Source organism: Phascolarctos cinereus, unplaced genomic scaffold, assembly GCF_003287225.1.
Source record: "Phascolarctos cinereus isolate Bilbo 61053 unplaced genomic scaffold, phaCin_HiC Scaffold_1;HRSCAF=81, whole genome shotgun sequence".
Lineage (NCBI taxonomy): Eukaryota > Metazoa > Chordata > Mammalia > Diprotodontia > Phascolarctidae > Phascolarctos > Phascolarctos cinereus.
Window position 1 is genome coordinate 134,797,674 of NW_027555514.1, and position 67,886 is coordinate 134,865,559.

Here is a 67,886-nt window from a genome sequence, read left to right on the forward strand (position 1 = left end):
TCATTTTTCAGTTTCAATAATCTATTTAAACTTCGTCTTCTTGAGCGCCATGTAGTGGCTCTCTGCATGTAATGGTAAGGTTTTGTAATAAGAGTCCAAGTCTCGCAAAGGTTTGAGAACAAACAAGTGTTAAGGGCACAGTTTTTAATGAAGTTAATGATTTTGATTATATCACAAAGTTAATGATTTTGATTGTATCACAAAGCACAGCATCTAACTCCGGTGATTTTTTTTTGGCTATGAGTGCCTCCCGATGGATCATGTAATGAATAAAAGTGACATGTTCATTGCCACCAGCTTTAACTTTTGCTATAAATCCAACATTCTTATTCATCATTGCTCTTATGCAATTTTTTCCACCGTAAACATTCATTTGTAAAAAATTCATTGACTTTAAGACATATATATTCCCCTCTTGTGTGCCCTTCCAAAGGACAACAAAACAATAATTCCTCATGCATGCTTCCTTCATAAACATATCTTACATAAAGTAATAACTGTGCCATGTTAGAAATATCAATTGTTTCATCGAACTGAACTGTAAACTTTGGGCTGCCCTTAACCTGGTAATAAGCTTCTGGAAATGCTCATTATTAATATCAGAAATTCTTTTGGAAACAGTATCATTCAATAAAGGAATTTTACAAATTTCATCCCCATACTTTTTCCCATGAACTATTTTTGACATTTTAATAGCATCAGGTAACATGAGATCTTCTCCTACCATTTAGGGCTTTTTCGTTTTTGCAGTTAAATAAGAAGTTACATAAGATGCAAGTAAATACTTTTTGCTGATGGTAACAAATTTCTCAAAACATGGTTTTTCTTTATTTGAAGATTTAAAAAGTTGTTCAAAATATTTCTCTGTTTTATTGCAATACACTGCATGCTTGGTGTTAAGATATCATTTTAGTCTGGGTTTCATGCTCTCCCTAGCCAAAACATCATTACAAATTAAGCAAAGAGGTTTTTCCACACCATCATCATCATTAGAACTAAATCCGTATTGCAAAAATGATTCAACATATTTTCTTTTTCTCATCAACTTAGGTGTACTACAATCTGGTAGCAAAGACTCTGATGCATTGTCATCAGTATTTTTACCTCTTCTGTGTAAATTTAGCCACTTATCCATAACTGAAAATATTTTTGTCCTAAAATATAAATAAATATTGCTAATAATTTCTCAAATAAATACTAGCTTTAGTGTATGAAATTACATTTTTGTATTTAAAAAAAATTTCACACTTACATACACATACAGTGGTAATGATAGAGAAATATTGTTAAAGGGCTTTCGTCTTTACTTGCTGCAATTAAACACATATTTCTGTAAAAGAAAGTGGTAACAGCAATTTTTAAAGTCAAATATTCTAACAATATATTCCAAAGATATACTAATTTAATACTTACATGGTGAGGAATGGCAGTAAGAAAATATTAAAAGGTTTTTTTTTTGTAATTAAACTATTATGTTTCTGTAAGAGCAGAAAGCTTTGTATGTACAATAAAAACACTGCAATTCATAACATGCAACAGTCTCGAATCTGAGCAGAGGTGTTTCTGGCAGCATTCATTGGCATTGCACGGCGTGATGTTCACAAAGTGCACATGTTGTGTGTTCAGAATTAAGGCTGCAGTGAAGTTGCAGGATGCAACACGGGCAAGCTCTGCCAGAAACACCTTGGATTCATTATGCATTTGATTTTGATTTAATTTTTGGTCATTGTTCATTCAGAAACTTTTTACTGTTGCCAAATTTTTTGCAACCCACATGCAGTTACATGACCCAATCAATGTCTCAACCCCCAGTTTAGGAAGCACCAATCTAATCTAATCCTCTCTAATCCACTCTAATCACAGATGAGTAAATGAGTGAAAAAAAACCATATTTATTAAGCTTCTACTATGTGAAAGGAATTGTTATGGGCACTGGAGATACAAAGACAAAAGTCGTTAGCAAGCATTTATCTGCTATGTGCTAGGCACTGTACTAAGTGCTGGAGATACAAAGAAAGGCAAAAAACAACAACAGTCCCTGCCCTCAAGTAGCTCACACAGCATAAGCAAGCATTTTTTGTAATGAGGATAAGCTAGAAGTCTTCCCAGTAATATCAAGTGTGAAACAAGGATGCCCACTGTCATCAATATTCTTCAATATTGTATTGGAAATCTTAGCAATAGCAATAAAAGAAGAAAAAGAAATAGAAGGAGTCAGAATAAGAAATGAAGTAATAATGCTCTTTTTACAGACAATATGGTGACATGCTTGGAAAATCCCAAAGACTCAACTAAAAAGTTAATTGAAACAATTAACAATTTTATTTTTTAAGAATTTTATTTCCCCTCCCCCCCGATTACATGCCAAGACAATTTTAACACTCATTTTTACAAGATTTTGCATTCCAAATTTTTCCCCCTCTCTCCTTTCCCTCCCCTCTTTTAAAAATGGTGGGCAACTTGATATAGGTTATACATGTGCAATCATGTAAACCATATTTCTATATTAGTCACAGTTATGAAAGAAAAAACATCAAAGGGGGAAACATGAAAAAGAATAAAGTGAAAAAAGTATGCTTTTTCTGTATTCAAGGTCCATCAGTTCTTTATCTGGATGTGGATAGCATTTTCTTTCATGAGCCCTTTATATTTGTCTTGGATCATTATATTGCTAAGAAGAGGTGAGTCATTCATGGTTGGTCATCGCACAATGTTGCTGATACTGTGTACAATGTTTTCCTGGTTCTGCTCACTTCACTTTGCATCCATTCCAAGTTTTTCCAGGTTTTCCTGAAATCTGCCTGTTTGTCATTTCTTATTGCACAATGGAATTCTATTACATCCATATACCACAGCTTGTTCAGCCATTCCCCAATGGATGGTCATCCCCTCAGTTTCCAATATTTTGCCACCATGAAAAGGGCTGCTATAAACATTTTTCCATATGTGGTCTCTTTCTCCATTTTTGCGATCTCTTTGTGATGCAGATCTAGTATTGTTGGATCAAAGGGTATGCACGGTTTGGTTGCCCTTTGGGTACAGTTCCAAATTGTTCTTCAGAATGGTTGTATCAGTTCACAACTCCACCCACAGTGCATTAGTGTCCTAATTTTCCCACATCCTCTCCAACGTTTATCATTTTCCTTTTATGTTATATTAACCAATCTTATAAGTGTGAGTTGCTACCTTAGAGTTGTTTTAATGTGCATTTCTCTAATCAAAAGTGATTTAGAGCACTTCTTCATATGCCTATAGATAGCTTTGATTTCTTCATCTGAAAATTGCTTCTTCATATCCTTTGACCATTTATCAGTTGGGGCATGGCTTGTATTCTTATAAATTCAACACAGTTCTCTATATATTTGAGAAATGAGGCCTTTATCAGAGGCACTTCCTATAAAGATTGTTCCCCAGTTTTCTGCTTTCCTTCTAATTTTGGTTACATTGGTTTTGTTTGCACAAAAGCTTTTTATTTTTACATAATCAAAATGATCAATTTTACATTTTGTAATGCTCTCTATCTTTTATTTAGTCATGAATTCTTCCCTTCCTCATAGATATGACAGGTAGACTATTCCTTGCTCTTCTAATTTTCTTATGGTGTCACCCCTATGTCCAAATCATGCACCCAGTTTGACCTTATCCTATTATATGGTGTGTGATGTTGGTCTATACCTAGTTTGTGTCCCTTTTTTTCTAGTTTTCCCAGCAGTTTTTGTCAAATAGTGAGTTCTTATCCCAAAGGCTTGGGTCTTCGGGTTTGGTAAACACTAGGTTACTATGGTCATTGATTACCGTGTCTCATATACCTAATCTATTCCACTGATTAACCACTCTATTTCTTAGCCAGTACCAGATAATTTTGATGATCACTGCTTTATAATATAGTTTGAGATTGCTAGGCCACCTTCCCTTGCATTTCTTTTCATTAATTCCGTTGATATTCTGGACCTTTTGTTCTTCCAGATGAATTTTGTTATTATTTTTTCTAGCTCTATAAAATAATTACATGGTAGTTTGATTGGTATGGCACTCAATAAGTAAATTTAGGCAGAATTGTCATTTTTATTATGTTGGCTCAGCTTACCCATAAGCAACTTGCATTTTTCCAATTGTCTAAATCTTATTTTATTTGTATAAAAAGTGTTTTGTAATTGTGTTCATATAGTTCCTGGGTTTGTCTTGGCAGATAGACTCACAAGTATTTTATATTGTTTACAGTAATTTTAAAAGGTATTTCTCTATCTCTTGCTGCTGAGTTGGTCATATAAAGAAATGCTGATGATTTGTGTGAGTTTATCTTATATCTTTCAACTTTGCTAAAGTTGTTGATTATCTTAAGTAGTTTTTTAGTTGATTCTCTAGAATTGCCTAAATGTACCATCATATCATCTGCAAAAAGTGATAGTTTTGTTTCCTCATTGCCTATTCTAATTCCTTCTATTTCTTTTTCTTCTCTTATGCTATAGCTAACATTTCTAGTACTACATTAACTAATAGTGGTGATAATGGGCATTCTTGCTTCAACCCTGATTTTATTGAGAAGGTTTCTAGCTTTTCCACAGTACAGATAATGCTTGCTGATGGTTTTAGATAGATACTGCTTATGGTTTTAAGGAATGCTCCTATGTTTTCTAGTGTTTTCAGTAGGAATGGGTACTATATTTTGTCCAAAAGTTTTTCAGCATCGATTGAGATAATCATGTGATTTCTGTTGGTTTTGTTATTGATATAGTCAATTATATTGATAGTTTTCCTAATACTGAATTAACCCTGCATCACTGGCATAAATCCGACTTGGTCATAATGTATAATCCTCATGATATATTGCTGTAATCACCTTGTTAGTATTTTATTCAAAATTTTTGCATTGATATTCCTTAGGTAAATTGGTCTATAACTTTCTCTGCTTTTGCCCTTCCTGGTTTAGGTATCAGCATCATATTTATGTCATAAAAGGAGTTTGGTAGGACTCCTTCTTTGCCTATTTTTCCAAATAGTTTATACAGTATTGTAATTAATTGATGTTTAAATGTTTGGTAGAATTCACTTGTGAATCCATCTGGCCCTGGGATTTTTTTTCTTAGGGAGTTCATTAATGGCTTCTTCAATTTCTTTTTTTGAAGATAGAGCTATCTAGGCTTTCTATTTCCTGACCTATTAAGCTGGGTAATTTATGTTTTTGTAGATATTCATTGATTTTGCTCAGATCGCCAGATTTATTGGCATATAATTGGGCAAAATATTTCCCAATGATTGCTCTAATTCCTTCTTCATTGGTGGTGATTTCACACTTTTCATTTTTGATATTGGATATTTGGCTTTCTTCTTTTTTTTTTTAAATCCAATTAACCAGCGCTTATCTATCTTACTTTTTTTTTTCATGAAACCAGCTCCTAGAGCTATTTGTTAGCTTAATAGTTTTCTTACTTTCAGTCTTATTAATCTCACCTTTGATTTTCAGGATTTCCAATTTGGTGCTCAATTGGGGATTTTTAATTTGTCCTTTTTCTAGATTTTTTTAGCTGCATGCCCAATTTATTGATTTGTTCTCTTTCTATTTTGTTGATGTAAGAATTTAGAGAAATAAATTTCCCCTAAGTACTGCATCCATAGATTTTGATATGTTGTCTCATTGTCGTCATTCTCTTGACTGTTTCTATGATTTATTCTTTGACTCACTTGTTCTTTAGGATTAGATTATTTAGTTTCCAATTAATTTTTAATCTATCTTTCCACTGCCCTTTGTTGAATATTGTTTTTATTGTGTTATGATCTGAAATGAATACATCTAATATTTCTGCCTTTCTATATTTGATTTTAAGTTTTTCATCCCTAATACTCGGTCAATTTTTGTGTAGGTGCCATGTGCTACTGAGAAAAAGGTATATTTCTTTCTGTTCCCACTCAGTTTTCTCCAAAGCTCTGTTATATCTAACTTTTCTAATATTTTATTTACCTCCTTAGTTTCTTTCTTATTTGTTTTTGGTTGGATTTATTAAGTTCTAAGAGGGGACAGTTGAGTTCCCCAATAGTATACTTTGACTGTCTTATTTCTTCCTGTAAATAACAATTTCTCCTTTAAGATTTTGGATGCTATACCACTCGACACATATATATTTAATACTGATATTGCTTCATTGTCTATGGTACCTTTTAGCAAGATGTAGTTTCCTTCCTTATCCTTTTTAATTAGAATCTATTTTTGCTTTTTCTTTGTCTGCTACTCCTGCTTTTTTTAACTTCAGCTGAAGCATAATAGATTCTGCTTCAGCCCCTTACCTTTGCTCTGCATGTGTGTCTCTCTGCTTCAAGTATGTTTCTTGTAAACAACATACTGTAGGATTCTGGTTTTTTATCTACTTTGCCATCCACTTCTGTTTTATGGGACAGTTCATCCCACTCACATTCACAGGTATGATTATTAATTGTGTATTTCCCTCTATCCTATTTTTCCTCCTGTTTGTCCTCTCTGTCCTTTCATTCTTTCCCTCCTCAGCAGTGTTTTGCTTCTGTCTACCACCTCCCCCGATATGCCCTCCCTTCTGTCAGTACTCTCCCCCTTTTAATTAATTTCCTCCCTGTCAGGTAAGAGTTTTTATATTCAACTGATTGCGTATATTATTCCCTCTTTGGGCTCATACTGATGACAGTAATGTTCAAGTAATGCCCATCAGCCACCCTCCCATAGTCTTCTCCACTGTAATAGGTTTTTTGTGCCTTTTCATGTGAAATATTTTACTCCATTTTACCTCTCCCTTCCTTCTGCACCCAGTGAGATCCTCTTTCTCATCCCTTAATTTTTTTTATGTCATTTCCTCAAATTCATTTTCTACCCATACCCTCTGTCTATGTATATTTCTTCTAGCTGTACTGTTGGTGCTACAATTTTTTAAAGAATCACAAGTATCATCTTTCTGTGTATGGATGTTAACAATTTAGCTCTATTGAATCCCTTGTGTTTTCTTTTCCCTTTTCACCTGTTTATGCTTTTCTTGGGTCTTGATATTGGAGATCAAATTTTTGGTTTAATTCTGGCCTTCTCCTTATGAAAGCTTGAAATTCTTCTATTTCACTGAATGACCATTTTTTCCCTTGATGTAGTATGCTCAAGTTAGCCAGGTAAGTGACTCGTGGTTGTAGTCCTAGTTCCTTTGCCTTCCAGAATATCATGTTCCATCATCTCTGATCTTTTAATGTTTCAGCTGCTAAAACCTGTGTAATCCTGATTGTGGCTCCCCGATATTTGAATTGTTTCTTTCTGATCACTTACAGTATTTTTTCCTTGACTTGATAGTTCTGTTATTTGGCTATGATGTTCCTTAGAGGTTTTATTTTGGGATCTCTTTTTTGAGACGATCAGTGGATTCTTTTAATGCCTACTTTGCCCTCTGTTTCAGGATATCAGGGTGGTTTTCCTTGATAATTTCTTGAAAGATACTGTTCAGGTCCTCTTTTTGATAATGACTTTCAGGTAGTCCAATGATTCTGACATTGTCTCTCCCGGATCTTTTTCCAGGTCAGTTGTTTATCCCATGAGGTATTTTACACTTTCTTTTATTTTTTCATTCTTTTGAATTTGTCTGATTGGCTCTTGATGTCTCATAGTCATTAACTTCTACTTGCCCAATTCTAACTTTTACTTAGTTTTTTTCCTCAATTAGCTTTTGTGTTTTCTTTTCTATTTGGCCAATTGTATTTTTTAAGGAATTTTCTTCTTCAGTGGATTTTTGTATCTCCTTTTCCATTTGGCCAATTCTACTTTTTAAGTAATTGTGTTCTTTTTCCAAGCTGTTGATTCTTTTTTTCATAATTCTCTTGCATTGTTCTCATTTCTTTTTCCAGTTTTTCTTCTACCTCTCTTATATGATTTTTAAGCTCCTTTTTGAGTTCTTCCATGAGTTCTTTCTGGGCCTGAGACCACTTCCCATTTGTCTTTGGTGTTTTGTCCATTGGTGTTTTGACATTGTTGTCTTTTTCTGAGTTCCTATCTTGATCTTCCCTGTCACCATAATAATTTTCTATTAGATTGTTTTTTTTCCCTCTTTTTTGCTCATCTTTTTTAGCCTTTTTCTTTTCTTTTAAATTTGATCTCTGCTCTCAGGGTGCCAGGGGCACTGTCTTAGGCTTCTTGTGCCAGGGACTATAAGTCCTGAATGTTTACCTGGTGCTGCACTGATGTTGCTTTGAGGGCCATGGGGACTCTCATGTCTGATACTGTGGTGAAGAGGTGGGGTAGAGGTGGCTGGTGCTGCTGGAGGACTTAGGGGTCTGGCAGCTTACCTGTTTAAATCTGGAAATCAGTTTATTAAGAAATCCATGACAAGTGCTCAACAAACCAGGACCAGGCCTTCTCAACTTTGGCACTGGACCCTGAATACGAGAGAGAGATTTTTATATATTAAGAGCAATTAATAAAATAAGATCAAATAATTAAAGGAAAACAATAAGCCAGGGCAACTAGGTGGCGTGGCAGATAGAGCACCAGCCCTGGAGTCAGGAGGACCTGAGTTCAAATCGGACCTCAGACACATAACACTCATTAGCTGTGTGACTCTGGGCAAGTCACTTAATCCCAATTGCCTCACCAAAAACAAACAAAAACAAACAAACAAAAAACACTAGACCAACATACAAAATTAGGTAATTTGATTTCTAATTGGAGGAAAGATTAGGGACTTCCCAAGTTGGAAGGGGAGAGCAAACAGCTATAATTCCCTGAAATCAGAAAAAGAAATGACATACTTCCCCCAAGTGTCTGTATTCAATAAAAAGAACATAGAAACATAATTAATTGACCAGTACAGGGCCAGTTTTCAGATAAGACAGATAGTTGCTTGAGATATATAATTGTGAGAAAACTCCTTGCATCAGTCTTTGTATTTGACCTGCTTTCTATTCCAAATAACTTCCTTAGTTAAGTGTCTCTAAGCAGCAGGTAGGAGCAGTCCAGCTTCTCAGCCATACAAGGCTAGGTTCAAACAATGCAGTAAGGTTTTCTTATATTTCCCACAATTGAGTAAAGTTTTCTCACAAGACAGAAATTGGATTAGACCCATAATTGAATTGAAAAGTAACTGAGCTAGCTCCAGAATTGAGTCACAAGATGGAGTCAGTATGGTTCACTCAATTTCTACTACTACATACTGTTCTAATCCCCTCAATTCCTAAGGCTATTCATTCATATTTTTATGTACAAATATATATTTACAAACAGAATTTTAACCAAAAATGTTTTAAAATTCCTTTTCTTCTTAATAGGAACCCAAGACATTAATTTTCATTTATTATGCAGCCCAGAGAATTTTGAGGGAGTTTTAGATTTGATCTTTGATTTTATTCATGTAGGGAACTCATGGTTTGGGGATACTCTCTACCAATTCAGATCACTATCTGATCTTAGAGAGTTCCCTGAGGGTAGTAATGTGTAAGATGACTTTCCCATCGTATGCTGCAGACTTTGGGGACTTCTGGTGATATCATGCTGTTTTCTGATGGGCATAAAACCTTATTGAAAAAAAAAAAGCAAAGGTATAGCCCTGCCAGGCTCATTTAACCTTTTTGCCCCTAAATTTATTTACATGCTGTTCAGAAAACCCTCACAGGCAAAGACCTTCTATAACTTCTGTGAGGTTTTGTTGGATTTCTTTTGTCTGCATCTCTTCTCTACTAGAGGTCATGTTGTCTCTGCTAGGCATTGTGTTATCTTCCAGGGGTGTCTCCTCTGGTCTCAACATTGTCAAGCTGTTCTCTGCTACCATCTGCTGGGCTTCAGCTAGTTAGTCTCTTCAGGAGTTTTTTCTCTGCCATGTGCAGGGGGTACAAGTGGCCTCTCCCTGGCAAAGGAAGTCTAATGTCCACTTTTAATGCATTGTGTCAGTCTAAGATCCACTGCACCTTGCACAGAAATGAGCAAAGGCCAAGAGAAATCCTCAGGCTAGGATTTTCTTTTTCTGTGCTGCCTTTAAGTCAGTGGTCCCTGACAATTATTTAACTCAGGATTAGAAAATTCCCTGTTAAATGCCTATTGTTAAATTATCCCCCTGCCCTGAAACATGTAGGGGACTCTACCCAACCAAACCTCACAGAAACTGCAGAGGGTCTGGACCTATGAGGCTTCATATTCTGAATAGCATATGAATAAATTTAGGGGCATAACAAAAAAGACTGGGTGAATTTGGCAGGGGTCATGCCTTTGTTTTGTTCTGCATCCCTGCCTTTATGATGACTTGGCTACAACAAAGTTCCTGATTATTTTTACATTCTGGCCTTGTTAGAAATTCTGGTTTTTCTATACTTGAGGAGAAAGAGAAGAGCAATTTCTTTGATAGGCACAAACAACCTAAGGAGGCTGAAGCTGGGTTTTCTCAGGATCTTGGCCTAACATCACCGCATGCCACGCCACCAGAGTCACTTGGCATGCTTACCTGAATTGAGTAGGGTGATTTTCATGATCTGGGAAACACCTCATTAATGTAGGCAGTTACTGTAATTTAAGGCTGCCTAAGGTACAAGATGGCACCTGAGAAGGCTCTCAGAAAAGCCAAGGATGAATATTTGTGTGTTGAAACTTCCATTTTCTTTACCTAAAGCATTTGGAAATAAGCTACTGCCTTACCAGGACTCATCACTGATACGTGAGCTTTAAACGAAATAACTTCTGAATTCTAGCAATATTCTGGTGTAGGCATATTGTGTGTAGAGAGTAAACGGCCTTGGAGCATTCACACAAATAAGTATAATTAGCACAACCTTTGTATAAATGATGTGGTGATTTTTGAGGATAAAGCAGAAAATTGCAAAATATGAAGCCTAAAATTAGATCAAGTGACTAATGAATAATGAATGCTTAGAAGGGGCTTCTGAATGGCCATAGAAAGAGTTCATTTCACTCCCTCCACTACCTCTCTTCCAACTTCTATTTCCCCCTCCCCCCACTAAAAACTGTCTTCAGCTACCGGGTGGTGCTTCAGAAACCAAATGGGAACAAAAAAAAATAATAACTTTCCCCATTAGCATCTTACCACAATACGCTGCCTGCCTCTGTTCAACCCCAAGCCACAGCCAGGGGATCTGAAAAAAAGGGCAAATGTGCTATTCATCTAATTACTTCCACAGAAGAAAAATGTGTTAATTAACTGACCTTAATAATTCATAGATATTTGAACTTGGGGATCATTAGGCTTAGGCATAAGGACTAACTAGTGTTGAAATTCAGGATCCCTGAAATCTAGAACACCTGGGAGACAGGTACAGCTTGGAGACATGATCTATTATTTTTTTCCCCAAGAACAAATTTGCTGCATCCAAGATGATTGAAGAACCACTCTGCCAATGAGAGGTTTGCTGTAGTCCCTTGATTCCTCAAATATCTTACACTCCTTCCACATTCCCCAGGAGACTAGGGGCCTATTTTTAGAACTACAACTGCCCAATGTATTAATTAGAGTTCATCTTGATGACTGCTGATTGAAACAGAATAGGAAAGTACACTGGTAAGCATCCACTACAGATGTCCAAATCAGGAAGAAAAGGAAGACAAAGCCTTTCCCTCCCTTAAATACTTAATAGGATCATCAAAATCAGAGAAGCCTGATAGAGAAAAATGTATTTCATTTAGGTGGCTGCTAAGAAGGCAATATAGCAGGCCACAGGCTGTCTAATAAGGGTTTTTTTGTTTGTTTGACTTTGCTTTGTTTTGTTTTGTTTTAATAATGAACTGATAATGTTACTTAACACAAGATGTGGGGGGCGGGGGGTGGAGGTCTTTTGGCTCATAGGAGTTGCTTTAAAAACTTCGTTAAGTGGATTGTTAACCATTTCCTTCTACATGTCCCAGCAAGACACCAACTACCCATTTCTCTTCAGCTCCACATTTCCCAGCTCCACTTTACAGGCACAAATCAGAAAAACAGTTTACATTTACAATAACACTTTCAATGGGAGGAAAATAAAATCACCCAAATAAAAAATGAACAAAGTGAAATAACAACAGAGAAGAAACAAAAAGAAAAATCAGAGTCATTATGCAGTCATAAGGCAGCAAAACTCAAAATTTAACAGAAATAGAGGATTATCTAACATATATAAATTGCACATGTGTCGTAAGTGTTCTATTTATAACACACAAGTTAACAAAGAATACATAGAAATCTTAATACAATTTTAGAAAAAGAAATTGAAATGAAAGAACTATCAAAATGAGAAAAAAATCTTGGTCTAGATGGGTTTACAGATGAATTCTATCAAATGTTTAAAGAACAATTAATATATTTACTATGTAAATTATTCTCAAAAAAAGTGAAAAAGAAAATACTTCAGTGCTTTTTTTTAGATAAATATAGTTCTAATACCCAAATCAAGGGTGGATGAAGCAAAGAAAAAGAACCATAAACTACATAATCCACATGAATACCAAATTTAAAAATTTAAATCAAATCTTAGCAAAAAGACTAAAGCAATATTTTCAAAAATGATTCATTGTGATTGAATTGGATTTATGAAGGAAGAAAGGAGAGTTTAACATTAGGAAAATGATTGCTATGCTTAATCATATTTAAATACAAAAACAATCAAAACCATACGATTGTATCAATAGATACAGAATAAACTTTGTCACAGTACATTAATTACTCTAAAAATCCTACAAAGCATAAGCACAAAGTGTCATTTTAATATGATAAAAGTATGTGTGTATATCCCTTTTTCATAAATTAGCATTGTACAAATTTGGTCTAACTAAAGAATGCTGAAAGAAATCTGTGTTCCAAAGAAATTATGAAAATTCTTTACACAAAAAATGCCGTATGAAGCAGGCAGCAAAAACGGTGGTGGGAAGCATCTCTAAGTCAGTGCCCACATGTCTGCAGACAGTGAATGATACTGCACTTCTCTCTCTGTTCAATAGTGACCCTCATTATTTTTTACCAGGGCTGGCAGCAAACATGCTCTTGAGGAGAAAAGAGAACCATCTCGTAAATGTAAGCCAATAGACTTGGAAATGAAAATGAAAATAATTTGAAAATATGGAGGAGGACAAAAATTTCCATCTATAGCATGTGAGCTAAGTCTTGCTGTGTTGACTGTGAACACCATAGTGAGGGATGCTGCATGGATAAAGGAGCACACAAAAGGCAGTGCTTGCATGCAGTCAACTTATTAGTTGAAACAAAGGGTACTCTGAAGGAACACAGGTATTTACAGCAAGCAGTGGTTAGGTTGTGCGATTTAAAAATCATGCAGGATTTTATAATGTGCAAGTGTCAGGAGAGGCTGCTATATACAGATATTGAAGCAGCAAAGAAGTTCTCTAAGTCCCTGAAAAAATAATAGATCAAGGTCCCTACTTGCCAGAGCAAATCTTTAATGTAGACAAAATCAGACTATTTTATCAAAGTGTGTCATCATGAATGTACATCTTGGTGGAGGAAAAAATTATTCTGGAGCATAAAGATTTGAAAAATAGAGTTACTTTTCTTCTTGGAGAAATGCATCTGGGACTTGCCAATTAAAACATGTTCTTGTGCACCACTCAGAAAAATCCCAAAGCATTGAAAGGAATCAGCAAGGCAATACTATCTAAGACATGGATAACCCTCATCATCTTTGAGCAATGGTTTATGCACTGCTTCATTTCCTAAGTTGAGAAGTTTTGTAATGATAATGGAATTCCTTTCAAGATTTCACTGATTTTGGATAATGCCCCAGGTCACCCTGCCCATCTGAATGATTTTAATGAAAATGTAAAAGTGGTCTACCTTCTCCCTAACTTTACCTCATTATTACAACCTATGGATCAATAGTGATTGTGAATTTCAAGGTGTATTGCATTTGCCCAAGCAGTTGCAGCTTTGGATGTAGATAGGGATTTCTGGAAATCCTATCATATTTACCATGAAATCTAGAATATTGCTAAGGCATGGGAAGATGTAACAGAAACATGTATGAAGAGAGCTGGGGGGAAAATGTGACCACAGTTCCTTCCTGATTTTCATGGATTTGACAAAGATGAATATTTGAGGAAATAACAAGATTGTAAAATCAGCGCAAGAATTGGAGCTGGAAGTGGACGAGAATGATGTGGAAGTGTTAACTGAGTCTCATGGAGAACAGTCAAATGAGAGTCTGAGTAAGCTTCTAGCTGCAAAGATAGCAGAAGAAGAAAGGGAAGCTTCTGAACCCAAGGTTGAACCAAAAAGGTTCACAACAAAACAGTTGGCAGAAGCATTTCATCATTTAATTGAATTTTTTTTTCTCATATTGAAAAGATGGATCCAAATACTTCAAGATTTTTAAAAGTTCAAAGACTAGTTGAGGATAATATTGTTTGCCATTGTCAGATATAGGAGTGAAAAAAAGAGTCACTGGCCAAACATTGCTGGATAGCTTCATAAAAAAAAAATGTTGCACAGCCAACCACCCATGATAAAAGCTAGTGCAGTGCAATGAGTGAAGAATGGGCAATATTCTGCACACTTATGTTTACTTCACTGTACAGTTCTATGCATACTTTATCATTATCATTAACTTTGCTTTTTATTTCATAGTTGTGTTTATTATCATGGTGCAGTATTTAATATGCTTGCCTTTTAGAACATTTTTATGACTTGCATAAAGGCATTATTTTGTGTACACCTTTGTTATATAGGCTAAGTGAAGTGGGTGGGTGGGGGCAAATTCATATTACTTAGAAACCACTTTAGGCAGAGGTCTGTGGAAAGGTTCACTTATGTAAAGCAAGAACTGTCTGTGTATGTGTGTGTATGCATATGTGTATTGACAGAAAAAATGTTAATATCAAATACATTACCCTATTACTTACCACTCCCTCTTAATAATTCTAGTAATGTCAAAATTCTAATAATATCCTTGCATTCCTACTCTTAAGATATTAACTCTCATTTAGGTTGAGCTGAACCATACCCTAAGTCCCCGTCCTAGGATCGTACCTTGTAAAGGAACCTAGCTTGAGCAGCTCTTAACGTCTTTGTCCTGTTCACTGAGATTCATGGTGAGTTTCATCATGAAGTATAAATTAACCAGAATGAATGGGTATTCTTGCTCAGACTGCAATGAGTGACTGGAGTCTGATGATTAGGTTGCCCCACTTCATAGGACCCTCTTACCCCTTTTCTCCTAAAAGTATAAAAGCTTTTTCTGCAAGTTTCTTTAGTGGACATCCATGTTTTCAGACATGGGTGACCCCAGGGCCGCATGCTTGGGACCCTGTTATCTCAGTTAAAGATATCTTATTCCTCCACTTATAATTTTGATTTGTTTCAGGGCTTGACAGTATATATACACACATGTGTGTATATATATGGATATACATATCCATACATATGTACACATACAGAGAGAGCACCAAAATCTAGCACTATATGCATTGGGAAAATAATGGAAGCCTTCACAATAAATGCAAAAATACAGCAAGAAGTCCCTTTTCCCCAATGTTATTTGACATAACTCTGGAAATGCAAGTGATAGCAATAGATAATAGAAGTGAATTATAGGCATGTGCATAGATAAAGAGGAGACAAAACTATAACTATTTGCTGACATGATAGTTTATTTAGAAAACCCTAGGGAAAATAGAAATTAATTGAGACAATTAATAACTTTAGTAATGAGCAGGACACAAAAGTAATCTGCAGCAAACAACAGCATTTCTACACAGTATTTGCCCTCTCCTCACTCACCCAACTCACACACTGATGAATTGGGTTCCCAGAGGGGTTGCTATTACTATTCCAAGGTTCTTGGGGTAACCCTATGATTGTCTATCCTCCCAAATAATAGCTCCTGAGTCCCTATTCGTGAGTCACCTTAACACTAGACTCAGAGCTTTAGCAGAAGCATTTACTCAAAAGGCATAGCAACAAGAATAATTAGAAGTCATCCTTCCCCCATCAACACCAGGGGCTCACTCTTGAGCAGTAACCCAAAAGCGCAATGGTAGCAAGGCACATTTAGAAGAGGTCCACATGGCCAAGGAAACTCACAATTTTGGAATAACAGGGAATTAATGTCCTTTCTCTCTCCAGAAAGAAACTTCTCTCATGAAGTTCACTATAAATTGCTCCACTATTCAGTTGAGCTAACTGTTCTTAAGGCACAGTATCTCCTCTGGACTGTTGGCTCAGACTCTAATCTGTAGCAGGTCAGGGTCAACAGGGGCACTTGTTCAGTAACCAGGTTCCACTGCTGCTGGACTGGATTGGGCAGCCACAGAGCAGCTGCTGCCAGGTAATGGTGACCACAGCACTGGACAGTGGCCACCACACAGTGACAAGCATGCAACTCCACTAAGGGCAGATATTGCCAGGCTGGACCGAACAGGCCACTCTGCTACTGGTCTCTTCTTAGCATGTGGCATCTCTGCCAGACTGGTTAATCTCCTGGCCTTTTGGGCTTGCTCTTTAATGAGCAGCTGCAACTACTGGCTGGGCTAAGTAGTACTGTGTTTGTGCAGCTGGCATGTTACCTTGCTCTTTCGAGCTGGAGTGCTACAGAAGTTCATTCAGCAAGGCAATGAGCCTTATCTTAGTTTAGAAAAAGCTTCTTACCTTTGATGCCCTCAGAGTCGGGGGATTGAGGTTGTCAGATAGAAGACTTGCCTTCCCGTCCTCAATCAAAAACCCCTTCCTTCCATAAGCAGCTCTGTTTCATGGGGGTAACCAGTCTTTTTTATTTTTTTCAAGCTTTCCAAACTCCTTGGAGAATCCCATATAGATGAGAAGCTAGGGACAGCATTGAAAATGCAGTTTATGCCTGGGAGGAATATTTATTGGTTTGCTGGCCTCTTCAAATGCAATTAAAGTATTCAAACCTCTCACCCTTTTTAGAGTAAGGAATGTCTGTTTTGCCTCTGAAAACATTGCTCTTTACCTTTCTAAGCCTTCAGCTTTTGCTGCACTATCACTGGAGTACCCCCTTTACAACAGCCATAACAAAAGCCTTGGGGAAATTATAGAAAGGGAAGTTCCATTCAAAATAACTACAAATTGCAAAAAAAATCTGTGAGTCCATCTACCCAGGCATACTCCAGACTTATATAGTTATAATTCACTCCTTAAAGAAATGAAGAACTAGATCATGGCTAGATCAATCAATCAATCAACATGTAATATGTAGCTATTATTTTCCAGGCCCTGTGCTAGGCACTGGGAAGAAAATACTCTGAAGTTACTGATGATATAATAAAAGTGAAGATACTAGTGCCAAGGGGAAAGTTTATACAAGACAAAATAATTTTAAGAATTCATTTGGAGGAACAAAAAGTCTAGAATCTCCAGAGAAATAATTAAGAAATATAAGAATGAAGCAGGAATAGCATTTTCAGTACTCAGATTACACAGTAAAGCAGTTATCATCACAATTATTTGGTGCTGGTTAAAAATGAGAAAAGCATCAGTGGAACACATTAAATAAAATAGAACAACTAAAAATTAGAGGGTTGTTGAATATACTAGGTAAAGAAGAATCAGAAACAGTTGCACTCAGTGACTCAGTGTATGAAAAATCTGATAATATAGATTATTTGGGAAAGAACTCCCTATTTGAGAAGAACTATTGGGAAAACGTGTAGCTTTAGACTAATATCTTAAATTGCATACCACAATAAGCTCAAAATAGATATAGAACCTAAGTATTTAGTGGTAAGCCATTAAAAATAATAGAAGAGAACCATATCTGGTACCTTTCACAGATATGGCTGGGGAAAAGGGAAAAGGTTTTTTTTTTTGTATCTAGTATTTTATTTTTCCCAAGTTACATGTAAAAACAATTTTTAACATTTGTTTTTAAAACTCTAAGTTCCAAATTCTCTTCCTTCCTCCCTCACTCCCATCCCCTATTGAGAAGGCAAGTAATTCAATATAGTTTATACATGTGTAGTCATGTAAAACATATTCATAATAATCATGTTGTAAAAAAATAGACAAAAAACCTCAAGAAAAATAAAAGGTTTTTAAAAATATACCTAAATCTATATTGAGACACCATTAGTTCTTTGTCTGGGGAGGGGTAGCATTTTTCATCATAAGTCCTTCATAGTTGCCTTGGATTGTTGTATTGCTGAGAATAGCTAAGTCATTCACAAATGATCATCTTACAATATCGCTGTTACTTTGTACACAGTACATTTTACTTTGCATCAGCCCATGCAAGTCTTTCCAGGTTCTTCTAAGAGCATCTTGTTCATCATTTCTAGGGGGACAAGTTCTTAATCAGACAAGAGACTGAGCTGATAACCATAAATAAAACAGGTCAGTTATATGAAAGTGTAAATCTCTTTGCACAAACAAAATCAGTGCACCTAGGTAGAGGAAATGGTGGGAATAATTGTCACATTTGATTGGCTATATGAGGGTCTTCATGATTAGATGCTAAATTATTTGCTATAAACCCTTTGGAGGGGGGCAACTAGGCCAAGCTTTTCTTCTTCATGTCCCTGGTCTGCAAATCATGGACTCTGTTAATGTATTTTCTTACCATTGACCATTAGAAAAATGGAGAACTAGAGGCTTCCTAGTTCTCTTGGTGATCTCTCTTCTTTCTTTCTTTACCACCTGCATAATTTAGGATTCCTATGCCTGGTATCTGGCATTAGGATTAACATGGAAACATACCCTTCACTGTGTGTATGGGTGTGCAAATTAAATTTAAGGGTTGCTATGAAAAATTAGCATTCTTAAATTGTAGGACTTATTTTTTTAAAAAAATATTTACATGTTTATAATGAGTTTTCTATTTCTCTGTTCATCTGTTGATTGCCAGTCCTTTGTCTCATTAATAAACTCATTCAAAAATTAAAAGCAGTATAGAGTAGTTGGTAAGAAAACTGGTCCTGGAGCCAGGAGGAACTGTGTTTGAATCCTATCTCTGACACTTATAAGTCATGTGATCTGTATGACCTGTGACTAGATATTTTTAAGCCTCAGTTTCCTCACCTATTAAGTGGGGAAAATAACAGCACCTACCTTGCAGTTTTTTGTGAAGATAAAATGAAATACCATATGTAAATCACATTTCAAACCTTCAGGTGTTGTGATTTAGATTAAATTTTGCTAATTGATTTGTGTGGGTTAGTGAAAATAACAAAATAACACTGAAAATTGAGTCGAGGACCAAGATTAAAATCAAAATGAAAACAAAATAGGCTAAAATAAAATTTCTAGACTAGAGGGGGTGGATAATTATAGACTAATAAAGAAGAGAGTATTTGGAAGTTACTGTATCAAAGACCCATGTCCCAGAATAATAACAGCTAATATGCTTAATGAAGCAGCTGCTGCCACCATATACCTTAGTCAAAAAGATGCTAAAAATTGCTTGGAACAAGAGAAGATCCTGTGTGATTTGGAACATTAATAAAACATAAAAATGCATATGTATCTAGCATGAATTATTATTCCCTTGTATGATCTTCACAGCAACCCTGAGGTAAGTGCTATTATTAGCTCCATTTTAAAGATGAGTAAACTGAGAGATTAAGTGACTTAGTCAAGGTCACACAATTGTTTAGTATCTGAGGTGGCATTTCTACATTTCAGATTCCTCAACTATAAAATGAGGGCAGTGTATTGGAAGATTTAGTATTTCTTCCCAGGCTTAAGAGATCTTTTTTCTTTTTAAAATTTGTTTATTTTTATTAATTAATTTATTTACTTTTAGTTTTCAACATTCACTTCCACAAGATTTTGAGTTCCAAATTTTCTCCCTATCTCTCCCCTCCCTCTGCCCCAAGATGACGTGCATTCTAAGTACCCCTTCCCCTAATCTGTCCTCCCTTCTATCACACCCCTATCCTTCTCTTATCCTCTTCTCCTTCTATTTTCCTGTATAGCAGGAAGAGATCTTTTCTTACCTCTGCTCAAGATACTACATTACTTTCCCCTTCATCAAAGTCCAAGCTGAGTAGAGGAGAGACCTCTAGAAAGGAAAATCCAATTACCCATTCCCTGGCCTTGGTCAGAGAGGTACTTCGGTAGCTTATACAAATAAGAAACAGAATGAATAAGCATTAGATAATGATGGTGATTCCTCAAAAAGTCTGGATGGCTACATTCAAGTATTAAGCAATAAGGCATGGTGGGACATCATTTAATTCCGGTTCTAACACATTTTTCCAGAGACAACTAGGTGGTACAGTGGATAAGATACTGGGCCTTGAGTCAGGAAGACCTGAGTTCAAATTCAGTTTTAGACACTTTCTAGCTCTGTGACTTTGAGCAAGACATACCTTCTGTCTGCCTCAGTTTCCCCAACTATAAAATGGGGATAATAATAGTGTCTACCTCCCAGGATTGTTGCAAGGAATAAATGAGATAATATTTTTAAAGTGTTTAGCACACTGCCTGGCACATGGTAGGGACTTAATAAATCTTATTAACTTCCCTCTCAAGAGCATTTGCTTCATCTGTAAGTGAAATTTTAGGAACAGATGTAAGTTAAAATGGGCTGGAGCTGGAATCAGGAAGACCTGAGTTCAAATCCAGCCTCACAGAGTTACTAGTTGTATAACCCCTGGGCAAGTCACTTAACCTTTATCTGCCTCAGTTTCCTCAACTCCAAAATGGAAATCATAATAGCACCTACCTCATGAGGTTGTTGTGAGGATCAAATGAAATAATATTTGTAAAGCACTTAGCATAGTGTCTCACAGTCTTAAGCCGTTTGTTCCCATCCCTTCCTCCATTCAGAATATTAGAGATTAATGTATAGACTTCTGGCTGTGGACTTAATCAATTTGCAGTTTTGCTGCCATCCTCAGGATGCCTATGGACAAAACCAGTTACAGCTTAATGAATAAGGTGAGGCACAGAAACACAGATCTTGAGACATTTACACTGATGGGCAAATGCTTTCATAATAAAAGTAGCTTAGGTGTATTATGCCCCAAATACTGTCTATTTTTAAAATTAAATGTTGAGGGCTAAAGACAAAAGAGGGTTAAAGAGAGGGTTAAAAAAGAAACAGTAAAATAAATTTCTTGACTAAAAAGACATCATTGCAAAAAAAAAAGAGGTCTTATGATAGAACAATAAAGAAGGAAATATTTGGAAGTACTGCAAGCACTTGAGCTGAGATGTCCCAGGATGATGCCAGAATTGACTAGCATGCTTCCTGGAGCATCGTCACTTGTGAATAAATCTAGCTAAGTCAAAAGGATGCTAAAAGTTGCCTGAAACAAGGAAGGGCAAATCATGATAGTGAAAACAGGCATAATGTAAATCTGACACTAAGGATGCATATTAGAAAAAAATCCATAGGCAATACAGTCTTCAAGTTATTAAGTATATGTCTCAATGAAAAGAGTGTCTAACTTGTCAAATTAATCTGGTATTTAAGGTACTCAGCAATGTTGTCATTGCCTTCCCTAGCCAGACTAATCCTTAACACAAAACCTGTTCATGCACCAGGACAGAATCTTTACTGCCCCTAAAATGTGTTAATTCCCCCATACGTCTCTGCAAAGAGATGGTAGTCCATAGATATGGAGTTTTCAAATGTGGACAATATACTAATTTGTTTTGTTTGACTATTTGTTATTTGTTGACTATTAATTTATTTGTTACAAGGTAGAGTTTGAGGGAAAGAAGGGAAGGGAAGTCATCGGGAAGTGACAATATTGTGAAATAAAATAAGAGTACCTCTGAAACATTTGAAAAGAAAAAAATGCCATGCTAATTTCCCAATCTTGTCCCTTTGTATAGATCTCTTTCTCCCAGGCTGCCTTCCTTTCTTTCCTGAACTAACCCATCATCTGGGACAAAGTCAGGTTGTTCTTTCTCCATGAAGCCTTCCCAACTGTCTTCACCCACATCAATTTCTACCTTCTCTGAGCTTCTTTCATATGTATTCTCTGCATTACTTATTTTTACAGCTAATATTTATAGTAATATTTACTGCTTTATAACTTGTTTCTTCAACTAGATTGAAGGCTCCTTGAGGGCAAAGATGAAATCTTATGTTTCTTTGTAATGCTTTTAAGAACTAGCTACATAGTGGGTACTCCATAAAGAAATGTTGAATTGATAATGGGCAGACAGAATGCTGAAACACCTAAAGGGCTTAAGAAAAATACCTATGAATCTAATTAATAAGAAATTAATATGAGGTCTTGGTATTGGCATCAGTTTAATCTAGCAAGCAAGTGAGCGTGCCTCTGTTAAGCACTCACTGTGTGCCAGGTTGCTGCTTTTCTGAAATGTTATTAATCCTAAAATCACAAACATAGACATATGCCAATAAATATTAATATTGGGGAAATCAGGGCCAAACTACCAAACAAGGGGACATTTAACAAGCAGTAATGACTCACATTTACACAATAAAGTTGCAAAGCACTATGCATACATCATGTTGTTTGTGGCTCACGACAACCTTTTCAGATAAGCACTATTGGTATTATTATCATCATTTTACCCACGAAGAAATTGAGGTTAAGAGAAGTTAAGTGACTTGCCCATGATCACAAAACTAGCAAGCACCAGGTTGGGATTTGAACCCAGATCTAACTGCAAAGTCAAACACTGTATCTACTTTTTCCTATTTATCTTCTATTATAGTTTATACATAGTGATTTTTAGATTATGAGTTTCTTGAGGTAAGGGACTATCTTTTTTGTATCCCCAGCACTTAGCACTGACACATAGCAAGCACTTAATAAATGTTTATTGACTGGCTGACTGAATCCTAAAATGTTGAAAGCTCAATTGATACTTCAATATCCTGAGTAAGAAAATCTCGAGGACCTTACATGGAAATGTTGACCCTAGAGAACTCTGTTTACCATTTATTGTAAAAGATAAGTAAAAGGTCAGCTGCTTCTGATCAATTTGCTTGGTAAAAAATTCATTTGGTAAAGTCTGGTAAATTCACTTGGTTACAATGCTACTGAGGTCAAGAACTGAATTCATGAAGAGCACAACTCACCTCCTCTTTAAGCCAGTAAAATTCACTCTGTTTCGTGGCCTTAGTCCTAATCACAACCTAACAATTTGCCTTACAAATGAATGCTATTGGTCCTAAGGTTGACCAGGCAAGTCAATATGGATGGAATCCACCTTTGGATTAACACAAAATAATCCCAAGCACTAGAAAAAATAATTCCCCATACATGCCTTACTGACTGATTGTCCTTCCATAGTGCCATTTTTCCATATGTACCTATTCATTATTAGTCTATAAGAATAAAGGATAGCTTTATTTCACATAACACTTCCATGTCCGTGGAAGTTCTAATCCTTCAGATAGATTTCATCCATATCTACCTCTGCAAAATAAATTTAGAGTAGGCTTGCAGATCATTGAACAGAGGGACATTCACTGGCTTTACTAGGTATTGAATCAGGCTCTTGACGTCAGTAGCTTTGAAACCAAGCAAACTGACTGGTTGCAGCCACAGCTGTCTTTACCCACTTTTTACACTAAAGAAGAAACAAGCCCATATGACTAGATTGGGCTTCAACCAGATCCCTTCCAAGAAGATATGTGATTGTTCAGAAGCTTATTGATAGTACCAAGAAGCACCTTCTCAGTAATGTAAACAATGCTTCAGATCATGGTCTCCATTTGAGAGGATTTCTAGTTCCAGCAATGCCATTTTACAGGCAAATGCTGGCCTAATGGGCCTCTGAATTGGTATTCTTCAAGGTGGCAAGAGAAGAAGGTATGTGACCTCCAATGCACATAATATACAACTTGCCTAAGTAAGCCCTATTCTTCTTGTACCAAGCATAGCACTTAGCTAACCCAACCAAGCTTTGAGTAATAGGTCCCTGTCAAGGGCACTACACTTCTGTACCTGGGTGTCCATGATACCTTCCTTGGCCTTTATGACTTTGGGGAAGAAACAATAAAATGAGGAAAGTGAGGCCCAGAGAAGTTAAGTGACTTGCCAGAATTAGTAAACAGAGTTTAGATTTGAACCCAGGTCCTCCAACTCCAAATTCAGTGCTGTTTCCACTACACTACAGTACATCATTCTTCATTATACTTCCTCTGTCCAATCTGTGTCAAATAGGTGACTCTTCCGCCTTTTATTTTTCCTCATTAAATTGATGTTCGGTAGTGGAAGTAGGCTGAGAAAGGCCATTGGAATGATTCACTATGACCTTTTTTTAGAGTATATCTTGTGTCAAAGGTGACACTTCCAGTGTACTTGTTCACTTTGTCTTCTACTATCAGAAACAGCTATCAAGAGAGGAAGCAGTTTTCCTCTGCATTCATAGTTGCAATGGTCTCTTTGCTATAGTGCCAGTGAGCTCACTTGCTGTCAGGATTCTATTGCCCAGAGAAACTGACCAGGTGAGTGAGCATAGATGGCTCTGTATTCTGCTCCAGTGTTAATTTTAGGTATTGATAAGGCATGTTGCCTTTGGCTGGGGTGGTGTTTTCTGACCTTTGATAGTGAGGACAGAAACATAAGGAGGAGGAAGAGCTGGCTGTAGGCTGAATTGAACCAGTTATGGCTAAGATTTCTGTGCTTTCCAAATCCTAAGGCTGACTATTTAACTTGCTGATGGCATGAAGGTGGAGTCTTTGCTAGCCTTTTGCCAGAGTAAAGTCACTTCTCTGTTGAAGACCCTACACTAAAGAAGAGAATAGCAGAGAATTACCCTTTCTTGGCAAGAAAAACAATTTTTTTGTATTAAAACAGTAATGCAGCATTGCATAAGCAATCTCCACTTTTTGAACTATGGCTCCCACCAACTTCTTCCCTCACAGAAGTTTTCTCAAAGAGCAGAAAAATACTTCCCTCACCCACTCTACAAAATCACTTAACTGTTCTGTGCCTCAGTTTCCTTATCTTTATAATGAAGGGGATGGACTCAATGGCCTCCAAGATCCCTTGCAGTTCTAAAGTTGTGATTCTATAATCATCTCCAAATGGTTCTCAGCCATTATTTCAAGTTGTGACATGGTAATTCCAACGCTGATGTCCTTGTTCTAATACCCAGACGATTATTGACCACCTGGTGAACATTCTCCACAGGCATGGAAGCTTGACAAAATACCCCCAATTTTTCTGAAATTGTCTTGCTATTCCCTATAAAGGTCTCTGGGGCAACTGAGGGGTTATTGAAATGACCCAGTACTGCTTCTCACCATTCTGTCAATAATGCTCAAATAAATGTATGAGCTCGTCAATTCAGATCCCTTTAGTGAAGAAAACTATAACCCATCCATGTGTGCCAATCCTGTGTGACTCTTGATCGAGTCCTCCTGCAAATTCACTAGGAATCCATTTAATAACTTAGAGGTCTTCCTCGATTTCTCCTAACATTGGGAGGAATCAGCGGAACACTCAAGTGTCCATCTACTATCCTTCTCTCTTGCCATGTAACCAATAACCATTTTCTTTACAATATCTTAATGACATTTTTTATTCTTGGACTTCTCTGAAGTTCCTAATTAGTTAAAGACTGGAATCTACCGACATGCACCATGTTGTTCTTCATTAACCTCCATGTGATATGTATTCTTAATGGTTCAACAACAGTTGTATTCCACCACAACCAAAGTAGAAGGGGCTAAGTGGCTTACAGAGCATGGGAATGGTGTAGGGAAGAACAGAAGAGAAACATTTATTACTACAAATATAATCCAAATATAGGCTACCTAATGTCATCCCTGATCAAGTCACTAACATCTCTTTGTACATTTACCCATGTTGATTGACTGGGCTTCTTATGATCTGGGAACCATCTGTTGAATTTGGTGTTTTAAAAAATCAGTTGGTTTTCTCAACATAAAAAGTTTTGTCAATAGCTCTCATCCAAAAAGTCAGTCAAATAAAAATTTAACCAATTTTGACAAATGTAGGAGAGACTTGCTAACTGAATTATTATCTAAAACCAGGGAAGAGTGGGAGTCCTGCCAAAACTGAGGTCTTAAAAAAAACACATGATATTATACATCCTATTTTCTGCCTGAAAATTTAGAATACCAGAATTACTTAGTTTTTAGTCTTTATTTTAAAAATAGCCTTAAATTTTTTTTCATTTTTTGGATCAAGAAAGTAAATCCATTTAATCAATACCTAGTATTGTTATTAGTCATTTTCTATCTAAATTTAAATTTTCTTAATTAAATTATTTCCCTCCCCCTACACTTTCAAAACTTGTGTCAGTGGCAGAATTCCACCACCTAGTGGAAAGCTCTTTACTCTTTCCTATAATGCTTTTTTGTTTTTTCAAAGAACTGAGTATTTGGTAGATGTTCCCAGCTACAAAGTTAGCAACTATATGTACAGTCTGGCAAATCACTTTTAAAATATCCATTTTAAAGGCTAGTACAAAAAACCTATAATCAATCAGAATCTCAACAAAATGAAGACAAAAAAAAGATGTCATTTATGTAATCAGGATATAGAGTAGATACTAGGAATTGATGAAATACAGCTCCATCTTCATCATGGCTTTTTTTCTTCATTATTGCATGAGTTCAGTGTTTATGGAAATAAAGATATAACTACAAATCAATAGACATCAGCTTCTGCCTACAGAGGTCTTCCACTTGAGAAAAGACAGATACACCCTTTCAAGCTAGGTAATGAGGTCCACAGCTGGTACAGCCATCCCCTGCTCACTCAAGCCCTTAAACCCTTCCCTTGGGAGATTTTTCAACCACAATATCGGATTATATTTTTATGCAGTTTATGCAATAATACTATTTATCTTCCATTTTATTAAAATATATAGAATTCATATTACATCATGCATTCTGGCTGTATCAAGTTGCTCTCTTCCATCACAAGCAATTATCTTGAGGAGAAGGACCTGAGGGAAGGAATGAGAATAGAAGAGCTGCCTGAGGAAGTAGGGAAGAAGGATGAGGGTAGAGGGCCAGTCCCCTGGGAAACCTACAGGCAGTTTCTGTGCAAGCACCCAACCTGCATCAGTAACAGACAAACTAGAAGGCAGATGGATGATCTTTAAGGATTGCCACTTGAACATACCATTTGGAAAAAAAGCGCAGCTTTACCTGGTTTTGTTTATCTGTTTCTCAGTGGTTATTTGTACAAATATTCCTCTTACCAAGAGTCCTCAGTGTACTTGGTCCATTCCTCTAATTGCCATGCGCCACAAGAAACGATATCCTTCTACCCTCCCTCTCCTCTGCTTGCCTCATTCTACTTCCAACACTAGTATTTTATTCCTACTCTCTGTATCCATTCCCCTGCAAACAAACTTTTCACACTTGCTAGCTCCTCTCACAGCTACACAGCACCCAGCCTACAGTACTGTCTGATCTATCCCATCTGTCTACACTCTACTTCTTCCACTCTAACTCATTTCTTAACCCTTTGCAATCTGGCTTAGAGTCTTATCTCTTGACTGAAACAGTCATTTCTAAAGCCACTAGTGAAGTTTTAATTGCCAAATCTTATGACTTTTTCTCAATTCTCATCGTCTGTTTATCATAGGCTCCTCTTGTATACTCTCTTAATAATCCATATCACACCCCTTATCTGTGAATATAATTCAATGCTGTGCCCTAAGCCCTCTTGTATTCTTTCTCTATTTAGTGATTTCATCAGCTCCCACGGATTAAATCATCTCCGTATTGGTGGCTTCCAGATTTAGATTTCCAGCTCTATTGAGTTCCAGGCCCACATTACAAATTGCCTATTCAAAATTTCAAACTAGACATCCTATAGTTATTTCAAACTCAGCATGACCAAAACAGACCTCACTATCTTATCTCCCAAACCAACCCCTCTTCTTAACATTCCTATTGCTATTGAGGACACTACCATTCTTCCAGTCACCCAGGTTCGTAACCCCAATGTCATCCTCAATTTTTCGCTTTTACTCACCCCCATATATAAAATCTATTGTCAAATCTTGCCATTTCTACCTCCATATCTTCTCTCGAATTTGATCTCTGCCACCCAGTCACATAGCCACCACATTACTTCAGGCCCTCATCACCTCTCACCTGGACTATTGCAATAGCTTCCTAATTGCTCTCTCCCCAGTGCAATCCATCCTCCACTTAGCTGCCAAAGTGATTTTCCTAAAGTACAAGTCTGACTGTCACTCTTCTGCTTAATAAACTCTAAAAGCTCCCTATTATCTCTAGAATCAAATTTAAACTACTTGGTTTGGCAAATTGTTCATAACCTAGCTCCAACCTCTGCCAACAATGTTGTTACACCCCTCCACAGCTGTTATAGTCCAAACTGTTCTTCCTACTATTCCTCATATGTAATACTTTGTCTGTCATCTCAGTGCCATTGTATTGTCTGTCTGCTATGCCTGCAGTATGCTCCCTTCTTATGCTCATTTCTCAGAATCCCTAGTTTCCTTCAAGGCTCAGTTTAAACACCCCCTTCTACATGAAACCTTTCCTGATTTCTTCACTTCTAGTGCCTTCTCCCCAAAATTACTTTCTATCTATTTTGCATCTTGTATCAACTTTGTATCTATTTTCTATATAAAGATAATGTCTCCTCTGGCTGGACTGTATTCCATGAGGACAGGAACCATTTCACTTTGTCTTCATAGCATCAGCAGCCAACAGTTATGTTCCAGTGCCTGGAATGTAACAGAAACTAGATACACACTCAAACACATTTATTTCGCTCTCTTCTTCCCTATTCCTTTTATCTGTTCCCTGGAGAAAGCTGATTACATTATAGTCCATTTTCCTTATTCCTAAACTAATTTTAAAATCTATTCTTTTTTGTCTTCTCATTAAAACAGAAGGCTGATCTTTTTGGACAATACACAGTTCCCTCTACCTTCTCCAGTAGCACTTTTTCCATTTAAGGATAGAGTTAGCTTTCTCTTCAATCTTTAGGGCCACTCCAGATCACTCCACTTTCACTTCTCATTATTTAAGTTCATGATCAATCAGCTACACCACTTTCTACAAATAATAGCCACTTTTGTCTTCTGTCACCTAGGATTCACTCAAACTTTTCTGGATAATTTTAGGACCTAACTCATGTTCTTCCTCTCTTCCTTATTAGAATCCTTTTTATTTTCAATACCATTGGTCCATTGAACTCCTTGACATGGAACTCCTTGACATACTTGTCTCTGTTTACTTCTATCTCCACTCAAGGGTGTGCTGGAGCCAAGTTCTATCTGCTTAAAGAGCTGATTGTTAAATTTGCAATATGAGCATTTATGCCTCAGAAATCAGAAAAAACAAATCAGAACTTGATTTCCTGTTTTGATGATTGTCCAGACTTAAGAAAGTGATGGTGAAAATATTAATTATGTAGATTAAGTTTTAAAATATTTTGAGTATGCATTTTTCCCCAGAGAGCTGGTTGTTAAAAATTTACCGGCATATACTGTTTCTATTCCACATCAATCCACACAATTATGGCCACATGCTGGATCATAACATCACAAGACCTCCAATATTTTGAATCTTGAACACTGCCTTTCTGACTGCAATCTCCTCACCAATCTCTGTTTGCCCCCATAAAGTTGTCACGTAATTGCTTTTTTTGTTCCAGGAATTCCTCAGTGCTTTACCAAGAAGCTCCCTGCAACTGCCTAGTATATACTGCCTGGTTCTCTGGTCCCCACTGTTCTTGCTTCTGGGGAAATGTTATTTTAGAATGAGCCATTCTTGGGTCAGTATGCCTCCAAAACATGCAAAACATTTCCAGAGTTTAGTCAGGCCCACAGATATCCTTTGGTAGCCAAAAAGGAGTCTCATTAGGCAACTATGAACTCCTGAAGACCTTTCTCTCACCTTTCTCAACCAAAACTGGCCAGACCTCAGTCCTAGCCAAGATAGGGTAAGTGAATTCCATGCAGCTGTTCCTTGCCTCAGGATTTAGAGAGTGTCCCTTACACATAGTCAGTACGTCCTGCTAAGTCTTTCTAAAGCCTTAAAAAAAACCATTTTTTGGACTTTTCAGTTTTCCATTCCAACTAGTGTCATTACTACCCATGACTAATGCCAGGGCAAGCAAATTATCCTGAGTCTTGAGAAAGCTTCAGGATATGTGTATATATAGTTTTAATTTCCATGTAAATACACTCAACTTTGTATTAAATAGATAATGCTTTCAATGAGCATCCCCAAAAGTCTTTATTCAATGCCTTCTTGTCACAAGGAGATAATCTTGGGTTCCAGAATAATAGAGCACAAGTTCTGGTGGGTTCTACCAACTTGGAAATGCTTTAGGTATGATCCTGGTGATGGATTGTGTCTGTTGTTCCAATGCTTAGCCTAGCTAAGTGTGGAAAGGTTAATCCCCAATCAGCTGGCTAATAGGGACAAATTCTTTGGCAAACCATGAAACAGGCAAAAATAAAAATGCCTTTCAGTCCTGAAAGGCCCTCTTCCTCTTCTGCATTGATAGAGTGGTGGAGTGGTTAAAGAGGAAAAAAATGGTATTAACAATTACATAGGTTTTTGGACTATCTGCAGACATTAATTTAATTAACTTAATACTCCAAATGTAAAGTCTATGTCTAATGACCAATGAGTTGATACATTCCTAGAGGACTTAAGCACATTAATTTTTTATATTCTTTCTATAAGCAAAAACCCAAGGGCATGTAAAGAGGGCAACAATCTGGTTGTAGCTACAGAAATGTAAGAAAAAAGCCACCTGTTCCACCTGGCCCACTGTAGTATTGCTAGGTGAAGCTCCAGGGTGATTTAAATGCTGGCACTAGCTGCCAGGGGTGTGATGGGAATTAAAAGGAGTTATTCACTCCAACTTAAATACTGTGTGGGTCTGGGGAGTTCTGACTGAATGAGAATGAGGATGTCAAACAGACAACTTAACCAGAAATACTTTTTGCTATAATGGCAGAGCATGACTGCTCAGGCATTTTACCCCCTTAAAATCACTTTTATAAGACTATCCAGAACTGTTGGCATTTCAGGTCTAGCAAAAGAAGTGAAAATATGTAGATGGTTCTAGATTAGAGTGTTTTGACCAGGGCTGTCTCACAGACACTTGAAGGAAAAACCTCCGTAGCTGAAGAAATCTCCAGTAGATGGCAGCAAAGAAGTAGCCACATTACCAATCGAGACTGGGATGGAGTAACAGGAGCTTTATAAGGGATATGAATTAGCATCGAGGCAAAATGAGGAGCATCATAGCGTAGTGGGTGCTGGGAGATGGAGTCATTAAAGGTGTGACATCCAGGATGCAACTCTAGCATTCCTCAGTTTATGAGCAGTTCCAGGAGTGTTCCTTTTCCCAATTGTGACATGGAAATCTGGAGACTTTTTGTGTGGTAGGGATAGAGGAATTTTTCCTTATTTGCTTTCACTAAATACTTTTTCTTTGAATTCATGAATCATCTGTTTTGATCTGGGGGGGTGGAAATGAAACACTGGATGGGAGTTTGTGAGCCATGGCTTTGAATAGTGATGAATCAGACACTCCTTTGAACCTGGATTTAGCTGCCAAGGAGCATTGTTGAAGGAACAACTTTGAAGGGGTCATGTTGAGGGAGCCTCAGGATATGGACATAAAAAAAATTGCTGATATCCAGGAAAAAATAAGTCTGTTCCAGACTGAGTACTGCTGAATTTTTTCAAATATTTCAAGAACAAATAATCCCTCTCCTACATAGATTACTCATAAATATGGGAAACAATGCCCAGTACCTTTTATGAGGCAAATACAATGTTGATATTAAAATCCTAGTAAGATAACTCTAAATAAGAAAATTATATACCAATTTCTGTAATGAATACAGCTACAGAAATATTAAATAAATGATCAGCTAATTGAATACAGCAATAAAATAATTTATCAACAACAGAGAATAAAAGAAAATTTAGAAGGAAGCATAGAAAGCAGAGTAACTTTGAACATAATGTATACTTATATAATTTTTCCAAAAAAGTGAACAGTATGAAATGTAAGTTCATAGTTTTATAGTGGATCCTCTTTATGTTGTGCTGTGTATGTGGAAATGCTCTTTTTGTCTTTATATATCTACGTTCAACATGAATTTAAAAAATAATAATAATTCATCATGACCAGTTTATAACAAGTATGCAAAGCTTTCAATATCAGAAAAACTATCAAAATAATAAAACATGAATTTAAAACTCCTTCAAACATGATTATATCATATATCAGAAAAAAACCTTCAATAAAATCTAACATTCAATATTTCTGATAAAAACACTAGAAAGAATAGGTATAAAAGATTCTTTCCCTCAATACAATAGCAGCATCTATCTTAATCCAAGGGCCAATATAATATGCAATACAGAAACATCAATCATTAAATTTTTTATTAAGCACTTACATGCCAGATACTCTATTAGGTTATGGAGGAAGGAAGAAAAAGAGTCAAACAATCCCTACCTTCAAGTGGGTAGGGATTCTACCTTGGGAGACAACATATGCGTATACCAGAATAGATACAAGGTAATACAAGGGACAGCACTAGCAGGTGTCTTTGTGGTGAGGTAGGAATCAGAAGAGGTCTTCTGTAGTCCTTGCTCTGAGTCTTAAAACAACCACAGGATTCTGTAAGATTGAGGTAAGTGTGAAGGGCAGATGGAATGGAATGTCTTATATGAAGAATAGTATGAAAGCTATTTGGGTGGACTAATGTGTAAGAAGAGGAGGGTTTTAAATGCCAAATAGCAGGGTCTATTTTTATTTTCCAGATGAGGAAACCGAAGCTCATATAAAGTGAGTGACTGGCCAAGCCTCAAAGATAGTGTCGAAATCAGGATCCTAGCCTTGGTTTTGCTGACTCCAAATCCAGCACTCTATCCATAATGCCTCTCAAAGTAGAATGGGAAATGCCTTGGGAAATAATGGGTTCTACTTCACTGGAAGTCTTTTTTTTAAATATAAATTTATTTATTTTTAGCTTTCAACATTCACTCCCACAAGTTTTTGAATTCCAAATTTTCACCCCATCTCCCGCCTCCCCCCACCCTAAGATGGCATGCATTCTGAATATCCCTTCCCCTAGTCTGTCCTCTCTTCTATCTCTCTCCCCTTCTCTTATACCCTTTCCCTTCTATTTTCCTGTAGGGCAGGATAGACTTCTGTACCCCATTTCCTGTATTTCTTAATTCCCAGTAGCATGTGAAAACATTTTTTTAAACATATGTTTTTAAAACTTTAGGTTTCAAATTTTCTCTCTTCCTCCCTCCCCACCCACCATCATTGAAAAGGCAAGCAACTCAATATAGGCTGTACATGTGCAGTTATGCAAAACACATCCATAGTAGAGATGTTGTGAAAAACTAACTCTATTTCCCTTAATCTTGTCCTGCCCTCCCATTTATTCTATTCTTTCTTTTGACCCTGTCCCTCCTCAGAAGTATTTACTTCTGATTACCCCCTTTCCCAATCTGCCCTCCTCTCTATCATCCCCCTGCTCTCTTCTCCCCTTCTCCCCCTATTTTCCTGTAGGGTAAGACAGATTTCCATACCCAATTGAATGTGTATGTTATTCCCTCCTTAAGCCAAATCCTATGAGAATAAGATTCACTCATTCCCTCTAACCTTCCCCCATTTCCCCTCCACTGAAAGAGACTTTTCTTTTCTGTTTGTTTTTTTTGTGAGATAATTTACCCCATTCTACCTCTCCCTTTCTTCTTCTCCTAGTATAATCCTCTCTCATCCCTTAATTTTATTCTCCAGATATGACCCTTTAATCTTCAAGTCACCCTGTGCCCTCTATCTCTCTCTCTCTCTCTCTCTCTCTCTCTCTCTCTTCTCTCTCTCTCTCTCTCTCTCTCTCTCTCTCTCTCTGTATCTATCTACATATAAATACATATAATTTTTTTCCTCCAACTACCCTAATACTGACAAAGGTCTCATGAGTTATAAATATCATCTTTCCATGCAGGAATGTAAACAACTCAATCTTAATAAGTCTCTTATGATTTCTCTTTCCTGTTTAACCTCTTCATGTTCCACTTGAGTCTTGTATTTGAAAGTCAAATTTTCTATTCAGCTCTGGTCTTTTCATCAAAAATGCTTGAAAGTCCTCTGTTTCACTGAATGACCATTTTTCCCCTGAAGGATTATACTGAGTTTTGCTGGGTAGGTGATTCTTGGTTGTAATCCTATCTCCTTTGCCCTCCGGAATATTATATTCCATGCCCTACTGGTCCTTTAATGTAGAAGCTGCTAAATCTTGTGTTATCCTGATTGTGTTTCCACAGTACTTGAACTGTTTCCTTCTGGCAGCTTGTAATATTTTCTCCTTGACCTGGGAACTCTGAAATTTGGCTACAATATTCCTAGGAGTTTTCCTTTGGGGATCTCTTTCAATTTCTATTTTGCCCTCTGGTTCTAATATATCAGGGCAGTTTTCCTCAATAATTTCTTGAAAGATGATGTCTAGGCTCTGCCCCCCCACTGGAAGTCTTTAAGAAGTAGCTGAATTACCACTTGTTAGAGATGTTGTGGATATAGATTTGTGTATATATGTTTTAATTTCCATACAAATACAGTGAATTTTGTATTAAATAGATAGTACTTTCAAGGTATCCCTGAAAGTCTTTATTCAATGCTCCTTCTTACAAGGAGATAAACTTGGGTTTCAGAAGAATAGTTTCAGTGGGTTCTACCAAGCTGGAAATGCTTCAGGTATGATCCTGGTAATGGATTGTGTCTGTTGTCCTAAGTGTGGAAAGATTAATCCTCAATTGACTGGCTAATAGAGGACAACTTCTTTGGCATTGTCAACCCATGACAACCGTATATTGGACTCTATGACCTTTGAACTCTCATCCATTTCTTTGATTCTGTTATTGTGTATCTCTATGAAGTGTCAAAATACCTCCAGTGAAGATCCTTCTAAAACCACAATTCAGCTTCAATGTCCTCTACTGACCCTTTGGCCCATCCAGATCCTGCTCATCCTTCAGAGACTCCCATGAATCCTCTCTTGATTACTCTATCCCTGATAATGCTTTCTTTTTCTGAATGAGGTGTTTCAAAATGTATCACACAATTTAGAGCTTAATTTTATCTTGTTTACTGTTGTTTTCTATAATCTTAGCCTCATCTCTACATAAGAGTGGAAAGAAGACTTGCCCTGGAGTCAGAAGACCCAGGTTCAAATCATACCTCTGAAGTTTGCTACTTATGAGACTCTGGGTAAGACACTTAAGTCGGAGTGGACTAGATGCTTTCTAAGGTCCCTTCCATCTCCAGATTGGTAATCCTATCATCCTGTACCAGCTTGTAAACTCCTTGAGAGCAAAGACCACCAGTTATACTATTTTCCCTGACCTAGGGCATTGTATGAAGGCTTTGGGAACTGAGTGATTCACTGACTGATTTATCTGAGTAGAATATTAGAATATGTCTTCACTTCATTAGGAAGTAGGAAGCCAGCATTTATGTAGTCTGGAGTCTTATAAAAATCAATAAATAGCTAATAGACTCCATAAAAAGTAATACCAGACAGTGATACTTTGGAAAATGTTTAATAACTGGGTACGTGTGGGGAAAATGTATGTGGAATACACTTTTAAGCTTTTTTGTTGTTGTTCAGTCATTTCAGTCATGTAGCACTCTTTGTAAGCCTATTTGGGGATTTATTGGCAAAAATACTGGAGTGATTTGCCATTTCCTTCTCCAGCTTACTTTACAGATGAGGAAACTGAGGCAAACAAGGTTAAATGACTTGCCCAGGGTCATACAGCTAGTAAGTGTCTGAGCCCAAATTTGAACTCAGGAATATTAGTCTTTTTGACTTCGGGTCCATCACTCTATCTTTTTTTTTTTTTTTGTGAGGCAATTGGGGTTAAGCGACTTGCCAAGAGTCTCACAGCTAGTGAATGTTATATGTCTGAGTCCGGATTTGAACTCAGGTCCTCCTGACTCCAGGGCCAGTGCTCTATCCACTACACTACCTAGGTACCCCCCACCCCAGCCTTCTATCTTACTACTGACCTGCTTGACTAACATTTACTTTATCACTTTCTTAAATCGAGACTGTCAACAAAACAGTAAATCAAGTCCTGATCTGTAGCATTTTGCTGATTTTGGAGTAGTAAATGCTCACCCTGAAAACTTAATAATTATCTCTTGATAGACAATAGGAGCTAGCTCCAGCTTTGCTACCAGGCAATGTGTCTGGAGCAGAAGCTTGGAAGGGAAAGGAAAAGTCTCAATGGCACATCAGGGCTTAAAAAGCAGATGTTTCCTTACTCTAAGGCTTATGTTTTTCTTTCCCTCCCCTTCTTCCACTCTGATTTTCTGCTGACCTCTTTTCCCTAGATGTGGTCACAGTTCTTTAGCTGCTCTATTTCTATTGCTAGGTTGATTTTTTTCTCTTCTTCCCTCTTTCTAATTCCCCCTCCTTCATCATTGTTTTATGTTAAATAGAATAGTGAAAGGATTATCATTCCCCCTCCCCTACAATTGGTGGTGTGGTGGGTTTTTTTGTATTTATTCTGTATATACTAAAATATGTACGTGTTGTCTCGCCCTACCCCCCAGCCCACAATATAAGCTTCTTGAGAGCAGGGATTGTTTCATTCTTTATTTTTCCACTACTTAACACAGGGACTGTCAAGTCAACATGCATTTAATAAGCACCCACTATATTCCAGGCACTGACCTAAGTTTTGGAAATATAAAGACACCTAATAGATGCTTAATAAAAATCTGCTGTCCTATTGATAGACTGGTCTTTACCACTTTTTATCTTTTCCATCGCTTTTATTTCTTTGGCCAAATTTTCTTCCTTAACTTATAATTATCAACTGCCACCAGGTGTCCCTCCTCTCCTATTAGTCAGTATTGCTTCTGGTTAATTACAAGCTATTAGCAACTTAAAAAGAGAACTGTTCATGGTTTAGCATTCTATCAGTGTCCAAAGTGGAGGAAAGCTTTGTAATGCAAAACATAATTTCTTACTCTGAGGGAATTTGGATTCTATAAAGTAAAAGACAGTCTTCTAAATTGCTTCAATCCTTTAAACATTTTTCCTTATTTGTTATTTTTAAAACTTTCATTCATCCTAGAATGAGAGGAAGGGGAAAACAGATAAAATAATCAAAGTAAGAAGTAGGTCAAAGGAGAGAGTAAAAGAAGAAAAACAGAAAAATGGAGGCAGCTGCAAAAAAGAAAATTAATTAAAGAATAAAGATGAAAGAGGAAGGAGTATAAACATCAGGCTAAGGAACCAGAGATAAGCTTAAGGGAAAGCAAATAACACCTTCCTGCTGATTATCATGACACTCATCTGAATAAATGAAAGTTTCCTCTGTTAGAACTATCATACTATGGAAAGAACTTCAAGTGTTCCTTCCATCTTCACTTTGTAAAATGAAGGGAAATAAGACATTATGATATATATATACTGGAAAGGTATACTAAAGGAAGTTGGTTGCCTAACAGCCTGTTCTATTAGCCCCTTCTGTGAGACTATGAAAAGTAGTCTACATTTTTTAATTTGTGAGAATCACAAGCTTTGTATCTCCGTCAACACCTGTCATAGTACTCCACATACAGCAAGTATTTAAGAAATGTTTAGCAAATGAATGAATTGAATCAATGTGATCTAATAAGATATTAAAGAACTTTTACTTAAAACAATTCCCCTTCCCAGTTTCCCTGTTTCTATGCATGATGTCATCATTCTCCCAATCAGCCACTCTTGAAATCATGAAGATCTCTTTGGACCTATCGGCCTCCACTTACCCTACCTCATCCTGTATATTGTCATCCTACCTTCTTCGTCCAGGCTTTTATCACCTCATGCCAGGGTAATTCGTAGGATCACGAGGTCTCGAGCTCAAAGAGTTTTTAAAGGTCATAGAGTCCAAACCCCTCATTTTACTGATGGGGAAACTGAGCCACAAAGAGCCTCAATGACTTGCCTAGAATCACACAGCTAGTAAGAGTCTAAGGTAGTATTCAAACTTAGATCTTCCTGATTCCATACCCAGTACACTATCCATTCTACCACCTAGCTGCTTTTATATGTAATGAACAGTGTTATTTTTTCCATTCCTAGCCTATGTCAATCCATTCTGCACACTGCTGTCCTTCTAATCTCTTTTAACCCTTGCTTAGGTTACAGAATTGTAATATTTAAGACCTGGAACTTTGCATGATCTACATCTCATATGTGGTATTCTTTTTCTGCTTGCTTCCCCACTCTTGGAAGCCCTGAGACCCTGAAAGGCTCAGATCAGGGCTGCCTCCTGCACGGCCTCCACCTTAATTGTTAGTATTCTCCTACTACCACTGCTTCTGCCCCCCCCCATTCTGTATACAATTTTTATATTAAGCCATTTATATTCAATATAAATATTAAATTTATAAATTATATACAATAAAATATAAAATTTTATAATTTAAGCCATTACAGTTTAAAATTCTAATAATGCTTTTGGGACATCCTATATTTTGAATTTACTTATATAACCAACAGCTCAAAGTTCATTTATATAAGACTCTCCTCATTGGCAGAGATTGGGTATTCAGTGCTCTAAGCATACACGTGCCCTCCACTCCATCCAGGTTGGCATTCTCATTCTTTCTAGAACAGACCATACTCATAGTCCCATCTTTCATGAAACCTTCCCTAACCAGTCAATCAACATACATTTATTAAGCACTTACTCTAAGCCAGGCAGTCACTGTTTTAGATGTTATGCAAAGGCAAAAATGAGATGGTCCCTGCCCTCAGGACCATACATTTTATCAAGGCAAACAACATGTACATATATAATCATATATAAAATGTATACAGAATAAATACATAGTAGTTATGGGGGCACTAGAAGCTATGGGAAGGAATCAAGAAAGACTTTGTGTGGATGGTTACACTTGAGAGATGAGTTTTAAAAGAAACAAAGGCTTCCAAGTAAGGGGATGTGAGGGGAGTGCCTTCTAGGTATGGGGGACAACCTTTGAAAAGGCATAGGGACAAATGGGAGATGACGTGATGTATGTGAGGAAAAGTAAGAACATCAGTATGACTGGATCATAGAGTATGTGACAGGAAGTAACATATAATAAAAACTAGAAAAGTAGATTGGGACCAGATTGTAAAGGTATAATGTATAATAAAAGCAGGAAAGGTAGATTGGGACTAGATAGCAAACTGTATAAATGACACACAAAGGACTGTTCCTAGAGGCAATAAGGAGTCACTGACATTTATTGAGTAGGGGAGTAACATGATTATGCTATTTTTTTTTTAAGAAAATCATTTTGGCAGCTATGTGGAGGATTCTTCTACTCTCAGATTAGCTGATTAATATCATTTTGGGGTCAGACCAAGACCCCCATTTTGGAAGATCATTGCTGTAGAGCAAAGGTGTCAAACATGCAGTCCCTAATGCTCCTGAGTACAGTCAGAAGTAAATTAAAATGTAATTGGAGATATTTAACAAAATAAATATTAAAATATATAAAACATGAATAATACTAATATATGGCTTTTCTAAGTCAATATACAGCCTGCAAATATCCTTGTGTATAGTTCAGTGGCCCCTGTTTTATTTGAGTTTGAAACCAGGGCTCTGAAGCACAAGCCATTGAAACCCCTTACTCACTTAGTGTTCAACATTATTACCTGTTTCATGGTATGTATAAATTGTAATCTTCCATTCAGTAAGATTGTAAGTCACTTGAGGACAAGAAAAGTGGCTTCTATTCTGTATCTTTCCATTAGTGCCTAGCACATAGCTGGGAATGTAGTGTATTCTCAATCTATCCTTAATCAATTATAATGGAAATGTCATTATTTCTTTTTATCATTATCAGAAGACCTTTTCCCATACCTATGAAAATGAGGTTAAATTTTACTACTATTTTTCCTATGAAGACATTTCTTTGGGGAGTTTTTTAATCTTCATTCACCAAATAGGAAAGAAGACATAGTGCAGAAAATCTTTCCCCCCTAAGGGAGTTACTGGATCTAAAGCTGTCACTATCTATTTGACATTTCATTTTGGGGGAAGGAGGGGAATCATTAATTATCAACTATCAATAATTGTTCATTTCTTTTGATGTTCCATTTCTCTTATATTTTCACTCTTGTTCCCACTACCAAAATGTAACTTTAAGGCAGAGGACAATGGGGAAAAAATGGAAACCTTGTTTCCATGCAAATAATCCTTTAAAAATAAAGATTAACTTTAAGTGCAAGGATTTTTACAGCATTTATGATGAGACATAATTATATTAAATGATGTATCAAACAAAAAAGTTCTCCCATTTATTTTGCTATTATTTTGTAACTATTATTATTATTATTTGCACAGTAGTTACCCATAAATAATCTGGAGGTAAGTATCCAATGACTAAGCCACCTATGTAGACATTCCAGAGAGCATACAGAGGTACTTCTAGGAAATAGATGGGCAGTTATTCAGGGAAGCTGATGTTTCCTATCTCCCAGATGCTGTTTCCTAAAACCAAATGTAGACCCTATGGTTGTAGTTCATTTCAATTATGGTAAGCAGAGTTCAGGTCAGTGAATTGCTAATTAATTTATGAAATGGGGACAGGCACTCCTGGTTCTTTGCTTCTCCAGGAAAAACCACAATGGCAGTGGGAAGTAAGGTTTTAATAAGACACAGAGGGTGCAGGGGCAAACAGCACAAAAAGTACAGAGCTGATGCAGAGGGTGGAGGCTACAGAGGCAGATGGCATGGGAGGGACGGAGTAAGCCAGGCAGGATGGGGAAGAGAATGGGAAGAGGGAGAGTCACTCATATAACCAAGAGCTGGAGTTGGGAACACTTGGGCAGTGTGTGCCCAGATGGAGATGGAGGAATGCTCAGACGTCAGGAGTTTGGTGTCTCATTTCTATAGGGTTTTGGTGGGGGACAGACTAGCTCTTATCCCCACCACCGTGGGGTTAGTTCATTAACATATCCACATCATCTCAAAGTTATCAGTAGCATTTGGTGCTCTACTGGTCTTAACCCAGATGTCTGGAGCTTTCTGAGCTTTACAAAAGCTCATAGGAGCAAAAGTCTCTGACAGCAAGGTCTAGAGGGCTTCCCCTGCTGTGGCACGTAGTCTCAAGATGTGATTTTTAGTTAATATATGATACAATTTGCAAAGTATTGATCTATAGGACAATATGTAAATGACTTCTACATTCCCCTTTGCGATCATAATTCCTGCTATTGTTACTTTATACTGGCAGCTTACAAACTTACTATACTAACTAGAAGGGGGTGGGTCAGGGGAACCAGAACAAGATACCATTTCAACAAAGTTTTACAAATAGGCTGCATAGGCAGTTACCTAAGTGAAGTCACTTGATGGGCACCAAGAAAGCTTCTTGCCTCCTAAATACTTCATTTACCAGACTGTCACCAGTGGCTATCAATCATAAAGCAGCTAATAAGCTCTTGTTATGTGCCAGGCACTGTGCTAGGTGCCAGAGATACAAAAAACAAAAACAAAAACCAGTCTCTGCCTTCAAGGAGCTTGCATTTCTATCAGGAGGGACAGCATGTACGTGTATAATTATTGCAGAAAAATAGAAAATTAATACAAGGTAATTTTTTATTTTTAGAAAGGGATGGCAGCTAGTGGGAGGGGTCAAAAAAAGGAAAGGCTCTATGTAGAAAGTAGTGTTTCAGCTGAGTTTGAGCTTGAGCTGAAGAAAACTGGGCATTCTAAAAGGGAAAGGTAAGGAGGGAATGTGTTCCCAGCATGGAAGATATCTAGTGCAAAGAAAGAATAATGTATAATAAGTATTAAACATTCCTTTAAGTTAAGGAATTATCTTATAGAAGGACAAAAATCCCTGGGAAAACCTACACATGAAGTCATTGATAGTTATTAATATAAAATCACAGAATGTCAGGCATGGAAGGACTTTTAGTCCAAGCCATACCTGAATAATAACCCACTCTACAATCTATCTGCTGTGGTCATCTATTCTTTGTTTGGGAACTCCAGTGAGTAGGAATCTATGACCTCAAAAAGCAGCCCTTTCTATTTTTAGACAGCTCTAATTGTTAGGAAATTTTTCGTAATATTAAACCCCAATCTGCCTATTTGCAACTTCTACCCATTGATGCTTTTTCTACCCTTTTGGCCCAAGTAGAAAAAAAATAATTCTTCTATGTGATCGCCCTTTGAATACCTGAGAATAGCTATCATATCCTAAGTCCTTAAGTCTGCAATTCCTCATATGACATGAAATTAAAACTTTCAATATTGGGCAGCTAGGTGGCACAGTGGATAGAACACCAGCCCCGGAGTCAGGAGGACCTGAGTTCAAATCTGGCCTCAGATACATAACACTTACTAGCTGTGTGACTCTGGGCAAGTCACTTAACCTCAATTGCCTAGCCAAAAAAAAAAACAAACCAAACAGCTTTCAACATGAACTCAAGACCTTTCACCAATAGGTTAGGATCATCCAAAAAAGTTTTCTTCTTGTAGGAAACCCAATAAACAAGATAAATTTACAACATAAACTTACTGGAGGAGAATAAATTTATTTCTTTCTCTCTTATACACATAGAGACATAAGTACACAAGTACACAAGGAAACTAATCTAGAAATAGCTTTTATTGTTTTAGTTAGAGTCAAGTGAAGTCAAAAAGCATTTACTAAGTACTTGCTATGGGCCAGGCCCTGCAGATACAAAGAAAGGCACAAAACAATCCCTGCTCTTGAGCTCACAGTCTAATGAGAGAGACAAAATGAAAACAACTATGTACAAATAAGCTACATACAGAATAATTTGGAGAAAACCAGCAGATTTGCATTAAGAGATCATCAGGCAAGGCTTCTTGTAAAAGAAAGTACTTTAGACGAGTTTTTAAGGAAGTCAGGGAAGCCATGAGGCACAAAGAGTTCCAGGCATGATGGTCAGCCATCGAAAATACCTAGAATTAGATGATGGGGTATCATGTGTGAGGACCTAAAGCAGGCCGGTGTCACAGGATAGTAGAATATGTAGAGGGAAAGGTGAAAGAGTAAAGGAAAAGACTGGAAAAGTAGAGAGAATAACAAAAGGATAATAATCTATTAGAAGAATTTTTTTTAATACAAAAGATGTTGCTTCTGCTTATCCTTAAAACCAGTAATTATAAGGAGTAACTCCTCAAGTCTTTTTAAGAAATATGTACAGAGTATTATAAATTTGTGACAGATATATTGTCACGTCTGAAAACAAACATTCTTAAAGGATATGTTTAAAACCTAGTTAGGAGGTTTTAATGTCATTCGTACCAGCATTTTAACACACAACATAAAACATATCAATGATGGAAAAAACCTTAGAACTCATCTAGTACAACCCTCTCATTTTACACTTAAGGAAAGGCATTGTAGTATAGTGGAAAAAGCAATGGCTCTAAAGTGAGAAGACTTGAATTAAAACCCTGATCTTTACTACCTGTGTCACCTTGGACAAGTCACTGAACTTCCCTGGGCTTCAGTTTCCTCCTCTGTAAAATCAGAGGATTGGAGTACTGAGATTCCTTCCAACTTTAGATCTATGATATTATGATCCAGGACGCTGATGCCCAGAGAAGCTGACTTGCCCATAGTCACACGGGTAACATAAGTGGCAATGCCAGAAATAGAACCCGACTCTTCTGACTACAAATCCAGTGCTCTCCACAACATGTTCTCATTCACATCATTTAGCCCCACAAAGAATTAACAACTGTATCACTGAAGCTTGAGAAATTGCTATTTCTAGAATTGTTTCTCCTGGATACAACTGAGAGAATGTCAACAACCCTTTTTCATCACCCAGACAATATGTTGCCCTCTTATGGTAACCTCTAGAAAAGTTCACCTTGAAGAGTATTTTTAAAGGTAAAAGGAATCTCCAGACTTTCTCAGTTGATGTTTTACTCATCACTTCTTTAGTTTTCAATAGCGTCCAATTGGTTGAGACGATTTAATATCATGCTGTTTATTTTCTTGAGCTCATCGATATCCTTTCCTTCAGCTGTTAATCTTCTCGATACTTCATCCATCTTGCTTCCAGTTTGAACTTTAAAAAAGAAAATAAATTATATCAGTTAGTTTGAATGTGTTCTATCATGATTACTCAACTCTTAACATTAATCCAGGCACCGTAAAGAACACAACAGTACAAGGGCAAGTCTGCCCATCAGGAAGTGATACAACATTCTGTCAAGCGAAGGAGCAGGGAGAGAAAGGGGAAAAGGGGGAGGAGAGAACAGAAAGAAGAAAGTTCACCCTTCATTGAAATATTTGGTGATTGATTGGTGCCAAAATTGAATACCCTTGACAGATAGATGTTAAACCTTGGCTAGGCTAAAAAACATTTATGAAAACAATAATCATCGATTTAATATCTCATTTGATCCTTATACAACCCTGTGAGGTGGGTGTTATTATTACTCCATTTTAGAAATAAGGAAACTTAGGCCTAGAATCATGTAGCTAATAAGCATATGAGGTAGAATTCAAACTCAGGTTTTCCTGACTCCTAAGTCCAGCATTCTATCCACTGTGCCACCATTGAAATGGCCTGCATGATTATTCGAAGTTACAATATCTGATTCTGAAAAGCATCCTTCAAAATGGATTTGACTCTTCATTTTAGAAATGCTATTTGTTGTGATGAAACATACTTCTTTCCATAAAGAGGCGGTGGAACTTGGGGTTAGAATGTTGTATGTAGTGTCTGTTATAGTTTCAGTTTTTACTGGTTTTGTTTAATTGTTTTCCTGTGTTACAAGGGGGGAGTCAGTGGGAGGTGTCAGTATATCAAGAAATGACTTGTAAAAAACAAAAGACATAAGATTTTTTTAAAAAAAAATACAATTTTAGAATTATTTGGACCTAGTTCAGCCAGCTCTGGAATAATAATTCCCTTCAAATACTTTTGAGAGAGGAGGAAAATGTATTTTCAGGTCAATTACATTGAATAAGTACTTATTTGAACATCAGTTATGTGCCCAGGCACTATGCCAAGCACTGGGGATCCAAAGCCAGAAATGAAAACAATACCTGGCCTCAGCAGAGCTCCTGGCAATTTAGTAATCTAGAGAACACCACCTTCAGTTGTATTCACAGAAGTTAAAATTTCCCCATTACTCTATTGGAGCTGCTATCCATATCACAGTTTCATGTTTTTTCCAAGGTCCACCTTTCAAGGACTTATCACACTGATACCCTGCCACTATTCTCCGCTGATAAAGTATCATGGAAAGGTAAACTATGTTTTCAGACTGGACCATCCAACCTTGAAATAAGTGGACTGGAGAGCAGCTGTTCCTCCTTGAATCTGAAAATTATTTTTGCTGAATTGTAGCATTCAACTCATGAGGGAGATAGGAGCTTAGCAGAGCTACAGTGTTGGGCAGAGCTGACCATACACTTTGAAGAGGAAGTGTGCAATTCAAGTTATTTCATGGCACCTCCACCAACATTTGTCACTGTATCCTTTAACATTGCATCATTTCTTCTCTGGGGGAACCCCTTAAGTCTGTTCTTAATTATAATAAAAGCCTTACTAACTCAAGAAGGGAAAGTCAATTTTTTCTCTCCAGTCAATATGAAGGAAACCCAGGACCGCGGATTTGGAGCTAGGAGGAACCTTAGAGTCATCTAATTGTAAGATCATGGCATCATGCATGCCTCTAGAGTTGGAAGGGTCCTCAGAGGCCCTCTCATTCTGTAAAGTAAAGGAGGTCCATAGAAGTTAAGTGACTCCCAAAGGTGACATGAATGTCAAATGTCAGAGCCGGGATTCAAACCCAGGTTCACTAACTCCAAAACAAGCAACAATAATTTGACATGCTTCAGTAATGTAAATGAAAATGACACTAAAAGGAAGCTGACCTCTGATTAATTTTAATGATCAATCTTGGACTTGGAATACAGATAATGAAACACAACTCCCTCCTCTCAGTAAAGAAATAGAGAACTATGGGTGTGGGATTTTGTACACCCTGGTGTCCGACCGGTTTTGCTCAAATGAACTTCATTTTTAGGGGAGTGTGGAATATCAGGGGGAGAAAGACAGAGAAAAGAAACATTTATGCAGTTCCTACTATGTGCTAGGCACTGTGCTAAATGCTTTGGAAATGTTATCTCCTCTAATGCTCACAACTCTAGGAAGTAGATGCTATTATTCCCTATTTTACAGATGAGGAAACTGCAGTAAAAGTATCAAGTGACTGTCTGGGGCTGAATTCAAACTAGGTCTTCCTGACTCCAGGACTAGTGATGATGATGATGATGATGATAATGAGACATAGATATACGTACACACGTATACACAATATATGCATACGTACATATGTATGTACCTATGGATATACATTTTATATCCACAACGCCCCAAAAGGGACAAAATACATTTTTCAAAAACATCAATAATTCATCCTCTCATATACTCTCTTCCTTTCCAGGGTAAACATTGTGACCACATTGAGGCATCAAATAAGCAAGATTTCATCAAATAATTTAACAAGAATTAAATAAACTATGAAACACACTTATTCATGTTTAATGACAAAGCATTAAAATATGCAGGCTTGCCCTTCAGAAACTAATCCTCACTTTCCCCACAGCCCCTCTCCCCCTCAAACCCTACAGGGGAAGGGCAATCTATACCAAGTCTTACACGGGTTTTTGGTCAGTTTCTGGCCTAAAGGCTTTCAGGAAACATTTCCTATCTCAAGAAACATGTTGAAAATGAATTGCTCCTCCATCTCCTCAGCTGGAAGTGATCTTCTCCTTCAAAAAGTCTCACAGACCATTCAGGTTGAACTCTTCTGTGCACTTAATGATTTTCTAACTTTTGCAAAGGTGTTTGTATGAGTCTCATCCCCCTATTAGGTTATAAGCCCTGAAGGGACAAAATCATTTTCTGGTCTTCGCACCCCTGGCACACAGGATAGTGATTTGTAGATAACACTTAATTTAATTCAATAAAAATTTATTAATGCAAGAAGCACTTTCAAAAGTGCCAGTCACCTGCAAGGCACTGCACAAAGGCAGAAATGATAAATTCAGTAGTCCTTCCCCTCCAGGAGTTAGCATTCTATTGGCAGAGACAAAGTAAGTAAAAAGGAGATAATTTGAAGGACAATAGAACATTAACAACCAGAAGAATCAGAAAATAATAAATAAATTTAGCTAAGATGAATATTGAAGAAGCTAGGGTTTCTAAGAGGAAAAGGACATTCCAGGCATAGGGGAGGGCCTGCCTAAAGGCAAAGAGGCAGTAGATAGAATTTCAAATCTGGGGAGCAGAAAATTGGCCAATTTAGTTAGAAAGTGAAGTACTTGAAGGGGGAAAATGTGAAATGTCTGCAAAGATAAGCTAGAATACACATTAATGAATGTTTGATGAATTGTTCAACTAAAATAGAATGTGCCTTCTTTTTTTCTATTTCTCTATAGGATCCTTCCATCCTAAATGCAAAAAAGAATGTCTGAGCAGCTGGAGATCAATATAAAACCTAATAGTCCCTTGCCTATAAACACAGTTTAAGTCATTGATTTTAACAGAGAGAGAGAGAGAGAGAGAGAGAGAGAGAGAGAGAGAGAGAGAGAGAGACAGAGAGAGAGAGACAGAGAGAGAGAGAGAAAGTGTGCACAGGATTCTCTGAGCTTTGTGAGCCTTCCTCAAATTTCCTTCCAATTTCACATATGATGATGATGAAAATTATGAGGTCAGTGGCAATGAATAATTTTCTATCGGCATCTAGCCCCAGCAACCAAAGAGACAACACTTCTATCTAAGGTAAAGTAATATGCATAAGTAACTTTTCTTTCAATTTCATAAAATATTTCTATAGGATAAAAGATACTAGAGAATTCCCAGGTGTGCATAACTCCTTCCAACTGGCAGATTCTTCATTGCTGCAGTCTTTGTCATTATCATCATCACCATCATCATCATCATCACCTCCATTTATCTAGTGTTTTAAGGTTTTCATAGAGCATCAGACTTAAATTCAAGAAGACCTGAGTTCAAATTCTACTTCAGACACTTATTTAGCTGCATGATCCTGGGCAAGTCACTTAACCTCTCCAAGACTTAGTTTCTTTTGTAAAATAGAGAAAATAACAGTACTCATCATACAGTATTGTTTCAAGAATCATATGAGATAATATATGTAATTTGCAAAACTTAAAGCTACACAAACAGCAACTATTTTTATTATCATTATTACAAAGAATAAATTGCTTTCTAGGAAGGAGTTACTCATATCAATTGAGCATATGTCAGGCACTGTGCTAGGTACTGAGTCAATCAGTGCATCAATGAGTATTTACTGAGTTTCCAAAAAAAAAAAAAAAGGCAAAATCAGCAGCCTCTGCCCTCGGACAACTTACATCCAAATGGAGAAGAGAACATGTAAATAACAAGGTATATACAAAATGCATATATACAACATATACAAAGAATGAAACAATCTAGAATTTACATTCTAAAGGTGTCATTTTGTATCTTTCATCCTAGAAAATGCTCAAGTGCTTCATAAACTAAAAGAGAAGTTATTCATGCCTATTACTGCACCCTCTGGACAAGTACTACCTAAGGGGTTAATAGCTAGCCGTGAAGCAGACTGAAGGATGCACATTCTATTAAAGCCTTAAGTAACGTTCTAAATAATGAGGTCCCTGCTGGGTTTTTACTTACTTAGTAAGAATATCACAAAAGAAACCAGGGTCAAGCTGACGATCAAGGCAATGATCAACCCCACAAAGAATAAGCTTCGGTTTCTGATTCCATTCCCTATGTTAACAGCAGCTCCTATGAATTTCTTTTCTTGAGCTAATGTAAAACAAATGAGAAAAAGACTTAGTGATTCAAACTTTATTCCAAGTTCTCTGCTATGGAAAGTGGATGGAATGGTAATGTCAGAAAACACTTTTGCTGAATTCAGCACAGCAGTTGTTGGGAAAACTGTGATGCAGTGGAATGAGTGTTGAATTTAGATCTGAGTTCAAATCTCAGCTTAGCTCCCTGCTGTCAGTGAAACCTTGGGCAAGTCACTTAACCTCTTGACCTCAACTGCCTTATCTGCAAAATGAGAGAACTGAATTAAATGATCTGTGAGGTTACTTTCCCCCCTAAATCTATGGCAACGTGGCAGCGAGGTAATGCAGTGAGCACCAAGCCTGGAGTTACAAAGACCTAAATCCAAATCCAGTCTCAGACACTTTTTAGCTGTATGAACTTGGGTAAGTCATTTACCCTCTGTTTCCTTATGTGTAAAATGGGGATAATAATAGCACCTACCATCCAGGGTTGTCATGAGGATCAAATGAAATAATAATTGTAGCACTTAGCACAGTGCCTGGCACATAGTAAGCACTATACAAATGTGAGCTGCTATTATTATGATCTTTGAGAAAGTTGGCTTGAGTGAGGAGGGGCTGTCTTTGGACTGCAGACATGAATTATTCAGCTTTTTTCTAGGACTTGTGTTATATAGATTGCCCCCTTCTTTCCTTCATTATCATCCAAGGATAAGCAGGGTTGGATTTGTTATTGTTGTTGTTTGGTTGTGTCCGACTCTTCATGGCCCCATTTGGGGTTTTCTTGGCAAAGATACTGGAGTGGTTTGCTGTTTCCTTCTCCAGCTCATTTTACAGATGAGGAGACATGTTAAGTGACTTGCCCAGAGTTACACAGCTAGTAAGTGTCTGAGGCCAGATTTAAACTTAGGAAATGAGTCTTCCTGACTCCAGGACTGGCACTCTATCCACCATGCCACCTAGCTGCCCAGGGTTAGGTTACTTCCTTAATTATAGCTAACATTTATAGAGCTCTTTAATGTTTACAAAGAGCTTTGCAGATACTTTCAGTCCCAAAAGTCTTAGTGCATTTTAAAGCTATAGTAGCTTAAAAATCTTAGTGAAGTTTTAAGCTTTAATAGCCTAAATAGCTTTAATCAAATATTTATATCATTAAATAATATTAAATAATAATTACTAGCTTAAAAGTACACTAAGACTTTTGGGAAACATATTATCTCACTTGATTTTTGCAGTAACTAGGTAAAATATCCTCATTTGATCTCTGTTACTTTTATCTCCATTTTACAGATGAGGAAATTGAGACTAAGAAAAAGAAAGTGATTTGGTCAGGGTCACACACCTAACAAATAGCTGAGGCAGGATTCTAATGTAGTCCTTCTGATTCTGCTACCTATTTGTCTTTTCCTTTAAAAAGGTCAGATAATTTCCAAGAGATTAGAGCATTCAGGTGACAGCCAATTATAGAAATGGGCCCATTGCTTTAGGTAGGATTTATTTTCATGTTGAGAGGTAAAAAAGAGAAGTCAGGCAGAAGAGCTGGTAAATATTATCTATCCTTTTTTCTGACTTAGGCAAAAGTATAATGGAGACTGAGGCCCAAGAGTTGGAGTGGCTATGGGATTTCTTCTTTCTGTGAAAAATTGGGGCCCTAGAATTTTCCCTGAGGAGTTATTCAGAATAATCTTTGATGCCTGAATCTGGCCCTGAGACATTCCTGGTTCTTAAAGGTGCTTCTAAGCCTGGTTTGCTCTGTGGAAAAGGTTTCTTAACTGATTCATCACTGAGATAAAAATGCAACGAGTGTCAATGGCAATAAACTTGCTTGCATAGACCTTTTCCAATAAAGAAATTGGAAACTTGGGGAAAGATGAATTGAACTGTGCAAGTGTTCACCAGACCCCCTTTAACTCTACTTCACCCATCAAATGTATTTGTTTCAGAATTAGCGGAAGCAAAATATCTGATCAGCACCCATGGGCTGCAAAGCACAAGCAAAGCTCCCATGTGCAGCCCTAACCCGATTAAAATGCAACTGGGAAATGTTTACAAAAGAAATAAAAATGCAATACAACAGAGACTACACTAATTTGTGGTTTTCTAAGTCAATAGTGGCCTAGATTGTTTCTATTTCAATTTAACATCATTGATACCTTTTCATATATAAGCTTCACTGTGTTTGTATTTTTTTTTAATCTGAGAAGCACTGATGGTAAATGTCTAACAGCTGGCTCTCCAGGAAAAAAAATACACACTTCTAAATTTAATCTGCATTATTAACAGTTTTCCCATCACTTTCTAAAATCTAGGCAATCAACAAAACAGTATTTCAAGGCTATATTAGTATCAAATGCTCACACTGAATATTTAACAAAACAATATTTCAAGTCCATATTAGTATCAAATGGTCACACTGCATATTTAACAATTGGCTCTCTTAGCAGTTCAGTGGGCTCCAACATAGCCATGAGTCAAGGCCTCTGTTTTCATAGGTTTGGAGAGTCTATAAGGTTACAGACTATGACTTTAGTTGAAATGGGTCTGAAATGAAACTGAAGTGGATCTTAAAGAGCATCTAATCTGAACCCATTATTGCCAGATGGGAAAACTGAGACTCAGAGAGATAGGCCATTCTGCTAGTGAATATAAGTACCAGAATCACAATCATAATTCAAGTAAGAAAGGCCCTGTTTTTCTTTCATTCTGAATTGTAAGGTAGGTGTTGCAATGGATAAAGCACTGGGCCTGGAGTAAGGAAATCCAGCCTTAGACAAGTACTAGCTGTGTGACCCTAGGCAAGTCACTTAACCCTGTTTGCCTCAGTTTCCTCATCTATAAAATAAGCTGCGGAAGGAAATGGCAGACCTCTCCAGTTGTTTGCCAAGAAAACCCCAAACGGGGTCATGAAGAGTTGGGCATGTCTGGAACGACAGAACAACAATTATTCTTTCTGGATTGATTACACATTCCTCTCCTTTATACACCCTATACTCCAGCCAACCTGGTCTATTTTCTGCCTGTGATATTCTATCATTCCCTTCTATGTCTTTACACAGATTGTCCCCCATGCCTGGAATGTTCTCCCTTCCCCTCCTCTATCTCAGAACTTCCTTCCAGGCTCAGCTCAAGTACCAGTTCCTTCAAAAAGCTTTAGCTGATTTCCCAGCTGTTAGTCTCCCTACCCAACCCCCACCTATCACCGTGTATTATACATGTACGTATGTATGTATATTTATATATCCCATGTGTATTCATACGTGAATGTGTTATATACAAATTACATGCTATTAGCCATATGCAACTTATTCACATGTGCATAAGGTGTTGGTAGGGAAGTTGGAAAGAAAAGTAGATTATGGTGGGACCTGAGCAGGCTGAGTCAGGAGTAGCTCAGTCTACTTTGCAACCCTGCTAACTGTAAAGTAGAGTAGGATCCTTTGATTCATCCATCCATTCATTCATTTTAATAAGTTACACCAAGTTATATCAAGGCTCTAGTAAATGAAGTAGAAGCTTACTAAGTGAAGTCCATCTACCTCATTATTAATTAATAATTTTTTTCCCCAAGAAGCTTCTCCAGGGATGCTGTTTCTCTAGCTTGGTCAGTGAGCAATTTTTATTGGCCAGAACTGGTGTTCCAGGTCTAGATTAATCACAGGTTTGTTTAGCCTGGTCTTGAGAATTCTATTGTTGAAGAAGGGGCTCTGATTCAGGGTCTGACAGGATCTGGCTATAGCTGGAGGCCACATCCATCTGCTTCAAATGTTGCTTCTGCCAGTACTAGGAGCAGAAGGTGAATTTCCCCAAGTCCCAGAAATGGTCAGATTTTGTAGCACTAGACAGAAGAACTCTAGTACCTTGAAGTTGGGGTTGGGAAGCTGTTTATCATTAGTCTGAATACAATATTTTGTAAAGCCTACCCACTCAGGTTACTGGTGTTTAGTCTCCTGGGTAAGGAGTGCCAGACTGGAATAGATAGCTGTCTGTCATTTCAACTACCACCTGGAACGGCAAGGTTTGAAGGGCTTGGTCAAAGTCCAAGTCTATCTCATTTGATGTGGCATCCAAGCTCACAAAATGTGGTGCTTGCAACACTCAGTTGATTGAAAGCTTGATTTTGAAGGTCAGGAATATGTGGGCCATGGAGAGGGCTATTTAGGACCGCAAACAATTCAGACATTGTCTGAGCTCTGAGTGGGAGGGAAGTTTGTTTAGTTGGAGGCCTAAAACAGTACTCTCTGAAAGAAGGGGGTGGAGATTTGGGTTGCCTGAGGTAAGGACCCTCTTCTACATAAGAAGTTAGGGTCCAGAAAAATTTAATAATAGCTTACTAGGGCTCTAAGGTTTGCAAAAGACTTCATAGATACACGTTTGTGTATAATTTTAACCTCAGAATAACTCAGAGATGGGTGCTTATTATCTTCATTTCTACATTTTAGTGAAGCTGAGACTCAGAAGCTAAATGACTTGCCCAGGGTGACATTGCCAGTAAGTATTTGAGGCACTATGAGGCATTGTTCTGCTCTAAAAAAAGCTTACAATAATAATAATAAAATTTAAAATAAAAAAATAAACAAAAATTGTTAAAAATTTAAAAACTAAAAAAATCAGTTTGGGGTACCTTCTAATTCAGTGTTGGACTTAGAATTAGGAAGACCTGAATTCAAATCCTCCCTCAGACAATTACTACTGCTATGAGTAACTCACTTATCTCCCAGCCTCAGTTTCCTCATCTGTAAAATAGGAATACCAGTACCTACCTCACAGGGTTGTTGTTGGGGGATAAATGAGATCATGTAAGTAAAGCACTTTGTATACCTTGAAGTACTATATAAAATTAGTAATAGTAACAGTAGTAATTATTTTATTATCCAAGTAAGACTAAAGCAGAGACCATTTCAGGTCAAGCCAAAACTCATCAAGAATCCGAAGAGCAATAATGAAAGCAGGGAGCAGGAACAAGTCAAAGTATGTCATCAGGGAAGTTAAATTCAGGTCTTCCTGATTCCATTCCAGGATTCTAACCACTACACCATGCCACCTTGGCCCAGCTTCTGCATTGATGGAGGGAATTTTGTCCCAGGCAGTTCCCCAAACTGACTTATTTTTTAATTTTTAAATTTGTTAAGTTTTTAAAAAATTTTTAATTTTATTATTATTATTGTAAGCTGTTTTAGAGCTGAACCATGCCTCATAGTTTTTCACATCTTCCACTGTACCTAGCATTGTCTTGCACATAGTATTTAATATTTCATTGATTAATTAAAGATGTGTCTATTCCTCCTTCAGATGCATAGGGTAATAACTGGGCTTTAGGTCTTTATGGTATATGAAATATTATAAATTTCCCTTGGGTTAAAAAAAATAAAAAGAAACTGTCATCTATATTGATTTCCTTTTGGTGGTAATATGCTTACTACAGTCTCACTGTTAAAGCCACATAAAAAGAGATATTGCAGCCAAGATTTAGATATAGTATGTCTCTTCATAGTCACTGAACCAGACAGTCCATAGCAGCCATTTTCATAATCAATATCTATTTACTATGGCCAAAGAAATCATGCAGTGATCCATATCAGATGGGAAGAGGGCTCAAGTGAATGGATTGGCCATACTCCACTTCTATTCATTTCACAACTTGCAACCATGCTTAGTAATAGTTGACTTGAGGTTCTGAAGAAGTTAGAAGTGTGTATAACAGAAGGAGAAAAGAGAAAGAAGAGAGAAAGGAATACTTGGAGGGGGCACAAGACAGATAACTGCAAGTATTGGCAGTGTTTTCATGTGAAAGAGCAAATAGACCAGTTCTGTTCAGCCTCAGAAGGTAAAACTTAGAGCAATGGATATAAGGTACAAAGAGACAAATATAAGTTTCACATTAGGACAAAATTTCTTGATTAGAAGTATCCAAAAGTTCACAGTCTGCATTAGAATACATATTCCCTATCACTTAAGGGCTTCAAACAAAGTCTGGATGACCACTTGTGGGCTATGTTCTATAGAAGATTCTTTTTCAGCTGTGTTTGGACTAGTTGGTCACCAAGGCCCCCTTCTAAGGCTGAGTTCCTGGGAGTCTATGAAAAGCACAAAAGATTTTTTAAAAGTAGCCCGCAAGGAAGATAGAAATTTGGGAAAAAATTACTAAACTGGAATGGAAACCTCAAGCTGATGGCTCTAAGTAGTAGAAAAGCGAGAGTTATGGAGAAATGCTCCTGGAATTGAGGGTGGAGGTATGGCTGTACTTGCTCCTTCTTGGCATCTGAAAAGCTTCTATAAGAGTAACAGAGTGGGGTGGTGGCACACACCTGTAATCCCATCTGCTGGTGAGACTAAGGCAGGTGGATCATTTAAGTGTTGGCATTCAGTGTCTATACTGAGTGTGGAACCAATATGATAAGTCCCTAGTAGCAGGGGGCCAACAGACTATTTAAGGAGACATGAACCAGCCCAGGTCAGTAATAGAGCAGGTCAAAGCTCCAATGTTGATTACTGGTGGGATTGGGACTGTGAGAAGCTGCTGCCCTTATAAACTGGACAAGACAGAGACACAATCTTAAAAAAAAAAAAGAAAAGCCAAGGAATTAAGAGACTTTGCATGTTAATTTGAACAAGCCTATGATTCTGTCAAGAATTTAGTGAACAAAAACAAAAAGTAGAATCGATTTCCTGGTGATAAACAGTTAGTTCCAAATGTTGAAGAAGAACCCACATTCTCATACTAACATTTGTTATTTTTAGACAAATTGTAAACAAGATAGCAGTTGCCAGACCTCCCCTGGCACACACATACAGATCACACACTGGGATCCAGCAGGAGAGAGGTTCACTTTGTTTAAGTCATTTAAAGAATCGATAACATAGAGCTTTCTCTCTTCGTGGGTGTCATAGGAGTCAATTTCCAGGGCAGAATGATTCATTGTTCCTGAAAGAAAACAAGGGGTTAAAAATAAGCAGCCTAGAAAGGCAAGTTCTACCACAGATCAATAGAGTATCACTGGAGAGTAAGTGAAGTTGACCATGATTGAGGTGATTGCCGGAGGGAACATTAATATAGATAATTATCTAATTGTGCAGTATATCAGTAAGCTGTTGTTTGCATTTTTTTGTTTTTGTTTTTGGTGAGGCAGTTGGGGTTAAGTGACCTGCCCAGAGTCACACAGCTAGTGAGTGTTATGTGTCTGAGGCCGGATTTGAACTCAGGTCCTCCTGACTCCAGGGCCAGTGTTCTATCTATCCACTGTGTCACCTAGCCGCCACTGCATTTTTTTCTCAATTGTGGTAAATGTACATTTTTACCACCTTCCTCATAGAGTTATAGTGAGGAAAATATTTTATAAACCTAATATCTCTATAAATGTGACATTATGTTATACTAAATTCCCTTTCCATGGCCATGAAAAATTGCTGGCTTCAGATCATTCAGATAAAACTTTGGAAACCAAGGCTTTAAAACACTGATAAAATAGATAAACTATTGAGGTTTTTTTTTTAAGAGAAGAGTAAAACATTAATTACCAATTTTTTTAATGAGAAGGGGGAATTCATAATTAATGAGATGAAATAAAGAAAATTATAAATAACTACATTATTCAATTATATGTCAATAAATCTGAAAACAAATTAAGGAGCATATGTAAAATTATAAAATATGCAGATTGACAAAACAAGCAGTAGAGTCTAAATAATCCATTCTTGGAAAGAAAAATCTAGCAAGTCGTAAATAAGCTCCAAAAGGAGGAAAAAACCAAACCTAATCCAGACAGACTTATAAGTAAATGCTATCAAATATTTTTTAAACCCTATGCTAACTAGATTGTTTGTGAAAGAGAGAAAAAGTCACCTTACCAAATTTCTTCTTTCAGAAAAATATTATACTTATACCTAAAACAAGGGGAGATAAAGCAGAGAAAGAAAATTTTAGTTCATTATCATTAATTAATATCAACACAAAATATTAAATATAATATTAACAAAGAACTACAGAAATAAAATAAAATTATTCACTATTACCAGGTTGATTTACAGGACAGGTCAACATTAGGAAGATTATAACATAAATCTGCAGCCAGATTTGAACTGGTCCTCCTGACTCCAGGGCCAGTGCTCTATCTATAGAACCACCTACCTGCCCCTCCAACCTTGTTTTTGAAACATTATTTCAGGAGACACAGGAAAAGCCTTTACCAAAATATGACATTTATTTATGAGAGTTTTTTAAAGCAATAAAAATATAGGAATAAAAGATCCATTTCGTAATATTATCAAAAAACATCTATCCAAGACAAGAGCAAGTAGTTTTTTTTAAATAACAAAATCAAGGGAATCTTTCCCAGTAAGCTTAAAGATAAAGCAAATATGCCAATGTCTCCACCATTACTTGAAATAATACTCTAGCTATGCTCTCTATTGCAATTACAAAAGAATGGGGTAAGCGTAAACAAAATTATCTGTACTTGCACGTGATCAAATGACTTAAAAAAACCCCTAGAGAATCAATCAAAAATTAATATCTCAAGGACTTGTGACTTTATTGATGTAGGAATTCTCCCCACTAACATAACTTATTGTTCATCCATAACTTACAACTCAGAGAATTTAATTGGCTGAAGCTTTGAGACATTAAGTTATTTGTCCTTGGTCACATACAGCTTGTGGCAGAGGCAGGATTTTAAGCTGGGTCTTCCTGACTCCAGTTCAAGCATTTTATCCTGTATTTCATACAACTTCTCCAAGACAATAAATTGTTTCAATAATGTAGCAAGATGTAAAATAAATCCATAAAAATCAGCAACTTTTCTGTATATTATTAACAATCTCAGGAACACGAGAAAGAAAGAGAAATTCCATTTAAAATAACAACCAAATGTACTAAATATCTGGGAAATCACACACACACACACACACACACACATGCACACACACATACACAGGGAAAGAGGGGGTTACTTAGCTTGGATTGCTTGTTTTTCTCTCTTTGTGAAGAAGGTATGCACCTGGCATGACTTGCAGAAGAGACTTGGTAGAATAAAGGCTGAGATTCCCTTACCAGGAAGGAATTACTTCTCTTTGGAGTCATGCTGATCCCTTAGAAGTGTTACAGAGCTAGACCTTCAGATTAAAAGGATACTATTGCCTAGTATTGGGGAGAATGGGGTGGTGATGAGCTAGCTCAGGCACTTGTAGGTTTGGAGAGACATTCAATTTTCATAGCTTGGCTACACTTTTCAAATTATTCTGTAAATTTAGTATTATATAAATAAATTTTAAACTTACACATTTAAAAAATGATAAAGTTTATTAGAGGAATATCAAGAATATCAAGAAATACGATGGGGGGAGTAGGAAGACAAGAGGATTTGCTCTTCTTGATCTCAGACTGTAGTACAAAGTAGTAATTATTAAAATTATCTACTACTATATTAAAAATAAAAAGGTAAATCAGTGGAATAGACTAGCTAAGTAAGAGCTAGAAAAATTATGCTAAAGTCATAATAAGCTCAAAAGAAAAACTACTAAGGAAATAACTCTTTATTCAACAAAAACTTCTGGAAAAACTGGGAAGCAGTCTGCCGAAGCATAGGTCTAAACATGCACCTTATACTTTCTACTACAATAAGTTCCAGTAGATGAACAATCTAAATATGAAAAAATTATAAAGAATTAGAGAATAGAAGATTTTATCTTTCACAGTTATTGAGAGGGGGGGAAATTTGTAACCAGAAACTGGATAAAAATAGTAATGATTAAAGCAGACAGTGGTGCAATGGAAAGAGGGTTGGATTTGGAATCAGAGGAATTTAGCTGAAATTCCAGGTATGTGGGATCTTGGGTAAGTCATTTAACCTCTCTGGGCTTAATTCCTCATGTTTAATAGGTAGATCTTAGACTAAATGACTTTAAAGGTCACTTCTACTCTAAATTTATGAATCTATAATGATCACAGAAAATTAAGAAGCTATTCCATGAATAAAATCTTTGTAGGTTCAGGGGGGAAAATTGCATTAAATATCTCTTAAAAGTCTGACATTTAAAATCTAAAGGAAATGGACACAAATTTTAAGTGTAAGAGCCATTCCGCATGCATTTGGTTAAAAAATATAAACTTCTTCTGAAAACCCAGAAAATATCACCCCTGAAAAAAAAAAACCCTGGAACAGCTGAAAGATGGGGAACAGCAGTGCAGCAGCCCAGCAAACGGGTCTCCCAGTGCCTCAGCAAAAATAAGGGAAGCAGCATTACAAAGGGCCCCAGGCATACAAGAACCCTGAAGCATTCATCTGAAAGGAGCTGAAGAAAGCAACCTAGAGTCTTTGTAAAGTCCCAGCCTTGCTGATTTCAACCCAATACCAGGTAAACTGTCAGAACCCTACAGCCTCCAAATGTCAACCAGGAGGAGATCCTGAAGCTCAGGTGGTAGAGCAGGCAAACACCAGCACCTGGACCTCTGAGTACCTCAGTGAGGGCTGGGAACTAGTGGAAACCAGCTCAGAAAACCACCAGGTGCCTCAGCACTCTACCTCAAAGAAATCTCCCAGTGCATTAACAGAAAGGAGGGAGGCAGCATTGCAAGGGGCCCCAAGCAGATAAACACCCTGCAGCACCCATCTAAAAGGACCTGAAGAAAGCTAAAGGAAAGGAAAAGCAGGCAACCTAGAATTGCCTGAAAGTTCCAGCCTTGCTGATTCCAGCCCAAAACAAGGTAAGCTGCCAAAAACCCTACAGCCTCCAATTGCCAACATAAGAGGCCCCAGCACACAAAGCCAGTGACCAAGACCTATGCTCCCAACACAAGAAGCTTGGGTCAGTGCCCTCTGTTCCCCAGCAGGAGAGCTCAATCTCTTTAAAGGCCAGGGAATAAAGAAACCATGAGTAAAATGAAACATACCATAGGTTCATATCATGAGAAGAGTGAAGATCAGGACAGAAATTCTGAAGAGGATAATATTGTCAACAAACCCACATCTGCAACATCAAAAGGGAATATGAACTGGTCTGAAGCCCAAAAAGCCTTCTTAGAAGAGCTCAAGAAGGATTTAAAAAGTCTAACGAGAGAAGTAGAAGAGTCCTTAAAAAATACAATTGGCCAATAGGAAAAAAAGTGCACTGAAGAAAACAAGTCCCTGAAAAACACAATTGGCAAACTGGAAAAAAGTACTCTGGCTCTTTTTCCAGCTGGAATCATGGTGGGTGTAGAAGAAAAGAAGAAGCTACCATCTGTTCCAGAATCCCTTTTGAAAAAGCGAAAGGCTTTTGCAATACTGAAGACCAAACGCCTAAAGAAGATGGCTGTAAAAAAGCTTTGTAAAATACGGAGGAAAGTTATCTATGAAAAAGCTAAAGCCTGCCATAAGGAGTACAGACAGATGTACAGAAGTGAAATCCAGCTGACTAGAATGGCATGCAAAGCTGGCAGCTACTATGTATCTGCTGAACCCAAGTTAGCTTTTGTGATCAGAATCAGAGGTATCAATGGTGTTAGCCCAAAGGTCTGAAAAGTTTTGCAGCTTCTTTGTCTTCGCCAAATCTTCAATGGCACTTTTGTTAAACTTAACAAGGCTTCCATTAACATGCTGAGGATTGTGGAACCATACATTGCATGGGGTTACCCAAACCTGAAGTCTGTGAATGACCTGATTCACAAATGTGGTTATGGAAAGATCAAGAAACAGAGAATTGCCTTGACAGATAATGCCCTTATTGCAAAATCTCTTGGTAAATATGGAATTATCTGCATGGAGGACTTGATCCATGAGATCTACACCGTTGGCAAGCACTTCAAAGCTGCCAACAACTTCCTGTGGCCCTTCAAATTATCTTCTCCATGATATGGAATGAAGAAAAAGACTACACATTTTGCAGAAAGTGGAGATGCTGGTAACAGGGAAGACCAGATCAACAGGCTTATTAGAAGAATGAACTAAAGGTCTCTACCATGATTATTTTTCTAATGGTCTGTTAATAAAAATGCCTGTGGCAAAAAAAAAAGCACTCTGAAGAAAACAAATCCCTTAAAAATATAATTGGCCAATTGAAGAAGGAAGTACAAAAACTAACAGAAGAAAACAATCTGTTAAAAACTAGAATTGGACAAATAGAAACTAATGAGTCTATGAGAGAGCAAGAATCAGTCAAGCAGAAGTAAAAAAAATGAAAAAATAGATGAAAACATAAACTGCCTCATCAGTAAAACAACTGACCTGGAAAATCAACCTAGGACAGACAATTTAAAAATCATTGGACTACCTGAAAATCTTGATGAAATAAACAGCCTGGACAGTATCTTTCAGGAAATCATAAAGGAAAACTGCCCTGAAGTCTTAGAACCAGAAGGTAAAATAACCATAGAAAGAATACACCACTCACCACATGAAAGATATCCCAAATTGACAATGCCAAGGAATATAATAGCAAAATTCCAAAATTACCAGATGAAAGAGAAAGTGCTGCAAGCAGCCAGAAAGAAACAATTTAAATATTGTGGAACCACAGTCAGGATTACACAGGACCTTGCAGCTTCTACATTAAAAGACCACAGGGCATGGAACATGATATTCACTAAGGCAAAGGAGCTTGGATTGCAGGCAAGGATCAACTACCCTGCAAAAATAAGCATGATTTTTCAAGGGAGGAGATGGATATTCAATGAAATAGGGGACTTCCAAACCATCCTGATAAAAAGACCAGAGCTCAACAAAAATTTTGATCTTCAAGTACAAGATTCAAGAAAGACATAAAAAGGTAAATGGGACAGAAAGATACAAAATGTTGTTAATAAGGGTGGACTGTTTACATCCCTACAAGGGAATATGACACTTGCAACCCTTGAGAACTGTATTGTTATTACGCCATGTTAAAGGAGTATACATAAAGGTGGTGGATATTAGTTGACTTTGATGTAATGATTAAAAAAAAAATCTAATCAAGAGGGTTAAATGGATCCAAGGAAGCAGATTAGTCTGATCTTAGAAAATGTACTGAGAAAAGAGGAGGCAGACAAGGGTAAATTACATTACAGGAAAAGACAGAAAATCCTATTACAGCAGAGGGAAAGAAGGGAGGGGGATGAGCATTGTTTGAACCTTACTCTCATCAGATTTGTCTCAAGAAGGGAATAACATAATCAGTTAGGTATAGAAATCTAACCTGCCCTATAGGCAGTAGGAGGGAAAAGGGGAAAGAAAAGGGAAGGGGGATAGAAGGGAGGGAAGAAGCAGTAAGGGTAAAGGGGAAGAAAAGGGAAAGGGATAATAGAAGGGAGGAGGGACTGAAGGAAGCAGTGGTCAAAAGCAAAACACTAGTGGGGGAGGGAGAAAGGAGAAAGAAAAGCATAAACTGGGGGGGGAAGGATGGAGAAAAAGAAACAAATAGTAATCATAACTGTGAAAGTTGAATCACTGTCTTTTTTTTTCTCTTCTGTTGAGTTTGGTTTCCTCTTTCTGATGGTTCCTCCTATTGGTTTTAATTTTTACTTACAGCTTCACTAATGTGAAAATATGTTTAATTGGAATGTAAATGTATAGCCTATATCAGATTGTGTGCCATCTTGGGGAGGGTGGTGGGGAGGAAGGGGGAGAAAAATTTTAAACTCAAAAGCATATTGAAGTGATTGTTGATATATTAAAATAAATTAATAAAATAAATTAAAAAAAATAAACTTGTCAAAAGAAGAAATAAAACATTAACCATTTTTTAAAAAAAAGTTCCAAATCACTCATAATAAGAGAAATGCACATTAAAACAGCGCTGAGGTATCAACTCACAACCAGAAAGATAGCAAACATGCTAAAAGACGGAAAAACTCATTGTTAGATAAAGTTTGGGGGACAGGCATACCAATTCACTGCTAGTAGAGCTATGAATTAGTTCAACTTCTAAAGAAGAATTTGTAATTTTCGAAGGAAAGTTCTACAAAATTGTTCATTCCATTTGACCAAGAGATTCTACCACCACTGTAACTATGCCCCAAGGGGCAAGATAGTAAGAAAAGACAGTTACAAAAATGTATATAACAGCATTATTTGTGGTAACAAAAAGCTGTAAACAAAATGTGACTAACAATTTGGGGAATGAACAAAATATTCATACACATACATTTACATGCACTTGTACATATGCATACATGTATATGTGTATATATACACATATGCATACATGTATATGTGTATATATACATATGTACATACATGCATATATATATTTACCAGGAGAGTGTGTTGTATCAACAGAATAGTAACAAATAACCAATGAGATTAATTTAAAGAAACTTGTAAAGACATGTATGAAATAATAGAAAGTAAAGGCAGTGGAGGATAAAAACCAATATCCATAATAATTGTGTAATAGAGATCAGAGAACTGACCAGAATTTTTGAATCTGTCATTCAGAGAGACAGGTGTTCCCTTTCAGCCCTGAGAAGAGTTTTGGACTATTGCAACCTTTGACCAAAAGGCAGACTTGAATCACAATCAGGAGTTTTGAGAGAGTTGCATATAGTCTGTGAAAGAACAAATTAAGAAGGAAGGAGCTATGACAGTTTGAACAGCAGTGTTAATAGGGGAGAGACTTAATGGGCTGAACTTGAGGGAAAAGCGGAAGAGTGGGGAGGGAGAAAAGAAGGAGACAGGGAAGACAAGGAGACAGAGACAGACAGAGAGAAGAGGGACAGAGACAGAGAAAAGAGACACAAAACAGACAAAGATCTGTATCTGATTGATGTCTTGAAACAAAGAACTTGGATTCAAGTTTCCAGTTGTAATTTCCTCTTCAAAGACTGAGGGAATTCTGAGAGGTCTATTCTTTGCCCCAACTTCCCTTTCTTATGTCTGATAAGATGCTGTTATATACTCTTTCTTGTTTCTTTTTTAACTAAACTTCTTCCTTTAACCTGTACTAAAGTATTTTGGCCTGTACTTTTGCTTGCACTTCCTTTAGCCTGGAAGAAGTAAGGTCGTAACTAAAAATACACAAAATTTAAATTAGGGCAGAAAGCTAAACCTTTGTCTGAATGTTAGGAATTTTCCTAATGGAGGAGTACCTGGAAATGGAGTAAATAGGGATAAAATGTATGACACTGATTTTTGGCATCATAATCTTGGTTTTCTATTGCAGTAACCCCCCTTGCCTCCTTGTAGGATACCTTGCTGGAACAATGGGGTTTTTTTGAGTGGTGTGTGGTGAGTGTTGGGCATTGGGCCTTTGATTCCATCTGTATAAGGAACTTACTGTAAGAAAACTCCCTCTACCAAGGCAGATCATCAGCCACAGGGCTGTCGGGGGACTAGCTCAGCTCACCACAAGAGCAAGGATCCTATACTAACCTTGAAGGGATAAGACCAGCTTAACCTTCTGTCTCGAATGCGCATTGATGAGGCGGGAGACAAGACAGAAGTAACTTCGTTTAATTTTAACAAAGCATTCACTTAAGTAGTAAAGTAACAGGAACTTCTTCTCAAGTCATGATGAGATGACGTAGAGCTCATGCTGTGCTAAGTACAGTGCATGCACATCCTGTGCACTTATCTGACTCCAATCACAGATAAACTGCTAATGACCATACAATAACTAGGGTAGTTAAAGATTGTTAAAGATCCATATAATGAAGCACCGAACCAGGCGACCTTTGCTCAAAGATCAGCACCCGAGAGGGGCCTCTGCCCATCAGTGAGACCTCATGAACAGCCTGTGGCCCTCTACATCCTTATAGATCCCTAACACAGGGCAATTGACATTTTAAGAGAATTGCCCGGGGCACTGTGAGAGAAAGTGATTTTCCTAAGGTCACACAGCTATGTGTCAGAACTAGAACACAGATTCAGATCTTAGCCACTTTGAGGCCAGATCTCTGTCCACTATGCAAAGCTGCCTCTTTGGAAACATGGTTAGGTTTCTTAATTTTGAAGCTCCATAGTAAAGCAAAATCTCTTCCACCCTAATGCCTGTAGCCAAGTAAAGGCAGACATTCTAGGCCTGAGGGCAGGAGCCAATGCCTATATCTTGGAATAAATTCAGTTCAATTCTACAAACATGCATTTTGTGTCTATTATGTGAATACAAGAATAGATATGATACACACTCTGTTCTCTATGAGCTTACAAGTACACAGATAAACATGATATCAGTAGTATAAGGGAAAAGAAGTCCAGGAAAAGTGCTGTGAGAAATTTGAGAAAGGAGAAATGCTTTTCAGCTAGGCAAAAGGAAGAGGCTTCATGGAGGAAGTGGGATAAACCTCAACAGGCCATTTCATCCATGGGTGACAGAATGACCCAAGGCCAAGGAAGGGCTAACTCAAGAATGAGGATGTACAGTTTGGCTGGACTGAGCAGTAATAACAACTATAATAGTTTGACAGAGATTTATAGTTTGCAAAGAGCTTTTCAATTTGCAAAGCATTATAATACACTATCTCCTTTAAGCTTCGCTATTACCCTGGGGTAGTAGTAGCTTAGGGTACTACCTGCCCTGGGGTAGATACTAGAGATATTATTACTAATAGTAGCAAGAGCATTACTATCCTTGTTCTGCATGTGAGAAAACTGAGACTCACAGAAATTAAGTGACCATGGTCACAAAGCTATCGTCAGAGCCAGGATTTTTAACCTGCTCATCCTGAGTGCAAATTTAGCCCTCTATCCACTATGCCACACTAGTGCATGATAGTAAATGATATTTAGTAAGACTGATAGCTTAGAGCTAGATTGTAAAAGGAATTGAATCTCTAGATAAGGCTTTCATACTTAATTTTGGAGGCACTGGACACTCACCAAAGGTTTTGGGGTAGAGGAAAGACAAGGTCAGAGAAATATATTTGGGTGGCTACAAGTAACTGTGGGAAGGATGAGAAGTAACCTGGCATCACAAATAGATAACCAGCCATGGAGTCAAGAAGAGCTGGACACAATTCTTGCCCCTTGACGCTATCAGACAGGGACCAGCCTCTGACCTGTGGGTGGCCAGAGCCGAGCAAAGCAGGCTAGAGACAGGGGTGTTAGGAATCAAACAGAAGTTTAATTTCAGAGCGAGAAAAACAGGTTTGCAAACTGAAGTTCCCCTGAGGAGGGCTTGTGGCTTGTGGCTCAGGTAGCATGAAAACCACAGGACTTAACACAATCATTCCTAGGTCTTAAGTAAACAGTTTCCATGGCCCACTCATGCAGGCATTTTTGGGACAATACTGCGGGAACAGTCCCCAAGTTATTAGGATCATTGAGCCTAGTGATCGTCTTAAGTCTTAAGGGTCATTGAACCTTGTAATCGTTCAGTGGGGTGCAGAACCAGGGTTAGTGTGTCAGGAACAAGAGTGCAACCCCTGGTTCAGTTCACTCAGCAGTGACAAGCATGGGAATTGTTCAGTGTCAAGAGAGATGATTGATCACCTTCCGCTTCAGCAAGTTGGCTGTAGCTCCAGCTCTCAGTCCAGGATCCCCTAGGAAATAGGGCTAAATAGTTAAAATCACAAATCCCAGTTCTGGGGTTTTACTGTGGCCGAGATCATTCAGAGGATGAGCACAAAGGATTGCTGTTATGCTAAGCTCAGGGCATGGCTTGCTTGCTGGGCCTTAGCTCTGGAAAGCAGGGTGTCTCATAAAAAATGATAACTACAGGAAGCATGGGGATATTTCTATGAATTGACAGCGTGAAGCAAGCAAAACCAGGAAAATAATATAAATGACAACATAGAAACAAAAAGAACAAAGAAAGGAAATTGAATTATGAGTAAGATTGGCCCTGGAGAAGAGATGAAAAAATGTACTCTCTCTTTTTTGAAGAAGGGGGAAGAGAAGGGAATAAACATTTATATAGCTCCTACTGTATGCCAGGCACTGTGCTAAGTACTTTACAAATTTCATCACATTTGATCCTCACACAAATGTGAGAGGTAGGTGTTATTATTTCCTTTTTTTTTACTCTTTGTTATAAGAGATGGCTTGCTGGGTAGGAGAGGATGGTGGATACAATCAGAAATGAAAGTAAAGTAAAAACAAAAAAATTAAAAATTAAATAAAGAAACCACAATCAAGGAAACATGATAAACTGAAGGTTCTACCATCGTTTCTTTGGGAAAATCAGCAGTCATTGGAAACTAGAGTTTAGATTATAGCTAAAGAAGATGAGTGAGGGTTGATTTGTACTACCATGTGGTCACTTACAAAGTAAAAATCTATTAGAAAAATGAAAAATTACTTAATGAAAAAACAATTTTTCTGGAGGAGCTATCTTGATAAAATTTTTCTTCTATGATATCACCAAGTATTTAAGGAGGATTAATCATCACTGGGAACTACCTGAATGTGTTTGAAGGTACTGAGGAGAAGCTGAATCCAGAAGGATGCTAGGAAATGAGTTTTTAAAGCACATTTCAAGAATGAATCACACAGGAATCACAGTCTTCATTCTTTTACTTTATTGGCATTCAGGGTAGGTTTTTGCATCTTTGGGAAAATTAGACTAGATTAGACCTGTTGAACAGCTTCCCTACCTACATAGTATGAAGTCAGAGAATATTTTAGAGGTGGGGAGGACTTTAGAGATTGTCTAATTGAATATCCTCCTCAGCTTCATCAGTAACATACCACAGCCAAGTTAGTTATCTTGATGTGGATCCAAAACATCTTAATTATATAAAAATATCATTAAATCCTTGAGTACTTTTGCCTATAGTCATATATTGCTGACCAGTGCCAGTCAGGACTCTAGAACTCAAGACTAATCCCAGAACTGGGTCAACTTCCCCTTTCCACAGCCTATACTTTTGCACTCTACTTTTAGAAGTGGGGGAGGGGAACACAAGAAAAGAAGCTGAGATAGAGATTTGTTCAAAAAAGCTAATTCCAGGGTTTGTCCTCACGTGAATACAGATTCAACTGAATATGCTTCATCTCTATCCGCAGTGTAATAAGAATAAACAATGAGAATGATCGAAGGCACCATAGCATCCTCTTCAATGAAGAAAGAGAAAATGAACAAGTATTTATTAAGCGCCCATAATGTGCCACTGTACTCAATGCTTTATAAATATTATGTCATTTTATCTTCACAATAACCCATTTTACAGTTGAGGAAACTGAAGTAGGCAGAGATTAAGTGACTTGCCCAAGGTCACACAGTAAGTGTCTGGGGTCATATTTGAACTCAAGTTTTCCTGACTCCAGGCCCAGCTGTGTATACACTGTGACAACTAGCTGTGGTGGCTAAAAAT

General features: G+C 37.3%; 1 protein-coding gene and 1 pseudogene across 1 annotated transcript; one reads left to right on the forward strand and one right to left on the reverse strand.

Moving 5' to 3' along the window:
- Positions 1 to 43,777: 43,777 nt before the first annotated feature.
- Positions 43,778 to 55,605, reverse strand: LSMEM1 (leucine rich single-pass membrane protein 1). Its single transcript, XM_020984454.1, has 3 exons — positions 55,479 to 55,605; positions 48,567 to 48,701; positions 43,778 to 43,931 (listed from the first exon to the last, which is right to left on the reverse strand). Exons 1-3 carry the CDS (start codon positions 55,603 to 55,605, stop codon positions 43,801 to 43,803), a joined length of 393 nt encoding a protein of 130 aa, XP_020840113.1. The 3' UTR covers positions 43,778 to 43,800.
- Positions 55,606 to 59,866: 4,261 nt separating this feature from the next.
- On the forward strand, positions 59,867 to 60,667 carry LOC110206914 (large ribosomal subunit protein uL30 pseudogene; annotated as a pseudogene).
- Positions 60,668 to 67,886: the final 7,219 nt, after the last annotated feature.

Excerpts from the sequence above, each read along its gene's own strand:
- LSMEM1 (XM_020984454.1), bottom strand. The coding sequence starts at position 55,605 with ATGAATCATTCTGCCCTGGAAATTGACTCCTATGACACCCACGAAGAG. Across the intron at positions 48,702-55,478 it reads TGGATCCCAGTGTGTGATCT|CTCAAGAAAAGAAATTCATA; the intron begins GTATGTGTGTGC and ends GTTTTACATTAG. Across the intron at positions 43,932-48,566 it reads TTTTGTGATATTCTTACTAA|TTCAAACTGGAAGCAAGATG; the intron begins GTAAGTAAAAAC and ends TCTTTTTTAAAG.